At 45.6% G+C, this 71,628-nt stretch overlaps 2 protein-coding genes and 1 pseudogene across 16 annotated transcripts; 1 reads left to right on the top strand and 2 right to left on the bottom strand.

The window, feature by feature from the left end:
- Positions 1-17,027: 17,027 nt before the first annotated feature.
- On the bottom strand, positions 17,028-25,397 carry LOC144115113 (uncharacterized). Of its 6 annotated transcripts, none has more exons than XM_077649272.1 (5): positions 25,128-25,397; positions 24,938-25,019; positions 24,344-24,495; positions 19,529-19,911; positions 17,028-19,027 (listed from the first exon to the last, which is right to left on the bottom strand). In XM_077649272.1, exons 3-5 carry the CDS (start codon positions 24,455-24,457, stop codon positions 18,916-18,918), a joined length of 609 nt encoding a protein of 202 aa, XP_077505398.1. In that variant the 5' UTR covers positions 24,458-24,495; positions 24,938-25,019; positions 25,128-25,397; the 3' UTR covers positions 17,028-18,915. The 6 variants fall into 6 exon arrangements, with proteins under 6 accessions (XP_077505398.1, XP_077505397.1, XP_077505400.1 ...); XM_077649271.1 differs by having other exon boundaries at positions 24,938-25,016; XM_077649274.1 differs by having other exon boundaries at positions 24,938-25,016; positions 25,132-25,397.
- A 334-nt stretch (positions 25,398-25,731) lies between these two features.
- On the top strand, positions 25,732-63,486 carry LOC144115114 (uncharacterized). Of its 9 annotated transcripts, XM_077649278.1 has the most exons (6): positions 25,816-26,586; positions 47,106-47,310; positions 50,318-50,413; positions 51,796-51,875; positions 53,574-53,595; positions 53,800-63,486. In XM_077649278.1, exons 3-6 carry the CDS (start codon positions 50,354-50,356, stop codon positions 54,046-54,048), a joined length of 411 nt encoding a protein of 136 aa, XP_077505404.1. In that variant the 5' UTR covers positions 25,816-26,586; positions 47,106-47,310; positions 50,318-50,353; the 3' UTR covers positions 54,049-63,486. The 9 variants fall into 9 exon arrangements, 2 of the variants coding, with proteins under 2 accessions (XP_077505404.1, XP_077505405.1); XR_013311253.1 differs by lacking the exons at positions 51,796-51,875; positions 53,574-53,595 and adding an exon at positions 25,732-25,746 and having other exon boundaries at positions 26,172-26,586; XR_013311252.1 differs by lacking the exons at positions 51,796-51,875; positions 53,574-53,595 and having other exon boundaries at positions 25,776-25,881; positions 26,172-26,586.
- Positions 26,973-43,200, bottom strand: LOC144115112 (uncharacterized; annotated as a pseudogene). Its single transcript, XR_013311250.1, has 4 exons — positions 37,653-43,200; positions 34,156-34,448; positions 29,219-29,447; positions 26,973-27,212 (listed from the first exon to the last, which is right to left on the bottom strand). The product of XR_013311250.1 is annotated as an uncharacterized LOC144115112 (transcript).
- Positions 63,487-71,628: the final 8,142 nt, after the last annotated feature.

Here is a 71,628-nt window from a genome sequence, read left to right as displayed (position 1 = left end):
GTACAAAATAACAGATGCTAGCGCAGCTTACGAAGAACTGCTTAATATTCTTAAACCTCTATATGCAGATTGTTTCCCTTTTGTGAGATTGAAAGTTAACACAAAAATCCGTAAACCGTGGATAACCCCCGACCTGGCAGCAAGAATACGTGAGAAAAATACAATGTTTAGCAGGTATATCAAGAACAAGGATCCAGATGCATTGAAGAAGTTTAGAACTTACCGCAATCGTTTAGATAAAGAGCTGAAAAGAGCACGAAAACAGCATTTTAACAACCTATTCACCTCTCTTTCTGGATGCACACATGTTCTGTGGAAGAACCTGCGCTCAGTATTAAACTATAATGTTAAGAATGACTCGGTTCGTAACATTACATACAATGGTACCGAGTTGTCAGGGAAAGCCATAGCCAATGCCTTCAATAACCACATTGTGAATACTGCTGGTCAAATGACAGTGAATAATAATCTAGACAATGTTCATTACAATACTAGTTCAGTTTTTCTTGATCCTGTATGCGAAGCCGAAGTGACGGAAGTAATAAAAAGCCTTAATAACAGCAGCGCTATTCATATTTATGGGATTCAAGTGAAACCTTTGAAACACGTCATCTGTTTCCTTGCTGCCTGCACAAGTTACGTGTTCAACTTATGCCTTGAACAAGCAGTATTTCCACACCAAATGCAAGTTTCTCGTGTGAAGGTATTATACAAGAAAGGTGATAAGAATGATATGGGGAATTATCGGCCTGTTTCCATATTACCTGCCCTATCAAAGGCATTCGAAAAAATCATTCTGACGCGATTTTCAAAATTTGAAGAGAAACATAACCTCATAGTTGATTGCCAGTATGGCTTAATTCCGAAAGGGAGTTAGCACCGCGTCGGCACTTCTTGCCCAAAAAGAGTAATTTTAGACCATATTGAACAAGAAAACATAATATTATGCATATTTATAGATTTTTCAAAGGCCTTTGACCTCATAAATCATCAGCTACTCATCAGGAAGCTAGAAAGATGGTTTTCGGGGTGTCGCTGCTTCGCTAATAAACAATGGGAAGCAAATTGTAGATATAGAAGGATTTTGTTCGGACTCGCTGGCAGTTCATCGTGGCGTGCCGCAAGGCAGTATTTTGGGGCCATTCCTTTTTATTCTCTACGTGAATGACATAGTAAGCGCAGCTCCAGCTACAAAATTCATCATTTACGCAGACGATACGCGTCTATTCTTTTCAGCAAATGATACCGATCAAGTAATTCGCCATGCGAATGAAAGCCTAGCTAAGCTAGAGAAATCGACTGAAGAAAACCTTTTAAAAATAAACATACAAAAACAAAGGCAGTTTTATTTCACGCCAGAAATAAACCTATAGCAACTAGCCAAACTGTCTTGCTCAAATCAACCCCAGTTGAAATGGTGCCTTGTATTAAAACATTAGGTGTTATATTTCACGAGGCCTTATCTTGGGATGCACATATTAACTGCTTAACAAAAAAAAACTCTCGCAAGTAGTCGGCCTCATGCCGAAATGCAAGTGCACTACCGCGTAATGTAATGATGCTACTGTATAATACCTTGTTTTGTTCAAGACTTAATTATTGCCATTTAGTTTAGGCCTCTACGACGCAAAACAATATACACAAAATTCATGTTCTGCAAAAAAAGTTTCTACGTGCCGTTGCAAGTGTTCCCATGTGCTATCCCTCGGAACGATTATTTCTCATGTATAACGTGATGCCTGTTACGAAGACATGATTATCGTCTGTGCAAACAATACAAACAAGAGATAAAAATGGTACTTGCTTCTTGCGCCAGATAGCCAACCTAAGAAATCATCCCAAGACATACAAGACGCGAAATTTTGAGAGATGGGAAGTTGAAACATGTAGGACAACATATGGTTTACAGATGTTAAAAAACCGGTTACCAAGACTTTTAAATACGTTGCATCAGAAGAACATACAACCCGAGAATATTACTTTCAAGAAACTTCGTCACTACTTTAGGAACTAAAAAAAATCATCAAAACAACAAAATTGTCTCACAACATTCTATCTCAAACCATCACTTTCATTTGCTATGTCGTCTTTTATATCTTCGGCGATGAGATTTGTTGAAATTGTGTGCCCTCTTGTTACAGTCAGATTTTGTGGAAATTTCCCTTTTTCAATGTAATAACTTTTGCTTGCTGTTTCACACTTTGTTGTATCTGTTCATGACCGCTGACCGCTACGTGTAGTTGCCAGTGTGGGGGCCTGCGGCCTTTTTAAGCTGCCTTAATGACAGCTTTTTCTGCAGGACTCCGGCATCATGTGCGTTTGATGCAAATAGTTATTATTATTATAACTGATGGCACTGACAGCATGGCGCCTTTTTCGCGCGTACCACTCAAGTTGAGCGTCAACAATGCGACTCGAGAAACAGTGCTGCAGGAAATATATTAAGTGCGCGGCCGGTCAAATGGTGAAACCGCATGGCACAGCTCACATTTTCTGACGCCAACTGTGGCTTCGGTGGCGACAATGGTAACTCTCAAGAACTTTACGAAGGAAATGCGGGATCAACACTTCTGGGCCATCTACGACGTCAGTCAGTGACGCAAAAATCAAAATGGCCGCCGTCTACGGCCGACCGATTGAGAGCGATCCGTAATACCGCCCCAGGTATCGCTTTGGAAGCAGTCTAACGGCTTTACGTGCTTCCGGCTTGCGTCGTCTGTTACATGAGTAAACAGCACGCAACAGAGCTTTTTCAGCGCCCAAGCTTTCGGTATTAGCTGCTTCCAAACACTGTTTGAAATAACGACCATCAGGCAAGCGGACTTAAAAGTGACAGAACATTTTTTCACGAATTGGATTCAAGCAGGCGCGCGCTGTCATACCAGCGCAGCAGACGACGCGCAGGCGCATTGCACAGCAATAGCCGCAAACGACACGACCACCGTGGACACGACTGAAATCGGCTGGTTACCCTTAGCGACAAGAGCTTCCGAGCTCCATTTTAAAAAAAAGTTTTGATTGTACTTGAAACAACATGAACGCAGTCGAAAAGTAAACGAGAGAACAGCTGCGTACGGTCTGCTTTTCTATGAGCGACGGTACAGCACTGTAGCGACGGTGATGCGACGGGAGTCCTACTCCGGTGGCGGCGCATGGCGGCAAAAGGCCGTACTAGCACCGACGGCTGGCTCCCATTGTTCGCTTCTCATTTTCCCAGGCACAGGAAGTATGGACCTCCTGCATGTTTGTAAACAAACGAGGTCGCGCTGCAGTCGCTAGCGAGCTCGTGGTAGGCAAAAGGTCGGGGAGTGGCGTCGCGGATATGTGTTGTGCGCGGGTTTTCAAGGCTTGTAGGCGCGTTTCCAGTTTCTGAGAATCACAGCAATGGTCGATGCTTCCAACTTAGTAATTTGTCGAAGTACACGAGCTCGCGTTGTCCACGTGCGGCCTATAAAGAGAAATAGTTTGCCACTGTGTATTGTATGTATGGTTAGTAGTAAACATGTAGAAAGCGTTCCTGCCGTTTATTTATGCGCTAGGCATTGAATAAAACAAGTTTTGACACTCTGCACTAGCCGGAATGATTTTACTTCGGGACACTAGTGAGGGGAAGTGCTGGCGTTGTTTCGCCGGAGCAGACATGCGCTCATCGTCTGCTGGCATACGTACATGTCGCGCTGCGCGAAAAGTGGGGACAGAGTCGTGTCCCCGATCTCCTGTCTCGCTTAGCGCTGTTTTTAGCCGCATGACCACGCACCAGCCAGGCCGACTTGTCCTCTTGTTAAGCTGGTCGATTTGGTGAAAATTTTTGATTTCTAGAATTATTTCCTTTCCTAGCCCTGAAGCCTAGTTTCGTGACGAAAAATTATAGCAAAATATTGAGTACAAATTTATAAATTACGCTTTTTACAAGTGTGGTCGTCAAAAATTGTGAGGTAATTTCTTTGATTTCAGTGCCGCATTTCTTTGACCAAAGCGAAAGCGAAGATGCCATAAACGAGGGAATTAACTTTAAGGTTCGTTTTCTGACCTCTCACATTTTCTGCGACTGGATCACTCACCTTCGTAATTCGCATGAAAATCAAATGATTCCATTTGTCGCAAACTATTCCTGAGACATTGAGGAGCGTAATAAATCTCTCGATTTTTTTCCCTACACGTGCAGTATTGTGTTAGTTATTTTTTGTAAGAAACGTTTTCATGTAACTATGCATGCATAAGTACTGATCATATAGAAAAACAACTAATCGCGTACGTCATCATACAGAACAGGGCTTTATATGCACATGCTGGCATAAAAAAAAAAAACTGCGCACTATTACTCAATTAGAGACCTAGCTTGGGGGGACTTGACGACGGTGTTAATTATAATTACCCAGAACTGCGCCAGGTATAGCTATAAATAAAAGGAATGACTGAAACTAGCGTAGGAATTTCATATTTGCACCAAGTTTAGTTACAACGAAAACACTTTTCATGCCGCGTCCCCTCTCAATCTCGCCACGTGTCTGTTAGTAGCACGCCTGCGGCTGCTTCTTTCCAAACAAGCTTCGCGATCATGTATTACCTCATGAAACATGACACATGCATGATGCAATGAAAAAGCATATGGCGTTTAGCACACTTAAGGTACGCTATTCTAAGCACACCAACGCGACCGCGCAAGATTGACACAACTTACCAGACTTCTTTCTACTCGAATGAAATAATTACGTCGTCATATCAAGAAACAGTTTCAAGTAACTATTAAATGTCACAAAACGCGCCATTTAAACATGGTGTGCTATTAACAAAAAAACGCATTCCTTGGGGACGAGTGAACCTGTCGGCGCCCCGTGCACTCCGGCTCAAGGTGATAAGTACGTGTGCAGATACATATGTCTTTTTTTTTTCCTTGAGCAATTATCAGCCTACTATCCTGAAGTTCAGGTGAATGAATGCAGTAACTTGCATGCATTAAGTGCATTGAGTGGCAGTGCCTGTCGACTCCCAGACTTCGCGCTTTACTACCGTGGCCCAATGCCTGTTAGCCAGTTTCCGAATGCGGCATTTATGCGCGAGAAACCTATCGAGGCTAATTTAATATTTTTTATGCTACTACGCGGATCCAGCAGTGACGCAGCTGGTCAATATATGCTGCGGTAGGCACGGGCAAGCGGAACCTGTTTTGCCTACCATGCGAAAGTCGCTGCTAACATCAGCGCCACCGCATCGAGGAGGCGTTGGCCACACATTCGGTGGGTGATGGTGCTTAAGCGGTGCTTAACGCGACGCGAAAGGCCCGCCGGTCGTCACGGAAATAAGAGTTTAGCGGCAATTATACTGCATGAAGGGATCTTCGCGACGCTGCCGCTCGTACATCCGCATGAAGCGATAGGTCTTGGCGGCAGAGCGGCACGTTTCAGCAGCATCGCTCAGTTGTGGCCGCTTCTGTATTGAGGCACCTCACTTTACGAGACATTAGGCTTGCTGTAGCACCCCGTTCAGCCTCCCTTTTCTGTTCCACAGCTCCTCCCCAATGCTTCCGCTTAACGATTTAGATCTATGGATATTGATTAAGCGGCGTCGGCAGCTTCGAGGAAACCGCTCAACTCATCGCCCAAAGGCACGCAGCATGGCGCGTCGAATTATCGCCACACGCAGCGATTCCGTACTTGTGACATGCGATCAGCTTCACGGAGAGAGGAAATGGCAAAAAAAAACGGCTAGCTATCGGCTGTCGATCGTAATCTCAACGCATCAGTGGCGTAAATAAATTAGAATGCTTAACCTCGACGTGTCGTCTTAAGCGGCGTCGTGCGCGCGCGGGGTGGAGCGGTGTAATGGGTGCGGGAGGTCAGTCTCCACAAGTGTTGGCTGCGAAAAAAACCAAGCCGCACGCGAAACGCTACTGCGAATCACGTCAAAGCGCAACGCTGCGAACGCGTATAGTGTCTTATTGTCAAAAGCGTCAAATGCGAAAGCAAAATAGCAAGGTATTGTTTCCTGCCAGTACTGAAAAAAAAAAACAGCTAAAGGTCCAGTGACAACATAAGCATAGATTTCGCTCCTGTGAGGTATCCGCCTTTTGCTTTGTAAACACTAAATATGAAGCGTGCCTGCACGCAGACTTCAGGAAAGCTTTATATATAAAAGCATGTCAAATATGTACTATGTAGAGTGGCAGGTACACTATTTTATTCAAATAAAAAAAGGCTCTAAAAAATGCTACTTGCTTTTCAATGTTTCGAAAGGCCCTGATGAGTTTCAGGCAACAGCGGATATTATAGCCAACTATGCGGCAGAAAGAGGGCTCAAATGCTCGCCGGAAAAATCTGAGGTTTTCACACACAACGGCAAGAAAGTGAGAAACAAGCCACCTTCGAAATTCCAAATCCTAGTAGCGGACACACAGGTACCCGAAGTGGAAACAATCAGAATCCTAGGCCTACACACACAGTCGAATGGGCAGAACACAATCACCATCAGGAAGCTGGAGGAACATACGATGCAGACCCTCAATTTAATCAAAAGGGTAACAAGAAGGGGGACCTAAAAGAGAAAAACCTATTCATTCAGGCTAATACAGGCCTTCATAACCTGCAGAATCAGCCACGCCACGCCGTACTTAAATTTAAAAGCAGCAAAGAGAAACAAGATTGACACTCTCATAAGGAAATGTATCAAAAAAGCATTAGGGCTACACCTATGCGCATCTTCGGAGAAACACCTAGCGCTCGGGATGCACAATACTTTGGCAGAACTAGGAGAGGCAATAAGGATATCACAACTAGAGAGGCTAAGCATAACACATGCGGGCAGAGCCACTCTCGCCAAAACTGAACTCAAAGCAGACAGGGGCATTAAAGAAAGGGAGGAAATTAACAAGGAGAACAGGAGCCACATTAGAATCCCCACTTTCCCAAAAAACATGCACCCAGAACTAGACAAAGAAAGGAGACAAAAGAGGGCCAAAGCGCTGGGCGAGAAACCAAAGAAAAGGCCGAGTACCCAGACGCTGCAGGAGACAGAAATAAAAATACATGACAGCCGTGGTGGTGGACAGCTGGGGCAACCCAATCACAGCCACCACTATAAGGGGGACAAATATAGAAACAGCAGAGAAAGTTGCGATCGCGCTGGCTTGCATTGGGACAAATGCCGAGTACATTATAAGCGACAGTAAAACTACAATCCAAAATTTTGGTACAAGGAGGGTCTCTCCTCTCACAGCCAAAATTTTAAGGCAAACAAAATTGGACACGCCAATTAACATAATCTGGACCCCCACGCACAAATCTGTCTGAGGCAACGAGGCTGCCCATGAGCAGCTCAAGAAGGGAACCACCTCGTGAACCACAGAAGAGAAGGGCAACAAATATTATATCAAGAATGTAATTCAGCACTACAGGCAACTTCCCCCGCCCAGTGCGAAGCTTAATAATCAGCAAGCAGTGGCATGGAGACGTCTTCAAACAGGCATCTACCCGCAGCCAATATTAATTAAACATATTATCCCGGAAGTTGAGGCTGATAAATGTAAGAAATGTGGAGCGAGAAGAACCCTCGACCATATTATTTGGAAGTGCACACAATCCCCAGGCAGGGCGAATAAAATAGATTGTAGAGATGCCTGGGAGACCTTGCTGCGTAGCCCAGACCCTGAGCACCAGCTCCTCGCTGTACAACTGGATAAGGAGGCCGCCGGGATTCAAGAAATCTTGGCCAGCATCTGATGCGGTGACCCTGTCCACCCCAATCCCTCCTGGCCCTCATCTCTTGACTAAGAGGGAGAGCCGGAGGGTTGACTGCGATTGTCTTCTTCTGTTGGAAATTAGTCGTTCACTCGCTCACTCGAAAGGCCCTCACTCTCGTAAATTTTGTCTGAAATCAGCACACACCACCTACCTAGAACATATAGGCAGCTACACCAATCGTGTGGTGCAAGTACACACCAAAATGTGAGACGCGAAACAAAATTTGTCAGGCACAGCCCTACAATTCCTTTGATGTAGGACAACAGTAATGCACCAACAGCAGCACCAGGCAGCAGCTCCTTTCAATGCAGCAAGACTCCTCGTAAAAGGGAAAGGTTTTATGTCAGGAGAGGTGAAGTCGGCTGGAAAAAAATGTCTTTACATATGCTACTCAACATTGGGGAAAAGGGAGGAACCCAGAGGCAGAGAGTGAAGATTCAAGGTGAAGACATATTACAATGGCTTTAATTTTATGCCCCTAAAACTCCTCCTGTGTGACAGAAGCATTCAAGAACAGTTGTGTTGTCATGATTATGGTTTTGGCGAGCAAAAAAAAAAAACAAAGTTCAGGGATGAACAACAAGAAACAAAGGGCTAAGGGCATCTGTGGAAGGCCAGAAAGAAGTGTCCAGCAGATCATCTAAAAGAGAATGGAGACAAAATGCAGTTTCAAACAATAACTGTAGTGTATACAAAAGATTGCTGTGTACAGAATATGTCGTTATATTTCAGATGAAAACAAGTACTCGTAAAATACAGCAAGACACATATGTACAGCCAGGCTGAAGAGAGATGCCAACAGTGCCTAAGACCGCGGCGGCAGCGTTTTGATGGAGGCGAAAGGCATAGGCGCCCGTGTGCTCTGCGATGTCAGTGCATGTTAATGATCCCCAGGTAGTCGAAATTCCTGAGCCCTCCACTATGGCGCCTCTTTCTTCCTTGCTTTTTTCACTCCCTCCTTTATCCCTTTCCTTACCGGCCAGTTCCGGTGTCCACCCATATGCGAGACAGATACTCTGCTATTTCCTTTTCCCAAAAACTAATTCAATTTTTTTTTTCAACAGTGCATAATGAACAAAACATTTATCTGCATGCTTCCAGCTGCAGTATGTAACTAGCCTGATTCATGTTTCCAAGTAAAGAATCAACCGTAGTACACATTTATAAACTCTTTCTAAATGGATACCTCACTGAAAAGTATAAAAGTATGCCATATGCGTGTTCACGATTCATTCCTGCCTGACTGTACACAACTGTCTGACCAAATGTGCAGCTTGCACCCCTTCATGAATGCCACAGGCACCTGCAACCACAGAATACATCAAGCAGATCAACAATACGTTCATAAATGCTTGGTAACCTCGTGAGAGAAACTTATCAGGGAACAAGCTGAAGGTCTTCTTTAACAATCAAATAATTTACAATGTTAGCGGTTGCATGGGACAAGAACCCCTCACTACTTCGTATTAGAGCTCCCAAATAACGATTTGCATCGGAGCGTGAAAAGCTTAAAAACTGTTTGCTTGTGAAGTCTTCAAATATAGCTTTCAAGGAGTGGTAGCCTGGTGCCACTCTGACTTGCGCGTGCATGGTTGTGTGCAACTGGGGTAATGGGGCACACATACAGAACTTGTCACCGCATGCAGGTATATACAAGGAAGGCAGTAATGAACACGAGCGTTTCTTTGCCTCTCGGCTGCCAACCAACGTGCCATGCCCTAGACACGACAGTGCATTCCAGATCATTTATCTTTTTCTTTGTTCGCAGCAGGTAAAAATATCACCGCATCTGCTGAGATACAAATGATGGCACAAAGCGCAGACTTCTAATTACTTAAGCTTGTATGGATCTATAATGCTTTCCTTGATTAAAAAGCCCAACCAACACAAAGAAATTTCTCCGTGCCCATTTGTAACTGCAGTCACTCAGCCCATTTCAACTGTATTTTATTTATTCATTCCATTAATGGTGCCTCAAATGGTCCTTGCCGGGGTGCTTAAGTACAGAAAATTAGGCAAGGAGGAGCAAAATAACATTACCACAATGCAAAAAGCACAGGCAGCAGACAGAGAATTTCAGCCAACACAAGCACAGCAGTATTAAGGGAGAGCCACCTAGCTCAGCTTGGCCACTCTTCTGCTTGAGGAAATATAGGTCACAACAGTAAGAGAAGACTATAAATCAAATTTAGCAAATATTTAGGGCCTCTTGTTAGTGGTTAAAGCCCGATATTACCCAGTTTGTGCACCCGAAGCATATATCATGAAAACCAGGTTGATCCCAATTCATGCTAAAAAAACTGCCTTCAGGAGAAATGTAGTTTTCCAGTGCAACAGGCTGAAGCTACTGTATAGAAACTGGCAGATGTCTTGAACCTGAAGACAATGGAAAAGCTGGCCATGCGATGGTTAGCATGTCATGTTGCACGACATTAATTACTGTGGAATACATCATTTTCTTTATGCTCTTTTACAGTGCAGCTTCGGGTAATACCAATTTCACAAACTTCCAGCAAGAGCCCAGTGCTACAGAATCCACCTCACTAGCAGAGAGTTGCAATCCCAGTAGCACTGCTAGGACTGTTACCTTGCCTTTGTAAAATACCTACAAAGAACATTCAATTCAAAGGGCCTCGATTACAATGTTCAGCAAGAGCTTCCCTAGCACCTTCAATGCTCAAGTGCTGACTGAGGTGGTGGTATGGGTACAAGCATCCCACTGTGTGATGATGCAATTAGAAAAGGCACTATCCACCTGTAAAAAAAGTTGAAACTGGCCCCTCCAATGCATTAAAAGTAGACGCGTGCAGTGCCCACAAACATCCTGTTCATTACCTGATTTACATTATCATTGGGCTTCAGCACCCTTTCAGCAGTTGCCTTAAAGTAGTATGTTGGTGAGATTTTTTTCCTCATTGGATTTGTGGAGCATTTTCTGCTGCAACGGCATAGGCAGGAAGGCAATATGCAGTTCTGCAGCAACACTTCAGACTGTGATGCGACACACAGCAATCACTTACCATAAAGATGAGTAGGTTACTCAGAGGAAACAAAGTGGTCGCTGGGTATGGTCTTAAAAAAAAAAAGCTGCTTTGTAACATGGTTTTTTTATAGGGCCAACAAAGTTGTTACTCATTTATTCATACGCTTCATTAATTAGTGACAAGGCGTGTTGATAGGAATACTTTATTTGGCACGGAAGTCCTGGCCAACGTGGGTCTAATGTGACTCTGCTTGTAGGCCAAGGTGCAGACTTGGCACAATATTGAGCCAATAGCCTGGAACAAGGAATAGATGCCTGGGACTAGAGAATGCCGCGCCATGCAAGGTCGGCTGCTGCAGTCTCTCCACTAGTGTCAGTCATACACAGGGTTGGATGTCATGAAAACAAAAAAAGTATGCAAACTCAGAATAATAAAATGCAACTAATAAACCACTAAGAAAAACCCACAAACAAATACACGAAAAATGGAATGCATATGAGAGAGAAAAGATAAGGTCATCTCCCGACAGACTGTAGCAGCACCCCACGCACTCCTGTAATGGCTTTGCGTAAACACATTTGAGAGATCCTCAAAAAAAGGATAAAAGGAACATTTCTCAAGATGTGCCGGAGAAACCACACACAAAAAGAAGTGTGTACAAGGCAGAGACCAAGAATGAATGAAAATAGTCAAGACAAACAATGAAAGGGTTTCTGAAAGGCTTCTGACGCTGGCACACAGGAGGTCACAAGCTCTATATGCTAAACCCAAAACCTTAAAGGGGCGGAGACATCAAATTTTTGGTTGGAGTGTTCTTAGTTTCAAACATTGCATACTCCCACCAAGCACTTGATATGTACTCCCAATTAAAATATGTGCATTAAATATTATCGCATTATTTATACTGAGCGATTTCAGTTTCTGAGTGTAAGGGTGCGTTATGATGTCAGTCCTGAGGAAGAACAACCCTGGTCATCTGGGCTCCAAAAGTAGTGACACAGGGACCGCTGCATAGTCTGCTCTCGTACACAGGCTACACATACCACAGCTTTTCGAAATGCCAGCCAGTACAGCGACATGCTTTATTTTCGAGTAGTTCAAATATTAAAACAGATATTTGAAATTACAATACAAACATGTTTCCACAAAATGCAGTGATGAAAAGAAACATTTCACACAAATATTTCATTCCTCTTCATAATTTATCGCATCCTAAAGCTTACTGAGCATCTCAATGAATGAGGGAAACTCATGTAGAAGGGTACAATTAGCCTGAGCCACAACTGTGTTCAGGAAAAAAACATGACAGCTTGACTTTGTAAGCTGCCAAAGGACAATCTTTCGGCTTTTCACTTCTCGGCCTTTTGGCGAAGATCATAGCACCGAAGCGCGGCCTTCTGGCAGGGCATCTGCCTCTTATTCGGGGGGTGCTGTGTTCGATACCCAGTGCCGCCGGGTACCCACTGGTTTTTTTAATGGGTACAAGATTTAACCCAGCATGGTGCTCGGCTCATCTAGGGTGAGATGATTGGGAAAAGGGTCTTCGACCAAACCGTTCCCTTGACGGATCAGAGATAAGTTCTACCGTCAAGCAACCCTAAATCCGCTTCATGCGGTAGCTACACTATAGTAGCATTTCGAGCCTTCAGCGTGGCGGCGCCGCCACCCTGTGGCTGCGCCGCCGTGCTGTCACGTGGTGCGAAGCAGCTGCCGGCGGCGCGGCGCCGTGGCTGATCACGTCGTTTGCCACGTGGTTGGTCACGTGACCAAGTTCCACTCGACCAGCTGTACCTATCGCATCACTCCAGGTTTAAGCAAAGCTAAACAACCGCCAATTTTTTTTTAACCCGTCATGCACACCTGCCGATGCGTGTGAGCCAGCCACAACAGTAGCGAGGAAATACCGCTACACTTTGCTCGAAGGGTGCTTGTGAGCGGAGAGTGCTATGGCACATCTCTCGTGAGGCTAGAAAAGTGAACAATTCATGAACGTTGTAAGTTTTGTAACTGGCACAAGGCGAGAGTTTTGGACTGCGGTTTTTAACCACGTGGAGTCGTTTTTGTGCCCGCATTTGACGGGAACTTTGAGACACAGGCTATCCTTCCCACGCGGTGCACCCCTGGACAGCCCAGCACTAGGCCGAGGGACCGCCTGTTCCCATTGGATTAACCAGCTGGTAGACCGTGGTAATACAACCCACAACCTCCCGTAGCCTAGACGAGCACTCAAGCACGAGGCCACGGCTACAGTGGAGATGCTCTTCTTGTCACAGTTCAGACACAGAAAAGGCGTATGACATGATGTCGCATTGTTGAGAAACATAAAATGACACAAAGAATCCATGAACAGCAGCTTAAGCTACAACAAGAGTGAGAGCATTAACAAGACGACCTCTTCCACACTCCCTTGTGACACCTCCAGCCTTGGAATGCTGCCCCAGATGCAGCATTCTTGACAGGACATGGCCCGCTTAACCGCTTGTGCATGGGTTTCACCACAGTGGTATCCCTGGCCGTAACGGACCCACAGATGCTGGCACATTTCAACTAGGAATCTGTGCAGGAATTTCAGCAGCTGTTTCCCTTCTCACTAGACAAAAAATGCCTGACTGATCCGGACTCTTAGATTTGTAAGTTTGTTAAAATTATGCTCGTAAGTTTTTGTTTTCTTTTAACGGTTCATAAGAGTGGTGGCCATATGTGCTGACATTACATGTGCTTTCACAGAAAAAACAAAAAAACTCTACTTTGGAAAAAGTCTGGAAAATTTCTAAACAGAACACTCGGCGTGCTTTCAAGGGCTTCATACACTGCTCATTGTACTGCAAAAGAATATTTCAGGCTTTCAAGAAGGAACCCATGAACAAGAGGGCTGATAGAGGTTGGTTTGCTCATCAGTGAGAAGCACTGCCTTTTACTGCCTTTTCAATGAAGGCACACTCTGGCATCCCTTCCGATAGCAGCAATGCCACGGGACAAGCACCAAGCGATTTCCACAAAAAGTAACAGCTTTTGATGACCTCGTCATCACAGCTCGAACCACAGAGAAACTAGCCTCTATTTGTTTGTTTCTGCAATAGCCTACAAGATTGATGAGGCCTGAGAGCACGATTTCCAGGTCGATTTTGTGGTGTGGCGTGGCACCTCGCATCAGCATACTGAAAGTGCATGAATTCTGCACATTACTATGGCTACGGCTTATTCCACCGAAAATACTTTTGAACGTAGCTGCGTCTATTCATATGCACCAGCCCAAATTTAATGAGGAGGAGTGTGGCAACCTATACAGAAGCAACCAGTATATACAATGCTCACTTAATTGAACACAAGAAAAAGACAGCTAAAACAGACAGGTTGCCATGCCTAATACTCGTTAGAAGCAAAAATATGTCAAGCCAATGAGAATGGACCGTGTGCTGGACACTCAAAGTGCCTTTAAAACTTGCGCCAGACCCCTGCGTTAATTTCAGTCCGTCCTTTTCCCAGACTTGGACACTTTCTTTTTACCAGACTTGGACACTTTCTTGACTTTATCCCTCACAATCTCCGATTTTTTGAGGTAAACGAAATTCCTCTGACAATTCCAGGTTGCTAGACACCCTTTAAAACCATCACAGCCCTTCAAAGAACCGTAGAACCTTGCTGTTCTGTTCTTGGTTCGTGTAATCTGCAGTTTCATAAAACCAAAAACTATGCGTGTTGTGCTATTTTTAATCACAATACAAATCCTGGTTAACTTTCTGAAATGATTCCCTGGTATACATGGCCATAATTTTGCCAAATTCTCATCAAACAATGCATTCAGAGACCAAGAGAAAATGGATGCTTTGCCCAAATGCACCTGAGCCCTGCGGAGAAGACGCCGCTGCTGCTCTGCACAAAGGCAAGGAAACAAAGCATCGTAAGAGCAGCTGCGGCTCTTCCACAATGCACAAGTGTAACGGGACAACGTATCTGAAAACGCTAATAGTTGACGGACTGGACGTGCCATGAAACTTCAGCCCCATGGAAAACAAAAATATGGAAACAACTTGCAAGCGCTAGAAAAGTAACTTTCCAAAATTTGTGCCAGCACATTCACAAAAGTTTTAATGAAGAGAAAGTGCCAATAAATGCCAGAGACTAGGAAATGGCGCAAAACCTGGACATAGAAACAATCACATGCAGACCAGCGAACAAATTTTTCAAAGGTGCCAATTCAAGCTTGTTGCTAAAACACTGCATTCATAACATCAAAAAAAAGAAAGGAGGAAAAAGGGGGGGAGACAAAAAATAAAAGGGAAGGCGGCACAAATCTTTGCCTCAAAAATGCAAAAGGCCATGTCTCGTGCCATTTGCAGACGCTATCATGTCAGGATTTCGCATTGATTGAAAAGCAGTGTGCAATCACCTTGAAATCAGTGTGCGGCAGACTTGCCAGCAATTAAAGTACTGTAATGAAATCACAGTAATTAAATTACTTTTCTTGGCAATTTCTAATGTAATTCATTACTTTCGAGCAGTAATTTCACGGAAAACTAATTAATTACTAGCGATATTACTTTTCCTGCCTACGGAGTCCATGCCTCTCTTCATATCTGCCATGCTTTGGCCTTGCATTTGTGGAGATGAGCATATACAAAGCAAAGATGCAGTTTATGGGGGTTTAACGTCCCAAAGCAATAGACTCGGGCTATGAGGGACACCGTAGCGAAGGGTTCCGGGAATTTTGACCACCTAGGGTTCTTCAACGTGCACTGACATCGCACAGTACACGAGCCTATAGCATTTTACCACCACCGAGATGAGACTGCTGCGGCTGGGATCAAAAAAGAGTCTTTCAGGTCAGCAGCTGAGCACCATATAACCAATGAGCCTCCGCGGCGACTCCCAAAGCAAGAATAAATTACGGAGTGCACTAGAGACTACTTCCATTTTTTGAAGGCGAAAATCATTCACTTTTTAATTTATCTTGTTTTCTTCCTTCCTAGTGACACACCTACTCATTAGCATACAGTCATAGGGAAACACACTCATTAAATGAATCATTACTAACTACGAAGCAAAGCGATCACCTCACAATCTGAAGGCCCTTGGTTCAATTCTCAGCACCCTCGGAAGAAATTTTTCTCTTTGCTGTGAATGTCATGGGTTGTGGACCACTTTTCCTGAACATCGACTACGACGCCGGGTATCGACGTTAATCTGCCACTTAAGGCTTTTACTTTAAAAGCGCGCAACCAGTAATAGCCAGCACCCCAGGGAAGCAGCAGACGTGGACGAGAGGTGATGTGCGCGTAGGCACCAGCACTGCCTTTGTGAAGAGTCTGCATATCAGTCACAGGACTGCTACGCATCTTCCTGCACTGCATACGGTCTCACACACAAACGCACTGCATGGCCACCAGAAGAGCTCCATGACCAAGGCATGCCATACGGCACCTTCGCACAGATGCACTACGAGTGCTTGAGTAAATACACTGACGTCGCCGCACTGACAAGAAGTCTCAACTGACACGTCTAAGACAGTTGGTTGTGAGTTGTCGGTTTTTTGCGGTCTCATTCGAGGCCCTATTTCTAACTCAAGGGCAACACAGGCAACAGCGTCCCAGAGACATGAAATTTATTTCCACCAACTTGCCTCCAGAACAAATCAATTGAACATCAGCAGAATTGGCAGCTTCTCTGGCCCCTGTGCACTTCTGGGATTATGCGTGGAAAAGCAGTCAATGTACTCCCGCTGTTTACGTGGATGACAAATTCTTCAAGATCAGGATGGTGGGACCATATTACACATTGAATGATGTACTTCTCGTTGAAGAGTGATATGAGAAAGACCTCATCTACATCAGCAAAGCGGCTCTTCAAACTGACTAAAGAGGGGCAAAATTTTCGACGCCTATTTTCAAGCTCAGTGGCGATGCAAACAAGACTAGAAATTTTGCACGAACTATGACCAATACGCAATGTTTTAGCATCGAAACTGAGAATTTTCATTACTTAAGGCAGGTAATTGTAATGTAATGTCATTACTTTTTGAGACCAGTAATTTGTAATATAAATTAATTACTTCTGTGTGATTTCTAGGAAAGTAATTAGTAACGAAATTTAATTACTTTTCAAAAGTAATTTTGCCATGTATGGTTTGCGGTCAGCGGCTGCCTAGGAAACTTGTCAGTGTCCTTAAGTTCTTACACAAACAATGATCTGTAGCAAAATGGTGGTTTGAGCTAGTTGGTACATATTCACAATTTCACCAGCGCTGCGACTAGGAACACGAACAGAGAAGAAAGACAAGGACAAGCGCTTGTCCTTGTCTTTCTTCTCTGTTCGTGTTCCTAGTCGCAGCGCTGGTGAAATTGTGACAAACAATGATACACCAACCAGTTTCCTACACGTGACAATGTCTAGGAGAAAAAGGAATATTGTGACGAAAACGACAAAGCTGGCAGTGGTGCGGTACAGAGCACTCGCTACAGAGCACTCGGCCATTCCCTCCATGCAAATAATATATCTGCCATCGTTCATCGCGCCTCACTCTTTGGCCGGCCACTACGTAACAATATTACACACCACACAGCATTTGCATGGAGGGAATGGCCAAGAGCATTTCCCATTTGGTTTTCTTCATGTTAAAGGAGTATAGGCACATGCATTTAGTGGCATGTTTTCTTCTCTATAATGATGCGGAAAATACTACTACGCATGAATCACCATGTAATATTTGCCCACGGCCGCTAAATAATTTATAATTGAATTTTTTCTGTCATGCTGTTTCAGTTTCAACAGCCAAACAATGGCTATCATGTCAAAGAGTACTTTTGTGTCACGTGAGGCATAGAAAAACGCCCATATAATCGCTTCTTCATCGTTGTAATTTACTGCAGTGATGAAGCCAGCCTTTCTCAAGAGCCGGAATGACAACTAATGTGGAAGCAATGATTATATTGCAGTTTTTTCATGCTTCACGTGACCTGTAGGCACACGTTGGCATCACAGTCCTCACTCGGCTGTTGAAACTGAGACCGAAACAGCACGAGAAAGAAATGCGATTATAAATTATTTATTGGTTATAGGAGAATACCGGGTGGTAATCCATGTATAACAACGCCTTACGCATCACTACAAACAAATAGCAAGCACCCGAAAGTTAGGTGTCTATACTCCTTAATTCTTTAGACCCACCATTCTGGCCACTGATCTTGCTTTGCAGTTCATCTGCTGAGTGACTTAGCGATATCACCTGCGAATCGCAGATTACTAAGGTGTTCTCCACTAACTCTTATCCCCCACTGTTCCCAATCAAGGCCTCAGAATAGAGCAGGTATTCCTAAATACCTCCTGTTCACAGGAGGTATTCTGTTGCATAGGAGGCATTGTGGAGACTCATTTTTTTGCATGATTGGTGATGTATTAGACACTGCAGTCCAGCACAGTTTGGAATTGACACTGTTGCTTCCATCGTTGGCAAACACCATCCAATGAAAGTAACGCCTACATGGAAGCTGAAGACAGCGATAAACCCGTACTGTTGGAAAAAACTGCATGCGTGCTACACTTGCTTGTTCACTCAAATACGGCCTAATAGAGCAGTTGGGACCCGGGACCTGGCTTATATGCATTCGAGGCTGCTGCGCTAGTAGCCATGTGATTAAAAGGTTTCACCTGCGCATTTTTTGAAATGCCTCAGGTATCATCTTTTACCAGGTCACCGGATATACTCAGGCTGTTTTCAGTTTGGGCATATTGTTTCGTGGTGACCAGCCAAATAATAAGCGGAGATGAACGATGGTAGTGAGACAATTTTAATGGCCACTCGCCTATGGCGCGACCTTCCTGTTCCCGCGCCACTGCCAGCTTCGTCATTTTCGTGACATTACCCGTGGCTGCCGAGCGATCGTCCCGATAGTGAATAGAAGAAGACACCGACAGAAAGACGCGCTCAGTGGAGACGGGTTCAGAGGATGGTACAACAGAAATGGCATGGGGGGAAGTGCTGGCCGCCACGATGACAGATATGTGTGAATGAATTCTGGTCGACGAAGCTTCCGGGTCACAGGTCGCCAGGAGCCGACGGCCAAAGCCCTTGGATGCACCGAATGGCATTGGCAGAGGGGCGGTGTCCTCACGTGTGGGCGGCGTCTCGGGGCGTAGTCATGTCCACATGTCTTGTGGTCATGGCAGGGAACAGGGCAGGCGTGAACGGCGATGTCGGTTCAGGTCCGGCGGGCTGGGGCAAAGCCAGGCAGGGTGAGCCAGGTGCACACGGCCGACGATCCCGGCAGGTGGAGGACTCCAAAGCTCCAGAACCAGCATGGGGATGATACTCTGCATCTCACACCAAATGTTATGTGGCGACCAGCCAAATAAAAAGCAGCGATGAATGATGGCAGTGAGATAATTTTAATGGCCTCTCACCTATAACGCGACCTTCCGTTCCCGCACCACTGCCAGCTTCGTCGTCTTTATGGAAATATTGCCACTTTGCACACAGTTTTTTTGCAGTGCCACGAGGTACGTCTTAACCAGGTTTTACTGTACCTGTGAGTACTAAGGCTGCTGAATTTTATGCGCCTTGTGAAAATATCTGAGGGGGGACAAAGCCTTTCGCCCACCCCGTACTCCCACTCTGCGGATGCAGCGTTCCCGCTCGCTAACCGCGGATGGGGTTCGTGCTCGAGGGACAAAGGGAAGGGACGACACAGCGGTAACACTCATATGCTATTTATTACACTTGCAATTAATACAGAGAGCGGGCCAGCTAGCTACAAAACATCAACGAGGCATTCCTCGGAAATAGAAGGCAACGTAAGAAGGACTCCGACTTACCGGCTGGGGCAGGGGCACGACTTCGGAAGTATCGGCGGCGAACATTTGCATGCGCCGACAATGGCGGCTGGGTTTTCCCGTGCATGCCACATTCTTGGGGCAAAGCCGAACCCCGAGCATTTGCTGGGGAAGTCGACCAGAGCGCAGGTCTGCTGCGCTCGCTTCGCTGCCTGGAACCGGAAGTAGAGCGGCAAGGCACAACGGATCCCCGTGCGCCTGTCGCGGAAGATGATGAGAGCATGCGGCAGCAACCGCTCACGACGCTGGCCGGATCCCGAAGAGGCTGTCCGGTCCCACAGAATTCCGCATAACCTACGAGGTGCCGCTCCTGTCGCCGTTCCCTTTCCCCCATGAGGGAGACTTCCCTCCTTGCCCAGCCGGGGCTGTCCGTCCCGACGGCCGATGATGAAGATGGGCCGCATCCAAATGGAGGGGGGAAACAGGTTTCCACAGCCTCAATGTGAAATCTGAACCGATTCATACACCTCCTACAGTAAGGCCCATGAACCAACTATAAATTTGAAGTTCTGATCTATTGCTATGCGAAGCGTTCAGAACAAGTGGTGCCCTTGATGGTCTCACGATAATTTTGACCACAATGGCAACACAGGCATCAAAGGTTGCCTCCAAACTATAGCTCTCCACCATTCGTGGCATGTTTTCCACTGCTCTACAGTCTTTTTCCACAGTGGCCCACTCATAACTCACCTCAGTTCTGACTGCAGGGCCAAACCAGCAAACAAGTCTTACGCAGTGCTGTTCGGATGGACCTTATGGCCATGCCACGGCTCTAATTACACCCCACCACTTTCGCTCGGCCCCATGGTGACATTCCTAACAGAGTTGGGGGAAGGAGGAAGTTGGAGCACCACAAAAGCCAAATGTACAACAAGGACTTAGTGCAGTGGCCTCGCTCAAAGCTCTTGCCCTGAGCTCAAACAGCACAGGTACTTCTGGTTGAGCTTACAACTTTGTCATGCCCGAGCTGACAGCTCACCAGCCACACACATCGAAACAAATTTTTAATTACAGATGCCAAGAATGCCACATCTATTAAGGTATGGAAGATGATGTTAAGCCATGTATGTTCTAACCAAACCAAAATTCTTACCACTGTCAAGTAGATGACCTCGGTTCTCTTCGGCAATACATCCAGCTCATTACTGTTCTATGGTAAATTGTCATTTTGACCTCTCAGACATTTTCTTATCAAGAGGCACAAGGGCAATTGGTTAACTGTCTGGTTCATGGGACCAAGTGGCATTAAGCAATCACTACAAGCTCTGGGCAAACACTCCCTGAAGGGGCGACCGCAAATCTTGTACCAAAGCTGCAAATTATACTGTTTGAAAGGGCACTACTTTTTTTTTAATTACTTGTACCTCAAAGGTCCACAAGGGAGCATTACATGAGGGGTGGGCTGATATGTATTAAAACCTCCTGCCACAGAATTTTTTCAGAAAAGGCAAACTGAAGAGCTAAACTATCCATCTACATCCCCGAGGTTTTTTTGCTCCCATAAAACCTACTGCACTAGAAGCCGTGTGTTGGTGGTTGAATCTGAATGCCACACACCCATATGCAAGTAGCACACACCCTTTACCAGCATAGCACCACGTAAGATCATGTCAATGCCTCCTCTGGGGCCAACAGGTGCAAGCACACAGAACAGTAGGAACAAAACGCAAAGACTAATGTTGTGTGAGTCACTCCTGTGCTCTGTCTTTCGGGCTCCATGTCTCAAGATGAAGAACAACCCCTTCACAATTTTCCTCAAAAAGTGAAACTACAACAAACATCTACTCCTAAATTGTGAAAACAAAACGACAAACATAGAAGGAAGAAGATAAACATGTCTCGTCCTTGTCTTTCCATGTGTTCTTCAATTATGGGAACTGCTTCCTCGTTCATCTACCAGTCCTACCTGCATTCATCTGTGGCTTCTCGCCTCTCGCCACTGCTTGTCTCTAGGAGCATAAACGTTGCCAGTTTCACAGCAGGAGGCCCACTTTCAAAATTATAATTTGCTAGATCCGCGACAGCCTAGTTGCTTTGTTCACTATACAGGCAGGCTTTGTTTATTTGGGGTCTGCAGTTGAAAGGTGTCTTAAAAGTGAATGTTTCCACGTTTCCTTTTCGTTTATTCTTTCTAAGTAATGGGTCGGACAAAAAACTGTCGCCCACCCAATGCAAAGGAAATAGCCACATAATCATAAGGTCTCTTCCATTTGGCTGCACTTTCTGCACTAGTTCAAGTGCAGCACAAGTTTTAGGCTGGCTTGCACTCACCGAAATGGAAGCGCAGCTGCGGTGCAGAAATATGGCAGCTCCCATGTGTATGTCGAAGAACCAGAGAAGGTATGGCACTAGTTATTTAATGAAATGATGACAGTTCTTTGTTGAAAGGTCTATGGTTTATGGAGGTTTAACGTCCCAAAGTGACTCAGGTTATGAGGGACGCCATAGTGAAGGGCTCTGGAAATTTCGACCACCTGGGGTTCTTTACCAGCACTGACATCACAGTACACGGGCCTCTAGAATTTCCCCTCCACCGAAATTCGACCGCCGCAGTCAGCATCAAACCCGCATCTTTCGGGTCACAGGTTTCATCCTGGCCATGGCGCTCGAATTTCGATGGAGGCGAAATTCTAGGGTCCCGTGTACTGTGCAATGTCAGTACACGTTAAGGGAGCATAGAAACCTAATTTTGGTGGCATATTTTCTTCTTTATAATGATGCGGAAGACACTACTATGCTTGAATCACCATGTGGTATTCGCCTACGACCACTAATATTATTTAATCAAATTTTTCTGCCATGCTGTTTCAGTTTGAACAGCCGAATAAGAGCTCTGATGTCAAAGAGAGGTTTTAGCTCATTAGAGGCATAGAAAAACTGCGATATAATTGCTGCTTTATCGTTTTAATTTACTGCAGTGCTGAAGCCAGCCTTGCTCAAGAGCAGGAATGACAACAAATGTGGAAGCACCAATTATATTGCAGTTTTTCACGCCTCACATGAACTACAACCTCTCTTTGAGGCCACAGTCATCGTTCAGCTGTTGAAACTGACACAGCACAACAAAAAAATTCAGTTAAAAATTATTTAGCAGCCGTAGGAGCGTACCACATGGTAATCCGTGTATAATATGTAATATGCCTTACACGTCATTACAAAAAGATTGGTTTGGTTTATGGGGGTTTAACATCCAAAAGCGACTCAGGCTATGAGGAACACTGTAGTGAAGGGCTTCGGAAATTTCGACCACCTGGGGTTCTTTAACGTGCACCGACATCGCACAGTACACGGGCCTCTAGAATTTCGTCTCCATGAAAATCCGACCCCGCAGCTGGGATCGAACCCATGTCCTTCATGTCAGCAGCCGAGTGCCATAACCACTGAGCCATCGCAGTGGCGTCATTACATTAAAAAGAAGAAACCAAGCACCCAAAAGTTAGGTGTCTATGCCCCCTTAAAGAACACCAAGTGGTCAAAATTTTCGGAGCCCTTCACTACAGCGTGCCTCATAGCCTGATTTGCTTTGGGACGTTAAACCAACCCCTAAACCATGTCCTTTCAGCAAATAACTGTCATCATTTCATTAAATAACACGTGCCATACCTTCTATGCTTCTTCAACCTACACATGGAGGAGGTGAGTGACTGTTTGAGGCATCATAATGAAAACCTAAGCGGTCAAGTCGAGCCGCATGGGCAGCATTTCAGTGCTAATTCGTATGTCGCCTGTGTGTATACATGCAACAATTTTTTTTTCCTGTGAAACGACAATTTCCTAGAGCAGGTTCATGGTAAGACTTCTTTGCGATTTGCTGCTTGAAAATCTTTCAAGTGTTTCGGGATTATGGTGGTCGTTGGTGTCGGCGGCATGCAGTTGGCTGCAATTTCGTGACGACAGTAAGGTTATCAGACAATCGGGCCTGCACACTATTTTGTCCGTGATTAATTTTGGGTTTCGGTCTTCGGAAGTGGACGGGTACAGCCGCGTAGTGGGAGTGTCTGGAACTACACGTGAACGCTCCCCACTGTGTCGATGGGTGGCGCCACATCCATGGCAAGCCCTGGTGTGGGACAGCCACGTGGACAGCGTGTTCGCGCCAAGTGACAGAGTGTGGTCGGCATCTACGGCAGGGCTACATTCATCATGTGTACTACTTGCGGAATAAAGTAATTCTCAGTACGTAACACACTCGACCATTCCTTTTGGAGGCAGCCAGTGCCAAGATGAATTTGAACTGTCTGTACTGATGCTGCACGCTGCCGGCACCAACGAGGAAAATTGCAGAACTAATGCAGAGAGTGCAGCCAAATCAAAGAAACCTATCATGACCACAATCTTAACAAAGTGGCAGTTTGGGCTTTTTGGTATAGCATATTAGAAGACATAGCGCAGCACAACAGGACAAAGAAAAGGGACACACAGGACGATGCTTATCCTGTGTGCTCCTTTTCTCTGCCCCCTTGTGCTGTACTGTCTTCTTCTAATATCACCACAATGACCTGTCACACACTGCAACAGTGCCTTGTGAGCTTTATGCACCTCACAAGCTTTCAAACAGTCAAAGGACATCAAGCACAATATCCGCAATGTTCATCTCTTTAAGGCCTCTTTACAGCATGAGCTGTAAAATGGTCTTAAGATTAAAGGTCTTAAAAGGAAGCTTGTTTTTCCAGTTGCCGCATGCGCTCCATGCAAGTTGGCTACCTGGGTCCAAACACCTTCCGCACGTAAAACTGATGTTCGGTGCAGGTGGCACAGCACTCATTTTAAAATTCTCACAGAAGGTGAAGGGCTCACCTTGTGGCATCTTAAAGCCTTTGCTGCCTCAGTATTTGAACGGCCCATTTGTTCAGCCTCTGCGCCAGCAAGTGAACGCCGGACTCGAAGCAGGAATCGGGAAGGCCCGTGCATACCAGAAAACTGCCTGCCAGTTTTTCAAGTGCTGTTTTCTGAAATAAATATGAATTTAAAAGAAAAACAAGTTTCGCTCTGCAGACACCAAAGTTTAATTGCTTATCTCGCCGCAATTTTTGCACCTGTTTTAGAAAGCGAATTGTAACAGCAGCACAGAATTTAAAATGCAATTAAGTCAACACTCTACAGACTTTCCCAGCCGCGGGGCCACAAAAAATCGGACCGCGTACAAAACTCATCGGACAAACGGCTAGTTCAACTCACGACCGGCTTTAGTAGTAATAAAGCCTGTCGTGGTTCAACTGGACTGTTGTCAAAAGTTCCCCCCCCTTTTTTCGGGAGCACGCAAAAGCTGGTAATTATGCGTGTTTTACATGACCATGAGTTACGTTGGGCTGGGTTGACAAAAGGTATAAAAACACGCTCAGCGCTTGCTCTTTTCCGTAGACCTGCACAGAGCTTTTGAGGAGAACTTACGATAAAACAGATGAGTCTTTCCCTCTGGGCTTTTGGGTCCCCTGCCGAGCAAGCGGTCTCAGTGCTAGTACTGGGTTATCTGCTAACACGAAATATTCGGGTGCAAGAAAGTTGACAACGGAATGCCGAGTGTCAGATGACAGGCAATCACTCAGTATGTGCATACCAAAAGATAGAGCAAATTACTCACGTACAACACGATTGCACGCTCTTTCCGCCGACCGGCCATAGTGCTACTGACAGCAATGCTTGGCTCGGCGGCTCGGCTCAAACATGGCTCAAGCAGCAGTCACTGCTCGCAGTTGTGCATCGCTCGTTGCCAGGGTAACTGCGATGCCAAACTTAAGGGCTCATTCATACTCGAGAGTCATCGGCGACTGTTTTGGTCGAAAAGAGACTTATGCTGCTTCCTTTCTTCGGCATTGCGGCTCAACCAACCGCACCACAATTTGTCTGCATGCCATGAACTGTGCCCAAAACCACGCAAGCGTGGCGCACCCAATGCGCCACGCTATATATATATATTAGCAGAGAAGGCAAATGAAATGAGGGGCTCGTTTGACTAAACATAGGAAGGAAGCCAACAGTCACCGAAACCAAGGTGCACAGGGGAATGTTTTTTTATTTAATTTAGTAGTGCCAATCAATTAGTTTACAGAAAATTACTTATAAATGAGCAGAAAAAACAACCATAACGCCGGTGGAATCCGAACCCACGAGCTCCAAATATCGCATCCGGTGCTCTACCAACTGAGCTACGGCGACGGCCGTCCAATCTGCTGCTTTCGTGGATGTTTATTTTTTTGCGTGTAAGCGAACCTTGAGAGTGTTCAACAGCGCCACCCACGTCCATAACAGCCACCCACAAGCGTGAAGAGTGTCTAAAGATATGCTCCAACTCGCAAGTTAAATTCTTGCTCAGCACAAGCCCTCGGCTTTTAGGAGTGTGTAGCAATTATTCGTGTTTATACCTTGCGTGTTGCGTCGCATTTGGGTAGCTTTCTCTCCGCTGCAAGAACTTGTATTATGGAACACAGAGACAAGTTTATTCAACGTTCTCAAGAGAAAATGCTCGCATCTCATGAGGAACTGAGAAAAATAAGCGTCTTACAAAGGCAAAATTGGCTCAGTTCTCAAGTCGCACCATTATTCGCGTGGTTATCAGTGCTTTGGAGCTCGAAATCAAAGCGCACACTCAAGCTGTTCTTAAGTTTTATCCACGTTTTCTGTGCAGAAAAAATTCCTTCACCGTGGTGACTCCACCTGTTTTGGAGGACAAAATTACGGCTGCAGCGCTGTAGCCTTCTGGAGTCGGAATAATTCTTCGTCTGCACTTTTCACGTGCGTATTGTCTATCAAAGGGATAACAGTATAGTTTAAGGAAAGGATAGGTTTGTTCGTAAGAGCAGTTTATGAAACAGCTTAAGGTGCTTTAAAGTGGATAGAGAAGAAGGCTAAGTGGATATGGGGGTAAGCCACTATCTAGTCGCGACAAGACGAAAGGCATCTGTGTCAAGCAGCTTTTCGGCTACGCACGAAAGGCTGACTTTTGGAGTTTACAAAAGGGTTTATGCTGTCCTCAGAAAACCATGGTGACAGTAATCAATTGATCAAGCGGCAAGCCGTCTCCACGCAGCTAAACATCAACGGTGAGCGCTCTTACTCCCCCCTCCGTAGTGCCACAAAAGGTTATCCAGGAAGCTAGCTTATTGAACTTCTTAGAAGCGTAGCAATTGTCTATGCACTTAAGATAATATAGAGGGTAAATTGGAATGAAACATTGTTTTTTCGACGAACGAGCAGAACCCAGCACACGCGTGTGTCTTGTCCTGCTGGTCGCATTTGTCGGCCTTAAAATATGCTTCTCAGCAAATTTATGAAGGTATGGTTGTACCACGTAATACAGGACTGGGCCCAGCTATTTTTGGACATTATAAATGTTCAAAAAGAAGGTGTACAGTCTCATCTTGATGACGTGCACAGATACCAGAGCCGTCGAACCCCCCCCCCCCCCCCCCCCCCCCACACACACACACACACCCCCACCCCCTTTTCCGGAGGGGACGCGCGCGCCGCCGCGAGTGGCGCGCACGTCATGCTCAACTGACGATCAGAGCAACATGTGCAGTGAAAAGCTCAAGCCGCTGTTTCCTGCACAGATAGCTGCTTTGCCTTTTCACTGCGCATTTCACTCAGCTTCATTCCCAAAGACTGCAAAATTATCTTCTCCGAGAGAATTCCCACCCCTTCTTCGTGGCCGTGGTCTTGGTGTAGGCTGAAATAGATAAAAACCACAGTTAATTAACACATGACAGATTATGTGTGCTTGTCATTTTCAGTATATCTTACTTTATATCTACTTCAGCCAAATTCTTCCATGCAGACATGTATCAATTTAACTGATTTTGAGCAATTAAATGACTTGAACATGCACTTTGAAGGTAAATGCTGCAAAATAAATCAGTGTATATTTCAGCTCTGTTTATGAGCACTTATTTTTCTTCAAATGAGCAAATTTAAGAGAAACAGAACACAATAATTAATATCAGATATAGAGGCAGGGTGCTTTGATTTAAAAACATGCACATCTTCCATGGAAGTGAAGTCTGTATGAGTGGGCTCAACAAAAAATTGCTTAATGATTGGAAGTGCTTTTTTATTTTCTTGAAGTGCCAATGAACAACACAATTAAGTAGTGACGTGACAGCCACAGTTTGCGTTTTCAAACGTATGGTAACATATGTGAATGAGGTTTATTGTCCCAAAGCAAGTCAGAAAGATTTTGCACCACCAATCCAATGACCTTCACTACAGCACCTCTGATATGCAATTTCGACTGCATTGAATTTTTCAAAGTGCACTGCCACCGCACAGCACTTTCCCAAACAATTGAAGCCCTAATATATCCTTACTGTACTTCTGAAAAGTTCCTAGTATGGCAAGTTTCCAATTAACACTTTCTAGAGCTGGATGCAGGCACCTTATATTTGAAAGTTTGAAAGTTTAGTTTATTGAAAAAGATGCATAGGTAAGATGTACATAAATTGATTATTACAGAAGGAGGTCCCAAAGTGGAAACTGTCAGGGGGACCTCCTGTAATTAATTGCATATAGCAATTACATAGCGGAACACAGGTGCAATGAAAAGTAAGGTCTGAAATAACAGCTTAGTCATGCTAAATTTTAAAAACACATTTTGCAAACACAAAAAGAGAACATAGAACAAGCACTCAGGCAATAGAAGTCGTACACAATACTAACAGGTTTCACTGGCGTGGCAATTGAAGGCAATTATGCAGTACATGGTTTTTCAAGTTTTTATGGAATTGTGCTTCGGTGCGGAATGATTTGATGGTTGCGGGTAGCGAGTTCCAGACAGTGATTGCTGAAAATAAAGCGGACTGTTTGCCATAATTAGTTTTGACATTCGGAAGCAAAAGATTATGTTGTTCAGCGAATATAGTATTATCAACGTTACACAAACAGGAACCTGTAAATATAGAGAGAGTAGTGCTATTGTGACGGGCGCGATAAATTAATAAACCTAGTTTCATTTGGAGTGAACAAAGGAGAGGTAAGATATTGAGCTGGCGGTAAAGGGGAGCACTGGATGCGGTGTATGAGCTGAATGTCATTATTCTAACAGATTGGTTTTGAAGATGACACAAAGAAGAAAGATGGGTATAGTATGTGTTACCCCACGATGATAAACAGTAATTGAGGTGGCTATGAATGAATGCATAATAAAGTGAGCGAAGAATATGCTGTTGGAAATAATAATTTAATAATAACCACAAACTTCATAATATCATCTGCCTGTCTAACTTTCTGCTACCCCTGCTGTGCTTGCCTTCATTCCCTTCAAATCCACTCCTTTACCTTAAATGGCCATGCATTGATTATTTTTACTTAGCATTATACACCCTGCTCATTCTGTCAAATTTGAAAAAATATTGATAGTGCCAATCAATACAGATTTGTGTGTACGCTGGGCAGGCTTTGGGGAAACAGCCAGCTGGTTTGTCAGAAGTGATAAACAGTGCATCACAGCAATAATTAAAGCATATCATACATCTTAGCACTCATAATCCACCTTGTTCATACAGCCAGTGCAATCAGTTAATTTGTCTCATCGGTAAACAGGAATAAATGACAAAAAACACCTGCAGTATACACCTCCAGCAATGAGCAAGGGCACCCACAAAGACTAAGGCAGAAACAAGAGAGCAGCTAATTCAGAAGAAACGAAACAGTCACGGAGTCAAAAATGCAGGAACTCACACAAAATGGTTCTGACCGCAGATGGCTCCAACGGTGGCCGCTACTCATTAGGCCTGTGCATCCCCTTGGCACGATTGCCTTTCACTGAGCAAGTCAGCAGAGCTTGCTCCGTAAACATGGCTGTCAGCAGGCCACGGGCAGTCGCTGTCGCAGTCTTCGACAGTTGTTCAATGTTTTTGACAGACAATGACGCCACAAAAACACCACATCCAGGCTCCAACTCTATTACCTGCAAAAACAAAGCACACACCAAATAATGTTAAGATTCATGTTCAAATCTGACCTATCAGTGCCAATAAAATTCCTTAAGTGGACATTGAGGAAAAGATAGCTTGTATCAACAGGCTACTGCATTCTATAATAAAAAGGAGACCACTTCTACAGTAAACAGTTATAATAAGAAAAAAAATACTGGGGGCCTTTTATTCTCCTTACATTCTGAGGATGCGTAACCATAAAGTGCTACTGTTTCACTCCCGTTGCTTTTTTTTTAACCAAGTTAAATGCTCTTTTGCATGGTTTTTGCGTGGTTCAGCATTTTATTTTGGATTATATACATTGAGACTTGTTCAACGTTATATGATATGACACTGTAGCCTACAGTTCAATTGTTAATCAAAATTAACTTTAACCCAGACCTGTAATTAGGCATGTCCAATTAAATTCGATATAAGCTATCCTATGATATATGATTTGATGCTGTACCTTAATGTTAAATTTTTAATCACAGATAACTAATTAACGTTAATTAAGACCTACAGTTAGTTCACTGCAGTTACACTTGACAGAAGCTATTCAATGATATAACGATTGTGGCTTCACATGAACCAGGTGGATTATGAGTGCTAAGATAAATCATATGCTTTAACTGTTGCTGCGATGCATTGTTTATCATTTCTGACCAACTATCTGGCTGTTTCCCCAAAGCCTGCCTAGCGTACACGCAAGTCTGTATTGATTGGCACCATCAATATCACTATGCTTCACATAGCTACACAGCCACTATTCTGCACACATATGCCGTGCACACATGAGCCATGTTATGCATTAAAATATAGGTGTTGCCATGAGTGCCCAATTTCTCATAAAAATGAGTGTCCACATAAATTTTCAAGCCTGGATCTAAGCACCTAGGCTATATATGGTCATTCACTTCAAAATGGCATCGCAACTAGTTGTTTTTGGTGCAGATGCATGTCTGAATCAATTGTGACAGGAATATTTTGAATTCAATTTCCTCAGGCGAAAATGTGTTTTAAATGTGGCTAGACAAATTCACTATAGAAGCAATTTTTACTCAGAGCAATCAATGGATAGAGTTCCCTTGATTGGTGAAGGAGCAAATGCTCTTTCACCATGCATGGCTCCATATGACCCAGAAGGTGGGTGCAGCATTCCAAACTACTATTCTGAGCCTCCTATTGTGTACACACATGGAAAGCAGAAGTTTTCGGCTTCCTTTCACACTTCTTGTGTGAAACTAGAGGCTTGGAAATTTCCTACTATTCTGGCAGTGAAACGTGAAAGGAGGGAAGTGGCTTTATTAGGACCACATGTGTCTCCAGTGTTGCACTTTTCTGCCTCAAAAACGGTTCGGCAGCCAAGGTGAAGTGCCTTTGCTATGCACAGAAGTTGGCTTATGCAAAGGATCCATATATTTCTTATGAATCAAAATGATACTGCGTGCATCCAGCACATGACCTGATAAAGTTGGCATAACATATTTTCAATTCAGGTGTATACAGACCATAACTTCTTATACAAGTTAAGCCTTTAGTTGCTGCCAACAAAGGGAGCATGAATATGCTCATTTGTCCTTCACTGGTTGTCGCTTTGCTTAAGCAAACATAGCTGTGTGCACAAGTATTTTCTGTAAGAAAGCTGGAACCTGTAATGTGCGTAATTTGCGCACTTCATGTATCCTTGCATGAAAACAGTTCAGGAAAGATTTCTCTCTGGCCGCATTGATCTCACAGGCCATGAAGAAGCCAAACCAAACACAGGCTAGTTGCTCTATCATTAAAAAAAAAAACAGCTGCTGCGCATCACCAGTCATTTTTCGTTTTGCAGCAGTGTGGCACACACAGTTTCTTACAAGTTCACATCACGCCACAAGCGAGGAAAAATCAGCGACTAAAAAAAAATCCTTTCCTTTGCATGAGCATAAACGAGAAACTGATCTCTACTTGAAGAATGTGTAGAAGAGTTCACCAATGCTTCATGACAATTATACAGTAACTCTCTAGTCAAGCATGTAAACCTAAATGCATATCAGAATAATTTTTCCTCATGAGCAAAGATGTAACTTTTAAATTATACACTCACAATATCCATTATGCGATGAATGAAAGGAATTACGGCGTGGCAAAGGATGTCAAGGATGAGTAGAGGTGTCTATTCATTTCGTGCTTTGTGGAAACATTTTCTTTCTTTTAGTTTAAACTCTGTCTTGCTATTTGAACTGCATGAATTTATCTGACTCAATTTTCTGCTAATTTTTACTACTTTTACCATGGTTTAAAAAGTGTTTGCTCACACATCACAACATTAGATGTTTCGAAGAAACCGAAACCCGTGTTAAAGACGTACAGGAGAAGTAATAGTCGCAAGCAAGATGTCCTTAAAGAAAAAATTGGCTTTATGAAACAAGAACAAATATTTTGTATTGAGTCATTTCAGTCTCAGTGAACTATTTTTCTGTGTATGAATGGACAATGTGTATTATTATCTTATAAGCCCATCACATTTGTCACCCTTTGAAGTGGTAAGGAAAGTTTTGCTGTAGTAGTCAAGAGAGAATCATGGAAGTTAAGAATCTAAAAAGATATTTTGAAAGACACCCCGAATATATTGAAAAATTACAGGGGTACACTTAAATCTACTGACTTGCCAAAATGTGAAAGCATGTGTGTTCTGCACACTGCTCTGTTACGAGTTCCACGTGCATTTCTTCTGGTCAAATTCGGATGAAGACAAATTTTGGGAGTCAAAAGAGAAAATTTGGAACCAAATTTGGCCCAAATTTGCAAGTCACCACTGAAATGGCCACACTCAAATTAGGTTAGACATGAATTTTGTTCGAATTCAGATGAAGTCAAATTTTAGAGGTCCCTATAGACACCGAATTTCGGGGTGGGCCCACATATGTTTGGAGAGCACCATTGAATTGGCCATTATCGAATTAGGTTAGACATAATTTTGGTCCAATTGTGGCGAGGGCAAACTTCCAAGGGTCCAGGAAAGGGGACAAATTTTGGGGATGGGTCATACAAATTTGGAGATGACTAGTGATTTGGCCGTACTCAAATTAGATCGCATACCAAATTTGGTCAAATTACCTGACTATTCATGCTGACATGCTCTGATAACAGTTCTTACAGACACGCTCTGTCCACAACTTAATTTGCTCCATTAATTAACAAATCATCTAAACATCTAACTTAATTACTCCTACCATTTACATATGTCCTTAATGAACTCTTCTATTAATTATCCATGCAGTTGGTGATCGACAGTGTGCGGACAGTTGTAATGACACGTTTGACGACAGCTAGGCTCTGTCCACGCCAGCCATGAGCCAAGAAATGCTTTCGCATTAAAATTATCCAATGATCCTAACAAAGGGCATGCTCTGTAAGTGGCTGTTATAAAAAAAGCCTTTTCAGATGTGATGAATGGGTGGCTAATGCGAGCATTTGTATTTAATGATGTGCAAGGTTGCTACAGTTTTGTGAGTTGCGTCGTCCTGTAGCAAAAAAACTACGCTGAAATTAAATGGTGCAAAATTACCAGAATCTTGAGTAGGCACATATCCTATGGAACCATGCTTCACAAAATTTGCGTATTCTTTAGAACCACACATTTACGCAGCAGCTGGTCTGGCCAAGGTAAACACTGCCACATGATTATGACACCCAACAAACAGTGTAAATTCTGCACAGGATGAATGGTGCCACACAATTCACAGTGCATGAACCCTTCTTCCGACAGGCGGAATCTCTAACTATCCTATACATTATGGCTAACACTCATGACCTTGGAAAAAAAAAGTCTCACTTCCTTCCTATGTTTCTCAGTTGATAGAATACAGCTCAAAAATGCAAGAAACAAATGTGTTTGACTATTTTAGGATGAGCTCTTCCACACCACACCTTGCTCAAAGAACTACTTTTGTTGCATTCTGGTCACTTCTTACAAGGGGTTGCACTGAGTGTATCCACACAGACATAGAGAGGGCATGTGAAGAAAATCATTCGTACAGAATTATGCAGTGTGAAGGAAATGCAATGCAAAGCAATTGAGCCCTGTAGACTGGCTACCCCACAGGTTCAAATATGGCTATCTCATGGGTATAATGCGGCAAAGAGACACTGCTGGTAATGTCACACTTCCATTAAGCTCCTGCCCTGTCTGTATTTAACTGTTTAAAAATGAATCACTGGTTTCACTATAAATACTATTCTATTACACACGGAACCTTTTCTTCAAATATTGCAATATGAAAGGAGGTTGTCTCTTTTCTTGTAGGACAATGCTGCATTTTTTTTTGCCTGACATCAGCCCAATGAAACAAGTGGACTTAACAGTAGTTTCTCTCAACTGCAACATTTTCAAAAAGCAAGAAAGGTCTCAATTTACTACCTATTGACAAGCTGTATGGAAATACTGGCATGCATATTTTTTCAGTAGAGCTGTATTCCAGACTTGTTTAAGCCAAGACATTTTTTGCCTAGGCATTGTTTACAGCCACAAAATACAGTTATGATCGAAGCGTGACAGATGTGAAAAAAGCCATTAAAAGTGCCTTAAAAATTCAATAATACCAGAGAAATGACCTCGAGACAAGAGCAGAGAGCGCAAACCCTGATGGCATAGCTATGTTCAGTACAAGACACTGCAGCACCTCCATGCTGAAACATCATGCACAGAGTACTTACTCCGAAGTCGCTCCATGTGTGCCGCAGCTGTGATGACATGCTCACGTTAGATGGCGCGGCAGCTGCACTGACTCCAGGAGCTTGCTGTTCATTTTGTACTGGTCCCACAGCACCTTCTCCAGGATCTTTAGCAGCCTGCATGTCACTGTTATCATCAGGTGGTAGTGTTGAAGCATCTGCTGATTGTTTTCCAGATGGCCCAGCTTCGTCCATGATGGGTAGTTGCCGAGGGCAATTTTTTTGCTCCAGTTCCTTGACGAGCTTTCCAGCTCTTTTGAGGTAGCCGTCAAGCCCTAGTGCCAAATGATACCGCGCACTTTAGTAAACAATGATAAAAAGCAATAGAGAGGAAATAAAAAGTTGCCAGAGGGTTCGCTTTTATATTATTTACCACAGTTAATGCAGGAAATAACACAAGTGCAAATGCACGTATACTCTATGCTCACAACAGTCTACTGCCAGAAAAAAGTGCAAAAATATTCACATATTCTTGTAGACCTTTCTATGCTATAACAGTAAACGTAGAAACGATCGTTTGGGCAGGAATTTATACATAACCAAAGAAAGTGACACCATAGCCAACTACAGCTATGTGCCGCGCTAAAACTTAACATGCGGCCCAAGCAGTCAGGTTGCTTTGTTGTTGCTGTTGCGTGCTGGTTTTAATGGTGCATAAGCAACTGAGACTATCATGCGCCAAACACCAGGTTAAAAGTCTGATGGGCGTATTATGGACTGCAATTGTTCTTTCTGAAAATCACTGATCTAACAGAAGAAACTTTGGTATTTCCTTACTTGCCCCTGCAAACGTTCATTTTCTTTCCTTAAATCTTCAATTTCCTTGCGCAGATCCACTTCGTGGGCTTCCTTGATAGAAGCTAGGAGGTTGTCACATTGTTTCTTTTGACAGCGTTGTTTCTAATGATATTAAACAAAAAAACAATTTGCGCACATCTTTGCAAACACTGCATAAAAATACAGCTGCAAAAATTATAAAACGAGCTATACAGCTACTGGTCATGAACTCTGAAAGCCCTACAGCCCCAAGAGATTGCAGAACAGACAATAAGGTATATAGGAACGCTTTAAGCCCTACGGCCCCAAGAGATTGCAGAACAGACAATAAGGTATATAGGAACACTTTATTTATAGAGCGATTTTCAACTGTGTTTTTGCGACACTGAACTTGGGTGCATAGAAGAAAACGAAGAAAAATGCTTCACTGGCAGTAACAGTGCTGTCTGCCTCCAACACCCTGTGGCACAGGCAGAGATTTTTTTTAATGTGTAAGCAATAATAGGCTCATGCCACAGAAAAGTGTCTGCAGAAAGTGTGTCTGCCTGCAATCCCAAAACTTGCCTCCCTGAGCCCCTAAAATTAGACTTTGTCAGAATTTGACAAAGATTGGTGTCCACATGATTTAAGTATGGCCAACTCAGTGATGACTTTCAAATTGACGTGGTCGACCCACAAAATCTGGCCCACCAGACACCTGAAATTTGACTTCGTCCGAAGTTGACCAAAATTATAGGTGCCCAACTTAATCTGAATATGGCCAACTTAGTGGTGACTCCCAAATTCAGGTCGGCCACCCTAAAAATTTGAAATTATTCACATTCTCTGGGCATGGGAGACTATGTGCACCCTTGGAATTTTTTTTTATTATATAGTCTTGACTCCCATATAGCTGTTGCTACATGGGCACTTTCATTCTTAACTGAGTGCATTCCTGACTTACATTTGAAGCATACATCACATACAACACCACATGGTCAAGAAGGTAACCTGGTGTGTGTACTGGTATGCCTGTCATGTTTATCTTGAATACTTTTTTACTGCCTGCAAGGCGATGTTCCCTCTACTCCTGTCTCTCCTGGCATGGTAGATGAAGTTGAATGCTATGAAAAGTACCAGTTTACGGCTGCTTTATGAAGCAAGAGAATTATTTTATGTGCTTTTTCACCCCACAACAAACACAGCACGTACATTTATTGCTAAGTGGCATCCACTGTTTTGAACGAGTAACAAGAGACACCTTAGAGCTGCCGTTGACAAATGCAAAAAATGCTGATGAAATTTAAATGACGTCTCAAAACTGCCCAATCACAAACACATATGCAATCACTGTTTTATATCTCAAAGGCTTGCTATATGTGCTGCGGTCTAAGAAAGCAGGAAGAATATACAGATCAGAAACAATATTTTTTTTATATATGCAGTACCATGCAGTTACTGCAGAGTCGATAATGATGAAAAAAAATAATTGCAGCTGTCTATGCATGCACACGTGGGCGCGCTCGCGCACGCGCGCGCACACACACACAAGGCTGCAAACGTACAGCGCTACCAAGAAATAATTGAGGAGACAATATCATGCTTTTTTCCCAGACTCCATTCGTGCAGTCTTGTTCTGAAGTGAAATCATTTTTTCCATTTTCCGCACGAGCTTGCGTTCGTCCTCTTAAATGAACCAGAAATGTACGGTTGGGAGCAAGTACAAAATGCGCAACACTCAATAAAGAATTATTTCTCTTCAATGCCTACAATTTGAGAGATATGCAGCATACATAGCAGATTTTCCACACTGATGTAAGCACAACAAAAAAATAAACATTCCTTTCTCGAATTTGGATGCTAATTCATGCTAATTCGGGGCAAACTGCAGTTTAATTACCACGGCACAAAAATTACCGCCGCAATACACCGCTGCACAATCGATCCTTTTCCGTGAGCGCCCTTTGTTCAAATATTTGGCCTTGTATGGGGAACCTGCGCTGCCAAGGTGGCACTGCAATTGTTCCATTCGGTGACTCAAAACTACTTTTGTCAGCCGCTTGGGCCGCTGCAAACGCGAGAACACATTCTGCGTGATGAGATACCCGCGTTTGGCTGGCAGCATTCATTGCCTAGCTTCTCTCGGCGTAGCCCAGATAGCTGACGCACGGGACGTGCGCCCTCGACAGAGCGCGGAGGCTCACGCCATTAAGCGGCTGAAGGTGGCGCGGAAAAGTACTAATAGTAGGGAGAAAGACAGAGACGTTGTTCGATCTCCTGTCACCTCAGCTCTGTTTATTTACCTAATTTTCTCTTATTTACCTAGTTTTATTTGAATATTCGAGGATGGCAGCATTTTCAAGACGGTACTGTCTCTATGGGAAGAGTACGGCTGCTCCGGCGCCGGCAAGCCTAAAGGGACAACGCACGCCAATCAATGGAGGCTGGCTCGGAAGGGGCTGGCTCGGAAGAGGCGGCCATGGCTTCCTAGGCTGTGGAGCGACCAGTACATGGATACGGCCACCCATCCAGTGAGACCTCATCACTTAGTGGGGCTGAGTCAACGATCGTGGACGGTGACGAGTCAGTGGCCGATATCGCTGACATGGACAACGAGGGCTTCAAGTTGGTGAGTCATCGCAAGCAATGAATGTTAGGGATCCCGGTAGTGGTTGAGCCCACAGAAAAAGGGGTTGATTTAAGAGAGAAGCATCCCATCTTACTTTTCGCGGCCATTCAATCACTGCTGGGATCAGTTCCGATTCGAAGCCGGTTCACCATGCACGGGGCTCTTCAGCTGGATGTCTCGACGGAAGAGCAGGTTGACAAGCTTCTGCAGAGCTCTCAGATTTTTGCCATCAGTTAACGTGCGATTGCCCCATTCCTACATGAAGAACACCTGTGTTATTAAGGGTGCACCAAAGTGGTATTCAGAACGCGACCTACTTGATTATCTGAAACCACAAGGTGTACTGCACGTGAAACGACTTGTGCGTCGTGTGGAGTCTCCAGGAAAAGAATGGGCTGCGAAACCTACCAACTCTATCGTGTTGACATTCGCTCCCAACTCAGAGCGCCCCGAAAAAATTGATCTGGGATTCACAAAACACACAGTTGCATATTTCACTGAAGCTCCTTCACGGTGTTTTAGATACCAACGGTTTGGGCACGTGGCCAAGGTTTGCACAAAAGATCGGCGCTGTAAGCGCTGCGGAGGCAACCACGACTTCAAAACCTGCAAGACCGATTTGGCTTGCGCCAATTGCAGCGGTGATCATCCAGCGAGTTTCGGAGGCTGCGCCTTCCGTGTGAGCGCTCTGCGCCGTCGGATATCTTTTATTGCTGGTCCCAAAACCCCACCGACTGAGACTCATGTCCCAGGATTAGACGAGTTCCCAGTGTTAGAGTCTGATGTTGTTGCATTACCCAACAATGTCCCTAAGAGACCTGAGTCCAGCAACACGTCAAGGCCCAGTGTGCGCGAGTCGGCTGTTCGACTTCCAGCAAAAAGTGTCTATGTTCCTGAGCGGCCGGATCACAGCCAGACTCCATGGCAAGGGAGACCCTCATATGCACAAGTGACAAAAAAACCAGCTACTGCGGCCAAGAGTGTGTCCTCGTCGGCATCTTTTGTCGATGTTGTGAGTGCGCTGCGCAAAATAAGGAGCTCAAAAATCAAGGTATGTCTGACCTTCTTCATGTTTTGTTTGGGGCCCTGCGTTCACATGTTCCAATGATGGCGCCTGGTAACCTGAAGAACTTCCAACAGCTGGTGCTTTCTTTTGAGTCCCTAATTACCACCTTCGCAGCGAACTTCCTTGCGATCTAATATGGATGGGGTTCCACTTGTGTTCCAGTATTGGCCCTGTCAGAAGCTGGCCTGCAAAGCGGGAGATGTTTGACTGGATATGTCACCCATAAAAACTGCAGCATAATGTTATTTCCTGCAGGAAGTGCTGCACTTTACATAAGAAGGAAAATTCCACATGTTTCTCTAAGCGTTGCCGATCTTTGCACGGATGACATTGAAGTAGCGGCTGTTAGAATACAGCTCAGCTCTCGAACCTTTCTATTGCATCCGTGTACGTGTCTCCGCGGAAGAAGGTAGCATTGGATTAGTTTCTACAGCAGCTCTGCGACCGCTTCCCAGCTCCTAGAATCATCTGCGGTGATTTCAATGCTCATCATGTCATTTGGGGTGACAGGAACATGGATTCCCGTGGACGCAAACTCGTAGAGGTTATTGACAGTCTGGACCTGTGTGTTGCCAATGACGGAAGCCCCACTTTCTTCCGGCCTCCAGCCTCAGCGACAGCTATAGACCTGACACTGCATTCACCTGACGTCCGCGTGAGTTGGTCAACAGCGCCTGACCACATGGGAAGGGATCACTATCCGATTTTTGTGTTTGCTGCCGACTTTCATATGCATGCTACTAAAAGAGAGAGAGAGAATGAAAAGGAAACGCAGGGAGGTTAACCAGATGTGTCTCCGGTTTGCTACCCTACACTGGGGATGGGGGATAGGGGTTAGAAAGATGACAGAGAGGAAAACGCAAAAAAAAAAGGAACGTGCACACATGGAGACACACACACACAAGGCGTTCCAGTTAAAGTCTTTCACACAGGCCGGTAGATTGTAAGAAGCGCAAAAGCGCTTGCACGGCCTTCTTCTGCGACGGTACGTCTTTTCGATGTTGTAGAATTCTTTTTTCGGATAGCGGTTGGTCGTCCAGTTGGTCAAGTTCGTGGCTAAGGCATGCCCTCTGTGGACTGTACTGTGGGCAGGAGCACAATATATGGCCAATTGATTCTTCATGGCCGCAGTGGTCACAGCTTGGGGTGTCGGTCATCCCTATGCGGAAGGCATAGTATTTAGTAAAGGCAACACCCAACCAAAGTCGATATAAAAGCGTGGCGTAGCGTCTCTATGGCGAAGCTGTGATGGCGCTCGAAGACTTAATGTTGGATCAAGTGAGTACAGTCGCGTATTTCTTAAATGTGGCTCATTCCATTGTGACTCGGTGCACTGCCGAGCAAGTAGGCAGAGCTCCCGTGCCGCGTCAGTTCTAGAAAGAGGAATTGGGACGTGGCGCTCCTCAGTATGGGCTGAGCGGCCAGCGTGATCCGCCCGTTCATTGCCGATAATCCCGCAGTGACTTGGAAGCCACTGGAACGTTATTTCATGGACGGCATCACTTATTAGTGTAACGTCTCTGTAATATGGAAGATTAGTTGTTCGTGTGGTCCGCGTCGTAGAGGTGACAGTAGAGACTGCAGTGCCGCCTTCGAATCGCAGAATATTGTCCATTTGTGTGGCGGTTCATCACCAATGTGAAGAAGGGCAGTTAAGAGCGCTGCGAGCTCTGCTGCGTTGTCGCGTGGGTCGTCTTAATCGCTGGAATGACGATTGCCGCCGCGGAGCTGCTTGGAAGGACAGATCCATCAGTGTAAATATGCGTTGAGTCACGGTAGTTCTCGTACAAATGTAGTAGCGTGAGCTGTGTAAGGGCTGGTGATGACAGATCAGCTTTTTTCGAGATACCAGGTATTGCGAGATTGATTTTTGGCTGAGCGAGGCACCATGGAGGGATCGAAGGTCTCGCAGCCAGAGAGAAACAAGCTGGCAATGATTCATCATGTGCAGTTATCGTTTGGCTGAAAGATGTGTGTGGCCTGTCCGCTGGTAGAGAGGCTAAATGGTGACGAGGATTCCTGGCTAGATGCCTTATATGGGTCCTGAGTACTTCAATTTCAATGTGGGTCTTGACAAGGTGGTCTCTAGCGATTGCTATCGTAGCCACTGTTGAAGCATTCTGAGGCAGGCCTAGACAGATCCGGAGCACTTGACCCTGAATATTTTGTATTGTGCGTAGATTCGTTTTGCCTGTGTTGTTTATTGCTGGCAAGCTGTATCGCAGAAATCCTAGAAAAAGCACCCTGTACAGATGTAACATGGCACTAGGCGACATTCCCCAGGTCTTGCCAGCGAAAAACTTGAACAGGTGGCAGATGCCTGTCAACCGTTTTTTCACGTATGATATGTGTGGGCTCCATGACAAGTCCCTCTCGATTATGACACCTAGAAACTTGTACGATCGGACCCGTCGTATTATTTGGCCATTTATCACTACACTGTAGTTTGTCATGGGTTTGTGCGTAAATGGCACTAGTGCGCATTTCTCGGAGGAAATTTCCAGGCCTCGATTACGGAGGTAGATAACAGTTTGAGTGGCGGCTCTCTGAATTCTCGCTCGCAACTGTAGGCGTGTTACTGCAGATGTCCATATGCAGATGTCATCCGCGTACATTGATAGCCTGACTGTGGTTGGCACGTGCTCAAGGAGAGCAATTAGTGTTGATTAAATAACACGGGGCTAAGTACACCGCCCTGGGGGACGCCGCGGTAGCTATAGTGAAGAGAAGTATGGCCTTCCTCGGTGCTTACAAAGAAGGATCGCATGGATAGATAGCTCCATATCCATTGAAACATCCGACCACCCACTCCTACCTCTGCGAGAGCAGAGAGGATGGTTTCATGCGTAACGTTGTCATATGCCCCTTTAACGTCGAGGAATAAGGATGCGCAGAGACGCTTACGGCATTTCTCATGTTGAATGTAGGTCACCAGGTCGACGACGTTATCGATCGATGATCAACCGCGTCGGAAGCCCGCCATGGCATCTTTGTAGGTGTTGTGGTACTCCAAGTACCACTCCAGGCGTCCTAGGACCATCCTCTCCATTACTTTGCCCACACTGCTCGCCAAAGCGACCGGGCGATATGATGAGAGCTCCAACGGCGACTTGCCAGGCTTCAGCAGTGGAACAAGGCGACTTGTCTTCCAGGTTGTTGGTAGCGTGCCATTTCTCCAAGATTCATTGTACACCTCAAGAAGAACTCCTCTCGCTCGCTCCCCCAGGTGACACAGAGCTCGGTAGGAAATTCCGTCAGGTCCTGGCGCTGATGTGCGGCTACACACAGCTAATGCTCCCTTAAGTTCGTGGATCGAGAATGGTAGATCCAACCGGAAATCACGTGGTGGCGGGTAGCTGCTCGAAGGCGATGGAATGTTGGTAGCTGTGAGTTGGCCGGATAATCTGGCGCAGAAATCCTCTGCCACGTCAATCTCCGATCTCTTTTGAGAGAGGGCAAGCGCCTTGAATGGGAATCGCTGTACGGGAAGTGTCCGCAGCCCGCGCACCGTTCTCCATAGTTGCGATAAAGGCTTGCGTGGATCTAGCGACTCACAGAAGGCAGCCCAACGTTGCGATTCGAGCTTGTCTAACCGGTGCTGTATCTTCTTTTGCGTGCGCCTGGCGGTCCGTAGATCGTCCATTGTTTTCGTACGTCGGTACCTTCGTTCAGCACGTCGTCGGATTGCTCGTAGTTGTTCTAGTTCCACATCAAAATCATTAAGTTTCGAGGAGCATGTTAGAGTACACATAGTGTCTTGCACCACGCTCTTGATTGCCTCTTCCAAGTCGAAAGATGAATTGGCATCGCAGTGTTCTTTCATAATAGACTGAAATTTAGGCCAGTCCACTCTTTGGATCGTATCCTGTGTTTTGGAAGCGGTCAATCCTCTGATCTTGATGTACGTGGGGATATGGTCGCTTCCGTGCGTCTCTATGTCCGCAAACCACCCTGCACGTCTGACTAGGCTTCGTGAGACGAAAGCCAAGTCAAGACAGCTGCTGTACGTGGGGCCACGTAAGAACGTAGGACTTCCATCATTCGGCAGCCAAAGTTCATTACTGGAGGCGAAAGATACCAGAGCTCTGCCTCTTGCGTTGATGATCCGACTTCCCCAGAGTGTATGATGGGCGTTGAAATCTCCAATGATGACCCAGGGATTGGAAGTTGAGGAAAGGATGTCTCGTAGTCTTTTGTAATCAAATCGACTCACCACTCATCAGCCTGTACCACCTAATGACAGTAATCAATATATATGCCTAAACGTAAGGAAAAAGAATCTGGCCTTTACTTTTGTAGGTGCCTACCTATCTCCGTCAAGTCGATGCTACTAAAATTAGCAATGTGGTCAACTGGGACAAGTACAGAGAGCACCTAGAACGTGTTTCTGGTGATGTTGACAAAATGATTTCTAGTAAGCTAGCAGCAACTACGGTGGTCAAGTTACCTGATCATTTTCCGGCCCCGGATTTAAAACTCAGGAACCTTTGTGCAGCGAGAAGAAGGGTGGAGCGCCAACTCGTGCGGAAGAAGGACGACAGGCAACTGAAGACGACCTTCAATAGGCTGAATTCTGCTATTAGACGGCACACGAACAAGCTGTACAGGTCGCAGTGGGCCTCATTCTGCGCTAGTTTGACTATGTTCTCACCGATGACGAGAATATGGCGAGTTATTGGCAGCCTTGCTGGAGAATCTTGCCCTTCGAAGCCTTTTGAAGCTCTTGCAATACGCAAGGAAAAACCTATTGCGTGCTTGGCAGAGGAATTTGCAGACGCACTCGTACGCGCTAATTCTGGAACAGATATATATACACCACCTGCTTCCTTCAGGTCTATCATGGACGTCCCGTTCACGCTTCGTGAGCTTCAGACTGCGCTCAATGGCCTGCGGCGCCGGTGTGCACCAGGTCCCGACGGCATCACCAATCCAAGTGCTGAATAATCTGCCCTTACAACTCAGAAAGGAGCTCCTCAACTTCATCAATCGAGTTTGGGAGACTGGCGATGTTCCTTCGTCATGGAAGGTGGCACATGTAGTTCGAGTGCTGAAGCCTGGCAAAGACATGACAGACCTTGCCTCGTATGGCCCTGTGTCATTGACCTCCTGTGTAGCTAAGTTGATAGAGAAGCTGGTAAATGAACACTTATCGTGGTGGCTTGAGGACAGCAAGGCACTGCCAACATGTATGACAGGATTCCGCCGAGGTCTTAGTGCCCAAGATAGCGTCTTAGACTTGGTGAGTCACATTGAACACCTGATAGCTTTCGGCCTTTCCACCTTAGCCATTTTTCTTGACGTTGCGAAAACTTAAGACAACGTGCTCCAGAGCTCAATTCTAAACAGTTTGCAAGGCATGGGCATACAGGGTCATATGTTAAGATTCATTTACAAGTTTATAAGTGATCGCGTGGTTCGTGTACGGTTAGGGAGTACGTTAAGCACCGAAAGGGTTCTATCACGAGGTGTGCCTCAAGGAAGTGTTCTTTCTGCCACGCTCTTTAACGTTGTAATGGCTGGCCTTCCCGATTCATTGAAAAAAAGTTGCAGGCAAATGCGTATGTCAATATATGCTGACGACATCTGTATTTGGATTACTGGCTACCAACACAAGCGATTAGAATAGCTCGACTGGCTCTACTTTTGGCACAAGCTTACCTTCAAGGTGTGGGATTGTCTGTCAGTGGAAAAATCCGGCTTTGTTCTGTTTCCAGGTGTAGGAAGACGGTTGAAGATGGATTTTGGTCACTCTTGCATCCGTCAATTCAACCACACGCGTTTTCTGGGCATCCTTATTGACTCCCGTCTACAACGGCGAAAAGCTGTAGATGCGATTGTTTCATCTATATCTTCCCGTCTCAATGTGAGCTATAGAATTGCACGTGAGCAATGGGGAAACCATCCTTCTTCAATGGTCAAACTTCATGAAGCGCTGGTGGTCAGTCACGTAATGTATCAATTACCTTTAATTCCCCCTCGGCATCACAACTTGAACGTCTCGAAGTTGCCCCAGAAAGGGCCTAAGAAGAGCCATTGGACTTCCCCGGGCGGCTACGGATAAGGCAGTACTTCATGAGTCCCTATCGAAACCTCTTAGCCTTATCGCTTCTCAGAGACTACTAATGCATCTTGACTGCCTAGGAGAGACGATAGCTGGGCGATCCCTTTTCCAGCGTCTCTGCAAGAGAGATGAGTCGAAGGCTTACTTGGCACTCAGTACTCTTAGTTCTTTAGGCATTAATGTCCCAAGGCAAAGGAAACGATTGAAACCCACCTGGTCTTTTCCGACCTTTGACTGTAAGGTTACAATTCCGCATGTGAGCGTAAAGCGTAGCTCTCCTTTGGCAGCAATGCGTTCACTTGTACTTGAACACTTGAAAAGAGAGTATGCCCGCCATCTTCAAATTTTCACGGATGGTTCTGTGGACAAGGTAAAACAAGCTAGCGCAGCGGCTTTTTACATTCCTTCTTTGGACTGTAAGTCTTCTGTTCGCTTTACTGCTGTCGTATCCTCCACAACGGCTGAAAGTGTTGGTATTGAGGCGGCTTTATGGAAGTTAGGTTCTTGTCCGGCTCAACCTGTTGTCATCCTAACTGATTCAAAATCTGCCCTTCAGAGGTTACAGCACGGATTCCCTACTGATGCCTTGTCTATAAGCTCTCTGCACTTGGTGCAGAATTTGCACAGCAGAGGCTTAATTCTACATTTCCAATGGGTGCCCAGGCTCTCACATAGGAGTCAACGGTAATGAGGTGACAGACAATCTCGCCCATAAAGCTCTCTCAAGGATTCCATCAAAAAAAGTACCTCAAGATGAAAAAAGGCTCTCCAGGAAAACGGTGCTCGATCATTTCAGTACCCTGTGGAGTGCGTCCCACAAGCCATGTGTGACCAAGGGACTGAGAAGATCTCAGGCGACCCTTCTGCGTCGAATTCGCACGGCCTCTGCTCGCACTCCTGCATGGATGCATAAGACGGGCATAGCATCGTCTCCGCTTTGCTCTTTATGTGGTGTGTGCGGGGATATCGAACATTACATTATGTACTGCCCAGAGTACAACGCGGTAAGGTATGTGACGTTCGCTTCCTTCAAGACAGGAACCCGTCACAGTACAGTTCAGGACATTGTCTACACGAGTGGACACCAGACATGCAGAAGGAAGGCTGCACGCCTTCTTTTAACATTTCTGCAGGACACGGATCTTGTTTCTAAATGTTGACAGCAGGAACGGACTATGGCCTACTGTGATTGAATGTGTGCGTAGATGGTGTCTTCCGGAGTGGTCTACGTTATATATACTGTGAGTGAATGTGTGTATGGATTGTAGCACTATATACAATGGACTATGTTCTACTGTGACTGAATATGCGCATAGATGGTGACTTCTGGAGTGGACTGTGTGGATTGATTGTGTGCATAGATGCTGACTGTGGGAGAGAATGTGTGCTATTACAAGAGACTGTGCGCATAGCGGGGTAGATGCGACAGGCTTTAGGTCATTGTTAATATAGAAGGAACGCTACGGTGGAGCAATTCCCGGCAGATAAAGCAAGGCTAACCCCATCTGTAGCATTTAACACCTCAACTCAACTACTAATAGTACTACCCAAAACTGCTTGCTCTCCTCGCTAGGCAGTGTGTTATGGCGCTGCAATCGGCACCGCAAACTTCAGCGTAAGTTCCCCTATCGGTATCGGGAACTATACACGCACATGAAGCTGCCGGCACCGGTGATTAACTGGCCACTACACGCCTGCAGGTAATTTAAAGTTGCACAAACGTCTTAAAGAGCGATATGAATATCAGGGCTTACCTGAAACGGCGATGAGTGTAGCAAAGAACGACCCTTCATTTCGCCACTGCACGACAACTTCGCATCCCTCGGCAAGGTCTTCGCCAGATTTGCTGCTGATGCGATTCATTTTCAAAACATCATGTCTTCTCGTCTTCAAAAAACACCGCGCCGTAACGGTTCATTGTAGAAAAAAAGGCCGCACACGGATAAAGGCAAATTCAACGTTTAGACACTCATAAAGTTGGGCGAACCTGCACCACACTGAAAGAGCGCAAATACCCAACGGCCTGAAGGGACCGTAGTCTAACTGCCAGAACATGATGCGCGCTGAAGCGTTTTTTTTTTCTCATAAAGTTTCGGTTTCAGTCATCTGACCGGAAAAGTTTTAGTCTGTTAAGGTCGCGTGGGGCATGAAATATGACAAACTTTTGGACGGGCTTGCGGAAACGAACTAAGCAGCAACCAATTTTCTGCAGTTTTTGTGCATGAGTTGAATTCGTCTGTGGCATCACAGCTGCCGTACAAAGATCAAAACCGAAACAAAACAGCCTAAAAAATTGATTAAGAAATGTTTATTGTTGTCTAGCGCAATCCATGTTATTATTCGTGTTTAGTAATTTACTGTGCATCATCCTACATACATACTACTCAACTAAAATTTGATGTCCTTACTCCTTTACAAAGCCTTTGGCAGAGCCTCTACAGGTGTCTTCTATCCACATCCAAATCCAAAAGGGCCTGGCGGCGGTCGGTTCTAGTTCGGCGTGTTGGTTGCGCACAGTTGTTCCTGCGTCTGGCGCAGCGATTCAAGAGTGATATTGTGTCTACGCCTGTCGACCTGCTCAACGAACACTTGGAGTACGCTTGAACGACTCAGCGACGTTATAACGTAAATATCCATAGCACCGAAGTGAGCATGCTTATGGAGAGCTAGAGCGGTGTGTTGCGTGACAAATAGCGTAGAAACGTACAGCCGCGGTCAAAAATACGCGGCCCACGGCTCCGGCGCAAGGAGCGGCTGCGGGACCGCACCGCGGTGCTGCTACCTGCGTCGGGCTAAAGTCACTGGAACGGGAAAAATACCGCATTCCTTTTCTCTCGCCGCCGCAGCTCCGCGCCAGCGCATGCGCTCTCCCGATTCGTTATCCGCGGTGACGTGGTCATTTCCCGCCATAAATGATCCGCTCTCTTGCGGCCATGCTTGCGGCCGCCAACACGCAGACCGTCCGGAGCATTACGTAGCACTTTCTCTTATGGGCTGAGATAAGCGTGCACAGCATTTCTTGTAGCTAATTGACGCTTGTGCATTTGATGCCTGCAAAAGACATCGAAGGATGCTTGGGTGCTACGCTTGTGGGTACAGCAATCGGCGGGAATCGGGCAAAACGCTGTTTTCCATTTCCAGCGGAAAAAAGAAAAAACCTCAAGCGACGAGCTATATGGCTGCACAGAATCGACAGTTCATGTGCGTACATTTGGGCGCACGGTCTTTCTAAACTTCTGTCTAGACCGCTCATGAGGCAAGAAAGGCTTTCGCCTTAATAAATGCGAAGAGTGGCGGGCACACGCATCACGCTGTTCGCATGTGTTTTTTTTTTTCGCGACAGTACGCGTGATGCATACGCAAGCAAAAACTCAGGGAAGCAATTAGGTCTCCTTACGTGCGATAGTGCGAAAGCATTTGTGCCTTCCTATGCGTTCTTTGTGATTCTTTTAAGCGGCCCAGGCCAAATTTGGAGGTCACCATCGCGTTTTCCGCAGTAGAATTAGGTTGCACACCGATTTTGGCCCAAATCGGCCGAGGTCAAATTTCAGGGGTGGGTGGGCCAAATATTGGAGTGGTCCGGGTCAAGTTTGGAGGTCACCATCGTGTTCCCCGTAGTCAAATTAAGTTCGACATCGACTTTGGTCTAATTCGGCCAAAGTCATTTTTTGGGAGTGCGGGCCAAATTTGCAAGTGGCTCAGGCCAAATTTGGAGCTCACCATCGTGTTCGCTGTAGTGAAATTAGATTGGACATCGGTTTTGGCCCATATCAGCCATGATCAAGTTTCCCTCCTTACATATGCCTTCTAATGTACGAGTTACATATCCGTTCACAGAGCCGCCGACACATTTTCGTTCCTTGAGTCTAGAAAGGCCTCCGTCCTAATAATTGCAGCCTTTTTTCGCCCAATTAGAAAGTGAACAACGGTATGCTTCATTCATTGCTGTAAAAGCATGCACAATTCGCAAAGCCTAATTTATTCTGTGTAAAAGGCACAGCGCGTGGCCGTCGCTTCAGCGGCGCTGGACCATATATGGCGGCAGGTAGGTGGCTCCGGCGATGATTGCGGTACTTTTGCCGTTCCAGTGACTTTACGTCGGGCTAGGGAGCCTCGATGGTGCGCGCATCGAGGCACCACACGTTGGGCGCTCACTGTGAGGGTGCACGGAGTGACGACAAAGCTTCGCCCTCACTCTCCCCTGAGCACGCCACACGGCTGATGAATGTCAAGTGCAGCGTTCAGCTGTTTCGCAGCTGACGGTCAGTACAAAAGAGGGCTCTGCAATGCGTGCTGCGTGTAGGGTGCCTCGATCGAGGCATCGAGGCACCCTATGCTGCGTGTGACTTTCAGCACCTACACGAAAATCTCGTCTTCCGATGCACAGACCGGCTACGGCAGGCGCGCGTTCAGCACTTCGACTAAGCGCGTCTGCCTGGGAAGCGTCCGAGTTCGGTCCGCATTCCATACTTGCGTGCGTCTCGCGTTCTTGTACGCCGCGCTCCAGTGCCCGGTGCTTGATTGAGCTAACCCTAATTAGTAGCTGGAGCTCGCTCCTTTAAAATCGTTAATTTAAAGCTAAAAAACATCTAAGCACGCTCCTGCTGCAACAAAATTATGAGTAACACACTACCAGAAACAAAACAGGGCTTCACCGACTTCACAGGCCGGGGTCCTGACGCGAAAATAACTTGTTCTGCCCTATTTCTTGAGCACCGTAATGCCCGTGCACCAAGGCTCACCACGCATCGGCGCGCGGGGCATACGAGAGCGAAGCAGTATCGAGGCGGCAACGGCGAACTGCGCGCATTCCCCTTCAGCACGGCTCCCAAACGACGCAAAGTGGAGACGCGCGCCTTCGTACTGACCGTCAGCCGCGAAACAGCTGAACGCTGCACTTGAGATTTATCAGCCATGTGGCGTGCTCAGGGAAGAGTAAGGGCGAAGCTTTGTCGTCACTTTGTGTACCCTTGTAACGAGCGCCGACGGAGGTAGCAGCGCCGCGGTGCGGCCCTGCAGCCACTCCTTGCACTGGAGCCCTGGGCCGCATATTTTTGATCGCGACTGTACCTGCTTTGTTTCTGCCACTGCACTTGTGCTTTTATCATTCGTTTCGCTGTCCTGCAGCACTTGAACAAATGGAGTATCTGTGACAGCCGCTATGTGCGTTAATATTTTGCGCTGCCTGGCACGGCTCGAGCGCTGTAGAGGAGCACAAATGACCCCACCACGTGGTGGGAAATGTATGGCCACAATACTGTTTCGGTTTTCTATTTCATATACTGGGAGGGCCAAAAGTGAACGGGACGTGTACGTGCATGCTCTATCTGCTGGCAATATCACACGGCTGTTTCGCGATGCAGAGTTATAAACTTCTTTTCTTCTGAAAACACGCATCCTGTAAAACTTCATTTGTGATAGTACCATGCTTATGGCGTGGCAGTTTTGTTATAGAGTATGTCTGAATTTTTTCCTATTACCTAATTTCATTGCTTGTTGAAGTAGAAAAAAAAACTTGCCAGCTAGTGCATGAAAGGTGTATAGACTATATACGCTCGAATGTTTTGTCACATTGTGTAGGGTACAATATGCTTGACGAACTGTTTCAAACACTTTACTCTTATTGTGTCAGGTACAAGAACTGTTGTGGTTTCGTTGCCACTCAAAGATGGATCCGAGCAGAAGGCGCGGCCCTTACAAAAAGTACCTGTGGAATGCAGGACAACTGGTAAGTCTACACTTTACACATGATCTTGGCTCAGTGCATTGATTCAGGCATGTATATAGGCAATGGTCGCTGCATGAAAGCAGACAGCTCATTCGTAAAAGGTGCAACTGGAGGGAATACGAGGCCAAGAAAGCTGTAACTGCCTGTAGTAGCAGTGAGTGGCACGCCTCCTTGTGTTGCTTTTGGCAAAAAGCTCTCTTGCATTTTATGTGAAACATCTTATGTTAAACATATCTACATCTTTTGCCTGTTGCGTGAGTATTGGGTGCCTTATTGCCTTCATGTTTTTGACTAATTTGGAACAGGCGACCTTCTTTCTAATTTTAGACCTCATATAAAAGTTTACACTTTTGTTTAACTTTTTCAGCTCTTGAAACTGAAATTTTGTAGTAGTGAAAGGAAACAAATTTTTTTATGCTGTTCTCATATGTGCACTCTTTGATTCCATATTTCTCCTAGCTTGCACTGAAATCTAAATGAGGTGCATATGGTACTAGGTGAATGGACAAATTGATTAACATGCCTTGACTCGAACTTTTGCTCCATGTGACCAGAAACACACTTTCGCTTGAATCGCTCGAGTGTTGGAAAAGCATGATGTCCCCAAGCATATGTCTTAGTAGCGCCGGTGTTACTTTGAGCGCTCCTCGATCGCTGCTCTGCTTATATGAGGGTTGACAATGGCGCTCACCTTGTACTGGTGGCAACTGTGGAACTCTGACTCGAACTCTTTTATATTGCACTCGTCCCCACACTCATTCTGTTGATCGGTTCATATCGACTGAATTCATTGGCAGCTCTCCTACCAGGGCTCCTAGTACTAATTTCATGAAGAATGAGGAAGTGTCATCAGGGACAAAGATCTTGTTGTTGGAAAAGCAAGCCTTGGAGAGAAGCTGACTTACAGATGGCTGCAAATTGTTTATTTCTAGAGCAATGGAGATGCTAGTGGGTTCGTTTCGGCGGCAGACCCTCAAGTGCCCCCACCTCCCCTTGGGCTGCTTTTCCAAGTGCCTGCTGGCCTGTTTCTGTACTCTGAAAGGAAGTAAATTGGAAGTTTTTTGTTGAGTATCGGTCTAGGCCAGGATGAACAAACCAAAGAGTGGCATTTTTGGGTTTTAACCGATGCCGTAATATTTTCACCAGCGGATGTTTATCAGTGTTTTTCGGTTAAAAGCTGAAAATACTGAGCCTACCGATAATCGCGTAATGATGCTGTGGCATGGGCACATTTCTAGCCATCATTGGACACCTGAGAAATGTTTCACAGCCTACCATGGGTCAAGTTGTGGAGTGCTGTTGGTGGCTAATAGCAAGCTCGATGTGCATGGCAGCTTCCACATACAGCTGCTCACTTGTGGGGAATGGCGTGTTGCATACAGGAAGCTGGGGGGCATCGGAGACACTCAACCTGTGCGAGCATCCTGGATGTGCGCGCCAACAGCTTGCCCATCACCTCAGGGTATGCATGTCTTTCGAAGCGTAGTGCTGTCCAAGGAGAGCATTGATTTGCTTGTTCCAGAAAAGGAGTGTTTGTGGTCAGCGAAGGCCCGGCTTTTCAGGCACATTGGTAATTACGGCTCCCAGCTTGCTATGAACCCTCCAGCGACATCAGTTTTTAGAGAGTTGAACTCGGTTTGGGTGCATGTGTTGCAACTTGCTGCATGCAATGTTTTCACCACGCCCGAGCCCTGAGCTTCGCGAGGGCAAAGAAAAGGGTAACAAATTTTACACGAAACCCAAATAAACATAACTACCTTTCAGATCATTCTTGAACACAGTCTTGTTCTACATGGGCTGTGCGTCACCAGCAAAGACCATTTCCATACGCAAAAGCGTTTACAGACATCTTTCACTGCTTCCGCTGGTTCATGCAGCCCACAAAACATGTTTTACTGGGCTGTGAATGTAGAGATTGCTTGTGGAAGTTGTTTAGAAGACTCAGCATGACGAAATATGTATGTTACACGGAGCGGCATACAGACTGTGGGCCAAATTTTGGCCTTAATCTCATCCTTATACTCCATTCACGCCCCCTCGAGTGGAAAGAGATTTTTTGAGGCGGCTTTCTCCGCAGAAATATTGGGATCATTTAAATCATGAATCATGATTTACCCAAGAGTGAAGGAGCGGCTGTTTTCTCCATGTTTGTGAAAATGCTCGTAAAAGCTTTTGCTGCGTTCTTTAACAACCAGCAGATTGGATTCCCCGGTATTAGCCACTGCTGTGCCGTAGTTAAAAGGCTACACATTCCCATGCTCTCTTTGTAGAGACACTTAGGTCAAATAAGGAGTTGGCTGTATTGATGACTAATTCTATTGATAAATGATATTTTTCACTGAAAACAGCCTTTATAAACTACAGAAAAAGATACACATGTTACCACTACCTACCATTTTTTTTTCAAATTAGATGCGTAACGAGCAGCACTTTTTCTATTTATGGATATGTATCCGCCCACACTGGTATCCATTTCATTGAAGTCATTTTATGTCACCTACGAATTGGACACACACATATTACACACAATTTTATTCTTGCAAAACATCAGAGAGCAGCATGTGAGCTGTGTGGAGAAGATGACAGTAATGAACATTTTATGCTCGTGTAAAGGACTGGATAAACTGAGGAAAAAACACTTCCCAGATTTCTTTTTGACAAACATATCCCATTCCATCCCAGCCTAATCTTAGGGCAAGATTCACTCGTCAATATCTCATGTGTCGTTTCATTCTTGAAAGAAGCAAAGCTTTTAAACAAGATATGATTTTTTAAACAACCCTTTTGATATCTCTCACCTATATACACACTAAACCTTGCATTTGGCACATGATGGCCTTAGTAGCCTAGTGCCATTAAACCCAACCCAACTGAACGCTGGTTTCCACTCCAGTTGTTGGTAGCTAATTTCAGTAAAAATGCAAGAATACATTTTGTTGCTAAGAAGAGATGCGAAGAGAGCCATGAAATACCAAGAAATTGATCTCTTCTAGCAATCGCACTTTAATCAAATTGTCCTTAGTCATGGCAGTTCAGGCATGGCACTACCTGCATATTGCAACATTGTGCAGAAAGTTTTTTATGTCCCTTCTTGATTTCTTTCATTACTTTACATTTCCTGTGCTTTGCCATTCTTTACTTTGTTATCTGCTTGTTTCAGATTGTTACAACTGGAGGAAAAGGTATAATATGCCATTGAGAGCATACTCAGATTGTTACAATTGGAGGAAAAGGTATAACGTGCCATTGAGAGCATGCTCACTGGGGTGCAACCAGAAGCGAGCTTGACTTGGCTTCAAGTAGGAGTACTTCAAGGAGTACAAGATCATAACTGAGTTGCTGGAAATGCTCATGTGAAGTACAAACACTTATAATTTGTATTTTAGCTTCCACGGGAAACCTGTCGGCGCTGGCAAGCATCATTTGCAGCAAACTCCAGCGAGGCTTCCGGCTTCAGTGAGACTCCTGGCTCCAGCGAGACTCCTAGCCACTGCGTTAGTGGCACTTTGTCACCCTCAACATTAGACGATGGACAGGGTAGTACATCCAGTGCTGCCTCATGCAGTGATAGTGAGGAGGATGATCCAATGGACAGTTCCACTTCTGAGATTGATTCTGCAGGGTCTGGTAAATAAATCGCTTCTGGGAGCCCCGACGCTACTAAGCGTGCACTTTTTGAGGGCAGTGCTTTCAGCAATGTTGACGCATACCTCATTTAATGGTACTGTTTTTTAAGTTTAAACTAACCAGAGAGTGCTTGGACCAGATTTTGTTCATTTTTTCAGCTCTGTTGCAATCTTCCAACACACTTCCAAACTACAACATTTAAATTCTTCAAGTTGTTGTCAGGATTTCAAAGAGTCACAGAAGTGCAGACACTATTTTTGCAAAAACTCTCAGGAATATCTCGAAGTGGACATGACAGCCTGCCCCAGCTGTGATGAGGAGTGCCATGACCGTGGCAGTTTTTTTCAGATGAGGTTGACTGACACATTACGATCATTTCTTGAAAATGACTAAATATATAAGTATTTTATGAAAAGAGTGAGTTCAGCCAGTGATCACCATCTGGGAGACATTGTGGATGGCGCAATGTACCAAGGTAGTGCTGCCCACTCATCAGAATTTAACTTCTTGCTCCTCTGGTATACTGATGGTGTACAGATAATCAAGAGTTCCATAAAATCCCTTTGGCCAGTCCACTGTGTTATCCCAGAACTTCCGCCTCTCATTCGAAAAAAGTTTCAAATCCTGACTCTATTGTGGTTTGGTGTAAAACCATTGATGAACATATTCCTGAAACCTTTTTGTTTGGAGTGTCGTCGCCTTGCAACTAACGGGCTTACATGGAGACACCTAGAAACAGGCAAAACTGTAACATCATATGTCTTTGCTCCTGTGTCATCAGTTGATGCTGTGGCAAGAGCGATGCTGCAATGAATTCGGCAATTTAATGGGTTTTATGGTTGCTCATTCTGCGAGCACCCAGGAAAATCTCAACTGCTGCCAAGCAAATGTCACGTACACGTTTACATCCCTGGGAAAACGTACACTCTAAGGAATGCTCATAGAATGAGGCGGCAAGCTGGACAAGCTGGCAGCAAAGGCCATCAGGTAAAAGGTGTTAAAGGCCCTACTGTTGTAAACCTCATCCCAGGTTTCGACTGCAGCACTGGCTTCATGGTTGATTATATGCACTGTGTCCTCCTTGGGGTGGCGAGAACATTTCTCTGTCTTTGGTTTCACACTAAACATCATGGTCAGCCATGGTACATTGGGCGCCGGGTAGATGTGGTGGACAGCAAACTTCTAGCGATTAAGCCACCAGATTACATAACTAGAACTCCGCGTTCCCTCAAGCATAGGTGCTACTGGAAGGCTAATGAACTGCGTGCATGGCTTCTGTTTTATTGTTTTCCTGTTCTGTCTGGCATCCTACCAGATGCTTACCTGCAGCACTTTAATCTCCTTGTTAGTGGAATCTATATATTACTGTCAGTCTGTTTCTTCCGAGCAGGTTGATGTGGCAGAAAAATCGTTATTCAAATTTGTTGATGGTGTTCAGGCCTTATATGGAGCACGCCACTGCTCCTTTAATGTACATCAGCTTTTGCATCTTGCTGAATCGGTGAGAAACTAAGGCCCACTCTGGTGCACATCAGCATTTTTTTTTAGAACAGGAATGGGCAATTGCTGCGCCTTATTAAGGGAACCCAGAGCGTTGAGAAACAGCTTTCACAATTAGTTGGCTTGAGCAATGCGCTGAGTGCTCTCCAGAATGAGGTAAAGGAGATGTCTGATGTTGATTTTGTGTTACGCAAGATTTAAAGTGTTCACTTCACGAAAGTGTCGTCTAATGCTGTTATTTATCATCTGAAGTAGCCAGAAGGGCTTTGATTTCGTTCTTTTCTTCAGTGGACAATGTCAGGGCTTACAGCAAAGTTACAATTGGTGCACAGACATTTCCTTCTGTGCTTTATGCAAAGCAGCCGAAGTGAAACAATTTCACAGTTTTGTATGTAGTTAATGTGGACTGAAACTTTGCATCAATTCAGTGCTTTGCTAAGTATGCTGGAGAACTCTATATAGTTGTAAACAGGCTGCTTGAGCACGACGACCAGTACATACACCGAGGGACAGGATTCATACTGCCTCATGTTGTTTCCACATATCCAAGTAGCCAGATTGATGTGATTCCAGTTCTGCGAAAGCTGACCAATTGTGTAAAGGTGCTAGATTTTGTGTGTATCTCTCCAAATTCTTACGAGGCAAATTTATAACTTACAAAGGCAGAAAAATGCCTTGAACATGCTGGGAATGAGACTGGACACACCCCCCTGTCTTTCAGTGCACTGTGTAGCGGCACTATCACCATCAGCAGTGCTGCGCTGCCTCAGCTCATGACATGAGCTCGCGCTGGTTATGTGGGGCCACGTGTGGAGTAGAATAAGGACAGTTGATTCTTGGTTCCCGGCCTGATCACTTCGTCTGCGTCGCGCTCTGTTAATTTGTAGGGGACTAAGTCCCTGTCCTTCTACAGTTTGGTGAACCCAGACTTGATGGACGCGGATAACGCCACCACGGTTGCGGCGCCCAGGCCCTAAGTCCCGTCTCATACACCAGAGGCGGAGGACATCGCCAGTGTCCACGTTCAGCTTCCGTCATTTTGGCCTCAGAATTCTGCCGTATGGTTCGCACAAGTGGAGACTGTGTTCGACCTTCGGCGCATCACTTCACAACGCGTGAAGTATCTCCACTTCGTGTCGACTCTCTCCCCTGCGGAAATGGATGAGTTTGACGACGTTTTGAAGACGCCTGACCCTTCCTCCTCATATGATCACTTCAAGGCTACGGTCCTGGCCCGGAAAACCATCTCTGAGCACAGCCACCTGGAGCAGTTGCTCAGCACTGAGGACATTGGCAACTGCCGACCACTCAGCTCCTCCATTGCATGCGACAGCTGCTCAGCGATCACCCACAGGACTTCAACAGCCCGCTACTTTATGAGCTGTTCCTTCAGCACCTGCCTCAGGACCTCGTGGTCGTCATGGCTGCAGCAGGTGATGTTAGCTTGGATAAGCTCGCAGAGTTGGCTGACCGTGTCTCGGATTACTCTGGCCCCCCCATTCTGTGGCTGCAATTATTTCACTCTCGTCGACCGCCATTCAACTCTCGAGGCTAAAATCGACCACCTCACAAGCACAACTGTCGCACTGCGAGTGTCGATTCCTCGTCGCTACCAGCGTTCCTCTCACCATGGTTGTGCCATCGTTCCAGTCATTGATCGAGCCCTGCCCGTGACAGGTTCTGCTGGTACCACCGCAAGTTCGGCGCTGCTGCCCGTCAGTGCCGGCAGCCTTGCCTATGGCTGGGAAACGCGCCTGTGAGTCACTGATGGCAACCGGTGATTCTGGCTCTACATCCAGCTGCCTACTATACGTCACCGACACGATCTCGGGATGCCGCTTCCTTGTGGACACCGGTGCACAGGTTAGCGTCGTGCCTGCCTCCCGCCTCGATCGGCAACGCGATGTGCAAGGTGTGCCTTTGCAGGCGGTCAACACCTCCCAGGACAGCGCTCAGTCACCCTCTATTTGGGCTTATGCCGCACATTCTGATGGATTTTCATTATCGCGGACGTGCGGTTTGCCATCCTTAGAGCAGACTATCTCGTAACTCTTGGCCTGGCCAACCCCATCTTCCAAGCCGCTCTGCAGCTGCCGTCATCCACCTTTTCTGCTGTTCTAGCCGATTTTCCTGCCATTACGCGGCCCAGCAACCTTGAGCTTCCCGTCCGTCACACCGTCACGCAGCACATAGTCACTACGGGCCCTCCAGTGCTCTGCCGACCGCGCCGCCTTGCTGGCGACCGCCTCATCATTGCCCGCTTCGAATTCGACCATATGCTGCAGTTGGGCATCATTCGGCCGTCGTCCAGCAGTTGGTCTTCGGCACTGCATGCGGTGCCAAAATGTGACGCCGGTGATTGGCGCCCCTGCGGCGACTATCGTGCCCTTAACGCCCGCACTGTCTTGGGTCGATATCCTCTCCCTCATGTTCATGACTTTGCGGCCGACCTGCATGGCATGACCATATTTTCCAAGATTGACCTGGTGAATCCCTACCATTAGATCCCGGTGGAGCCCGCAGACATCCCTAAGACTGCAATTGTAACACCGTTTGGCCTCTTCGAGTACGTCCATGTGCCCTTTGGTCTGCGGAACACTGTTCAGACATTCCAACGCTTCATCAACGAGGTCACCAGTGGCCTGCATTTTGTGTTCGCATATCTCGATGATCTGCTGGTTGCCAGTTCCTCGTCAGAAGAACACGCTGAACACCTGCGCCTGCTCTTTTCACGCCTCAAAAAGCACGGTCTCGTCGTCAATCTGGCCAAGTGCGTTTTTCGCGTCAACGCCATCGAGTTCCTTGGCCATCACGTCAGAGCGCAGGGCATTCGACCTTTGGAAAGCAAGGTACACGCCATCCACGACTTTCCTCGCCCCAAATCGCATCACGAGTTACTCGGCCTCCTGAACTTCCACCGACATTTTTTGCACAGCATTGCCTGCATTATCCTGCCTCTCACCGATCTCTTAAAGTCACCGCATGGTCCTCACACTCCTCTCAAGTGGACGTCAGCTGGCGAAACCACCTTTCAAACAGCCAAGAACACCCTTGCCGACGCTACTTTGCTCATGCACCCGCTAGCTGACATCCCGTTACGTCTTATCACCGACGCCTCTGGTGCAGCTGTAGGCACCATCCTGCAACAGCTTCAGGACGACTGCTGGTGCCCTCTGGGTTTCTTCTCCCAGAAGCTCAAGACCACAGAAACGCGCTACAGTGCTTTCGGCCGTGAGTTGCTAGCTGTCTGTCTCGCCATTCGACACTTTCTTCGCATCTTGGAAGAAGCCGTTTTTTATGTGCTCACGGACCACAAGCCCTTAACTTTTGCTTTTCGTGTGGATCAAAGCTCATACACTGCATGAGAGATACGGCACCTGAGTTTTATTTCTGAATTTACGATGAATATAAGACACATCAAAGGACCCGTGAACAGTGCCGCCGATGTGCTCTCCCGTGTCGCTGCTCTTGCATCAGGTGCGCTTGGCTTTGCAGCGCTGGCTGCTGCACAGGCGTTAGTGAGCTTCAAGCCCTCCAGGCCAACCCTGACTCTTTGCAGTGACATTCCACAGCACGCAAAGAAATGAAAATTGTACACAGAATTTTCGCACAGTACAAAAGCGTTCTCGCATTTTGCCTTCCTTGAAATGAGGCTGCTGCAGCCAAGCCGGAAACTTTGGGATGGAAGCCAAATGCCAAAGTCTCAAGAGCCACTATGGCAGCTCAAGATTTATCATGCAAAATTTAGCCCAGCACAGTACACACGAACCCATAATTAAAATGCTGAATACTGCCATACCATCATAAAATGACTTCTCAGCACATGTTGTGATGATGGCTGATTAACTGTTGACTTAGACACAAAAGCTTCTGCTCATAAGATGCTATCACAAGAATAACGGTGTCAGTTGTGAGCAATGAATGGCTGTTATTTTGATCCCTATAGTGTACCTGCCTATTGATAATGTCTGGTGTAGTGCATAGGTGACAGCATTCACATTTGCTGAGCCGCTGAACTGCCGAGATGTGGCTCCTTGCATCCTTTTGCTTTTATTACTCCGATATCATTAGGCAAAAGACTTTTGACTATCAACGAGGTCAAAAGCACAGCAGCTCAGCAACTAAGGGTTACCCTAAAAGGGAATTTTGTGGGATACTTCAAAGAAGGAAAGCTAGTCAAGTGTGCAAGCTTTAGTTGTCACAGGTGGCAGCTGCTGAGCGCTCCCTTTTCTTGCTGTTATTGCACAGTGGCTTCACAAGCGGCTGCTCTGACTGAAAGAATCTGGCTTTTGTGAGAGGGTCAGCTGACAAGGCACGTCATGAGTGTCACTGGAAAAAGCATCACTAGGAGCAGTAGCATCTAGAGGACTGCACTGCCTGAAATTGCCTGGGGTAGTTGGATATGTGTGACACTACTGAGCACCTCCATTTCTTGCTGTCTTAGGCATGAGCTCAAACGTAGCCGTGTGCTTTTAGTCTATCTTATATGGTTGATAATCCCCACAGCGCTCCGCTTTGCTTGACTTAAAGGGACCCAGAAAGGGGCTCTCAATAAAGGTGTCTGGGATGTTAGAAGACGGCGGTTCATAATTATCCTCCAGCAAGAAATATTTTAATGCGTTTTGTGGAAGCTGAGTTATATGCAGGCAAATTTTGAACTTCCGCGTCTTCGCACCTTTCCCTCTCCTCTTGCACGTCAAAACGGCGGCGTTCCTTCCTCGGCCCCACTTACTCGGTCCCCACCTTACCTCTGCCGGCTGCGGCGTGCGCGGAGTGGCCGCGGCCACGGTAGCGAGTAACATCTCAAAGGATTTGTCGTTGTGAACCAATGATAACCCCTGGCTGCTGACCTCATTTGCACGACGCGACATCTTATGCCAGGTTTTTGCGCGAAAGCCCGGCACCTTTCATCGCCGCGAGGTGTGAAAGCAGGAATTTTTGAAAGTGCATTGTAAATTTCCCGCTCGCTTTTGAGGTCTCGTACGCGTGGATGTTCGGTGGCCTATGCTCTACATAGTGCAAGCTTTTTAAAGCCAAGCTGAAACACCCCTTTCTGTGGCCCTTTAAGGGATGTCAACATATACAGGGAATGTATTAGCACTGTTTTAGAGTGCCGACGGAGCGAGAGCAGACAGCCCACGCACTTCAATATGGGATCCAGCATGACAAGCACTGGACCTGAGATCATTGGTGCCCATGTCACTGACCTCCCCAGCCTGCTTCTCGTAAGACACGCAGGCCGCACTCAACTCCTCGATCAACAAGAGGCGTGAGAATTAGGGCTTGTTGACAAATTGACTTTGGAGAAAGAAGTAATTTTGTGCTACGAAAGCGACAAAATTCTTCCACACACAGGCAGTTCATACCAGTATTGTCATTCTAGCCAGCGGATGAGCTCAGTACTGCTGTGTCCAAGTGCAGTAACGAAAATATGCATTTGAGGGCAGGGTAGACCCACACAAATTATTCTGCTCTGTATACTGATAAGGAGGGCATGTACTTGTTAACGAAGAGCCCAAAGCCTTTCTGCAAACAATATTAGTTGTACTTACTATTGGCTCCTGGAGAACTCTAGTTTGGTCTAGTTGGTGCGTGATTCACAAAGAAAACTGCGCTAAATACGGGGACAAAAGAGAAACAAACACGACAGACTGGTCTTGTTTATTTTGCTTCTCTTTTGTCCACGTGTTTTGTGCTGTTTTCTTTGTGGATTGGCTCCTGTATCTCAGGTGAAGTGTGTTTTATGGCACATAGGCAGCTAAGACCAACATGAGCCGAACACAAAGTTTGGCATTTCGGATGAAGAGACATACCAACTGTGTTCTCTCTTAAATAAATGCAGGATGTGGTTTGCACTTAGCATAGAAGAATTTGGTAGCACTGATATAACAGAAATGAAAATCGAACAGCCTGGAAGCAAGCCGGTTTCCCTGTCATACTGTTTCTCCTGTAATGCATGCTGAAAAGAATAACTAAGGGATTCAAGTCATGGGCATTAATTTCTGACACCACGTTGCAGTACAGCAGCCCTCTCCGCCTTGTGAGAAAGAGAGTATAGTTATTGACTACCACTGCCTAAACAACCGCACTGTGAAAGGCAAGGGTCTGCTGCTTTGCATTGATGACCTTTGTGACCACCTGTTGTAAAAGAAGCTATTGACAGTGCTTGACATGTTGAAGGGTTATTTCCTGATACCATTTGAAAAAGGCACGCAGCCTGAGATGCCTAACCTGTATGTCTTCTCACTGCATAGTGTTCTGGTTTGTTGTAACATACGCGAAGTCTCTCGACCTGTGACGTCAACCTGTGTCTTCTGACTGCATTCTGTACTGCCGAGTTGCATAGAAATGTTACCGCTCGAGGTGGATAATTTGGCATCAATGTAAAATACAGCTTGTATTATTTTGTTGTTTGGACACTTGGTTTCATTATGACGTTAACCCTTGTTCATGTGTAACTTTGAAATTTTCTTGCACTCATCCCTTCTGTAATGCACAACTGAGACCTTAGGGTACTTAAATAAACAAATAGGAGGAGGATGAGGCATCCCACCTTCTTTTACTAAGGTTTTTGTAAATATTGAAGCTTAGATCTTTTTGGGCAGACCTTGTGTAGTTACTGTGGCTCATATTGTTGATAAATTCACAATGAGGCAATCTTTTTGGTGTAACAATGCCGCATTACGACTAACTTGGGTTTGAGTTTTTTGTGAAGCGCTGCTGTGCCGCCAGTAGTGTGTTTACTCACATAGAAACACCAAAATGTGGCGGGTTGAACATGCAGTTCGTGGGATTCACTCCACAAGATTTTTGTTCATGTGTTTTTAGCTACAGGCACTGTAATATTTGCTACTAATCTCTTTCAGCGATGTTAATGCAAGAACACTTTTCTGCAGTCCCTGCTAGTAGTAGTACGAGGGCTCTTCATTAAAATCTACCTTCTAGTTCATAATGCGCCTTTACCTTGTTGAATTTAAAAGGTGTCAATTCGAAAGAAAGCGTGGAATGTCTTGTTTTTTTTTTCAAACGAACAGATCATTTTTGACATCCCCACCAGCAATGATGCACCTGCGTCGATAAACAAGTGTTTGTGTGCTGTCAGGGAATGAGTTTGCTGCTGGCTACAACAACTATGAATTGCATTAACGAACTTATTCTTAGACACAAAGTGCATGCCCTTCAGCTGTTCCTTCAGCTTTGGCAGCAGCAACAGGTCACGTGGCACTAGATCTGGACAATCTGGAATTTCAGATGGATATTTATCACCTGATAGCTGACATGACAGCGCTTGGCCGTGCTTGGCCACACGTTTGAAGACAACTTCCACATTAAAGAAGCTGCAGTTGTGAGATGTTTTGCCTCTCAGTGTATATTCCAGACATAGTGCCATATGTGGCTCACCGCTTGTCCCAAAGCTGTATAGTAGCAATTAAAAGGCATGCCCTTTTTGTCTGACGGTAAGCTCACCAATTCAGTGCGTAAATCTCCATTGGCCAGCCCCATTCTTTCCTGATGGTGAGCAAATGCCAGTGTATCGATAATGCAAGTTCTTTGTTGTTAGGGTAACAAAAAATGAACTTTTTTTATTGAAGGAAAATGTTTCAAGCTTTCTTCCGATTGTGTAATCTTTGTATTTGTAAATTAATATGTTACAGACCAAGAGACCGAACTTTTTGAACGGTCCTTGTATATGTGTGATTATGTATGTATGGCTTGTTTTCCTGGAATGTTTTCTGTGCAAATTTTTTATCTCCTGCACAAGGTGCAGTTGTTTTTCAGCTGTTTAACACGCATTTCATAATAACTTTCTTCAAGTACAGCCTGATTTACGCTGTGTTGGCACCTGTATGAGCTTCGTGATGCCTGCGTATTGATTTGTTGTAAAGGATATTTGATCTGCTACTTTGGGGTTTTGCACAGTTTCAAAATAAACATTGCAAAAATGATTTTCGGTTTAACTTTTGCTTTCTGGAAACACGTGTACGTCGCACACTTCTGAATATTAGTGTTTATTGCTTTTCAACATACATGGAAAGTTTCCCTCAGCTTTTTTTACTGTGGGCAGCAGTATGCAGGTTTTGGTGTGGGCAGTTAGCACATAAAAGCTCCTTGGGCTCTGACTGGGTTTTGAACTACATTTACTCTATTGCACATCGTTGTTATTATAGTGAAGAGAAATATTTTCTTGAAAGTTCACTCTTTGCTTGAAAATGTGTGAGCGCAGATAGATGGCTGCTGCTGTAAACAAATTGTCATACTTGCATGCTTTATACACAGCGTTCAATATTTATCTGTCCAGGTTGCAGAAACCCTCTTCGGGTGCATAGACGACCACAAGGTAGCTTTGATAGCCTGTTTTTCGGTAGGTAATTTAACACGTGAACGTGCCTGCAGTTTCCAGAATTTGCGAAAAATGGCAATCAGCTGTGGCAGCACTTTTCATCGTGGCGAGCAGAGCAGCTGATTCGCCAAGCTGCATCATCTGGCCAACGGCAAGGCCCGCCTGCGCCCTATGTGGGCACTGCAGCACAGTTGGCCAGATGGCACAATCTGCAAAATTGGCTGCTTCTTTTGTTTTGATGAAAGTTGTGCCACAGCTGACTGCAGTTTTCAGCCAATTCTGGAAAATGCAGGTGTTAAAGTATAAGAAAATATAGACTAAGTCAAGTTGCCTGCAGTCAGCATTTGGGTCCAAACCGTCCAGTAGTTTGAGCAGAATTTTTCACAGCCTGGACAGAAAAACATAAGGAACACCTGGTATAATGATGTGCATGTGAAACCCGCAGTATAATTATGTCAGCATATATACATGCTTACAAGAATTATTTTGAAATATTGAAAATCCTAGCTTCTCTAAATTCGACACAATTATATATGCCAAAACTAAGCATGAAGGCCATGCTGAATGTGTCGGAAAATGAAGCTGGGCCACACGATGCCAATATTGAATATCCAGCGAATATGGTAGATAAAGGCCAAATGCATGGCTGCATAAGGTCTCTATGGCGCTCAGATATGGCCCTGATCTGGTCTTATATGTCGTGATGATGCCGAGATATGGCCCTGATCTGGTCTTATATGTCGTGATGATGCCGAGATATGGCCCTGATTTGGTCGTATAAGGTCGCAATGTGCCGAGATATGGCCCTGATCTGGCTGTATACGGTTGTGACAACGCCAGATATGGCACTGATCTGGCCATATAAGGTCGTGAGATGCCACATATGTTCCTTATCACAGGCACTGACGCCAGGAACAAACCGTTCGCCGAAAGAGCGAATGCCAACAAACATCCTCTCCTTTCCTCCTAACCTTCTCTCTCTCTCTCGAGCCGAACAGCAGCGAGAGGCGACAAAGCCAGAGGCCACTGCAGACGCTGCGTGCAGTGATGCCAACCCTAGAGATTTATCCCTAAATGTAGAGATTTTTTCTTTGCTTTAGGGATTTAGTGTCTTTTTGTGAAATCTAGAGATTTTGAGGCCTTATATTTCGTATCTGATTATATTGCCTTTCGAACAGAAAAAAAACTATGAAGAATGCTAGTTACTGCTCCTCTATTTTTGGTGTTGTGCCAAGCCGATAGATGGCGACAGTAGTTCTGCAACGCGAAATAATCGGCTGCTGCACAGATAGGAGAAACGAAACCATTAACTTTCAAACTGTTTAATCGTGCGTGTCTTCTCTGGCGCTATGAGTGACTGCTGCTCTACGAAAGAAAAAAAGATGAGTTTTGACTTGTATTGTCTGGATCAACGCGCTACGTTTACACTCACCGCGTACCTTATCCGTTCAAACGTGCTGCATGTCAGATGGCAACTTCTGGACCGGGAGACGTTGAGGAAGGTGAGCCAAGCAAATAGAAAGCGAAAGCATACGACCAAAAATATTTCACAAAATGGGAGGCGGATCCAAAGTACAGAGGCTGGTTGTCAGCCAGTAAAAAAGGGCCCTTGTTCTTTTCCTGCAAAGCATGCAGATCCGATTACAAAGGGGGGAAATCCGAAATTGACCGCCACCTTGCAAGCTCCAAACACAAAAAAGCGCTGCGAGCTTGCAATCGACCCGCGCGCTGACATCCATGCCTTCAATAAGTGGGCAAACTCAAGTAGACAAATCTGTCAAAGAGGCTGAAATAAGACGCGGCGTTTATCACGGAACACAATCTATCCTTTAATGCCATGGGGCATTTAGTTCATGTTGTCAAAGCGTCGTGTGACAACTCGCAGATTGCAAAGAACTTAAGTTGCCGCCGGACAAAGTGCGCTGTCATCATAAAGAATGTGCTTGGCGAGGAGAGTCGCGATGAGCTCTGTGAGCTTTTGCGCAAACAGAAGTTCTCCCTTCTAGTCGACGAATCCACTGACAAGGCAACGGTGAAGCATATCTGTCCCTCGTCGCCCGAGTAATGAACGTCGACGGCGGCATAATGGATGCGTTTTTGGACTTAGTACCACTCAGTGATGCGACTGCCAGCTCTCTCAACACTAGCCTGAATGCAGTGTTCAGTGCTGCGTAAATTCCGCACGACAAAAATTTGATCGGTATTGCGGCCGACGGAGCGAACGTGATGATGGGTGCACATCATTCCGTCGCGTCGCTGCTACAGGCAGAAATTCTAGGCCTCTTCATTCTCAAGTGCGTTTGTCATTCTATCCATCTATGCGCCTCGTATGCATGTAAAACACTTCCGAGAGGAGTTGAGGATCTGGCACGCGATGTTTTCAACTACTTTTTGTCGCCGAAGTAGACATCTGCCTTCCAACAATTCCAGAAGCTTGCAGAGGTGAAACCACACAAGCTGTTGCGCCCAAGAAAAACAAGGTGGCTGTCCCTACAAGTTGTTGTGACACGATTACTTGAGCAGATGCCTGCCCTGATTTTGTTTTTCAAAAAAGCTGCCACTGACGACCGCCTGCTTGCTGCAGAAGCCATTCTGGAAAAACTGATTGACCCGTCAACGAAACTGTACCTCGAGTTTCTTGAGTATGTCCTGCCTTTTTTCACTAACCTAAATAAGGAAATGCAGTCGGAAGAAACTAGAATCCACTTGCTCCATGAAAAAGTTTCGGCCATGCCGAAATGCATACTTGAATGCTACATCAAGGGGGACTACTTGTAAGCCACAGCGTTGTCCGATGTGCGGTACAAAGACCCAGCCAAGTTCCTGTCATTGGAAGAAATTTACCTCGGATCAAAGCCAACTGCCGCACTAGCCGGTAACACGCACGGCTTAAACGATAATCAGGTTCACAACTTTCGGCTGCGGTGTTTAAGAGTTTTTTTTATTAAAGCAGCTCATCAGATCTACCTGCGGTTCCCCCTAAAAAGTGAACAGATGAAAAACCTTCCGAGTCATAGACCCGAAAGTTGTCCTGGGAAAGACAGTGCCATCAATCGCGTCGCTTGCGGTCTCCTTTCCTCTGATAGTGAAAGAAAACGAAGTGAATGAACTGGACAAGGAATGGCGACTTCTCCGCAGCATGGAGTTGAGCGACTACGCTGACTTATTGACTGCGAGCCAGTTCTGGCACAAAGTGTCTCAAATGAAAAAAAGGAGACGGTTCACAAGAGTACCCCCTGCTGTCAAGTTTTATGAACAACGTTCTGTACGTGCCTGCCACACTCCAGCGCCGCTGTCGAACGCGTGTTTTCGCAAGTCAACTTGCTGAAAACAAAGCAGAGAAACAGATTGTCAACAGAAGCGTTGTGCGGTTTGCTGCACACAAAAAGAGCCTTGATGGACAGCTGCCTTTACAAGTTCAAGATCACTCCTCATTTGAAGAGGATGAACAAAGATATGTACGATGATTAAGACTTTAAGATTGTGTGCGCGTCTAATTCCTTGTTTGTGTGCCATATAATAATTCTAGAGAGTTAAGAAAGATATATCTTAAAAGCGTCAGCATTGCCACTGCACGCGCGTTTACGTTATTTCAGAATACAATAGAGAGTTATAGCATATAGTTACCGTGTTTACGTTACCGTGTTTAAGTTACCGGACGCCGGATTTTCCGGTTAGCGCGGCGTACGCCAGAAGACGTTTTAGCGTACCGTCTCTCCCGTAACAAGTTACCGTAGGGCTGAAACGAGTGATGATGATGGCAGATGCCCAGATTTTAATGATAAAAAAAAACGGATGCATTGCAATCATTTCTATGGAGTGAAATGCTACACTTTAGTAATCTTTTTCTCTGCATATAAAGACGTACCGACTACACTTCAGCTAACAGCCGCCTCAGCGGCTTTTCAAATGTGCCCGTGAAGCTAGACACCTTTGCCTACCCTGGCCAGTAGACAATTTCACTACGTAGACCTCAGTAAGCTTGCATACACAGCGCACGTTGCGTTGCGAGCGCTGTAAAAAAAAACACAACTACGACACCTGTTCGCCGTGCCGCAACGGATGTGAATACTGTGGCGCCATCTAGTGGCAGTAAGTTAAAGCGCGCCAACACCGGGCCGGAGAAACTTCTTTATTTTCTGAAATTATTATTTTCTGAAATATAGCAAGAGAATTACCAGTCTTTTTTTTCGAGGAAAAAATAATGAAAATATAGAAAAATGTTAAATCGGGCACGAAACTAAAGAGCTGCAGTGTAGTCGTTGCTATTTGACTATGTACACGACATATGGTCCGGCTTAACTGCTCAAAAATCGGCAAGTAATCTCAAAAACATGGCCTAGTTGTTACTCAAACCTCAACGTTTGAGTGAGAGTTTGCAAATTAAAAGCGAATGCCTTCATGTGTAGCGAGAAATGGCGCCGAAGAACGCGGCGGCGGTGCTGTATTTGGTCCGAAGCGGCCGTGCAGGGCGCCGCCATGTTTGTTTACAAGCGAACGCTAACTCTCCGCAACGCTAAGAGGGATACCGTAAAGTGTTTGCGGACCGGTAAGTGGCGGCGCATGCGCAGACGCCGCTTGCCGGGCCCGGTAAACGGTAACGTAAACACGGTAACGATATGCTATAACTCTCTAGTATCATTTGCATCGTACGTGTTTTTATGTTATTGAAGAAAGTGCTTCGATCTGTGCAGGTTTTTTTTTTAAAGAAAAGCATTCTCCACGTTTACTAGACCGCTTCGTTTCAACGTGCTGCTCAATTCCAAAACAACATATATATTCTCAGTTTTAAGGAACCATTTTATGATTTTTAATTACCAACTCTACGTCTGAATCACTGCTATATAACTAGCAAGACTACGTTTTTGAGAACGTCAAGTTCTCGTGATGTCATTTCTTAGCCGCTCCAACTACTCTTTAATTAATTGACAATCTTTGATTGAGACTTTGATAAATAAAGTACTGGGCGGTGAGGTACGCCATTTCACGGCTTCTGAGTGTTCTGTTTGAGGCGAGAAGGGGACTTTCACGAAGTCAAACGTCTTCGTCTTTCTGTCTGCATCTTAAAAAGACTGTAATGTTGTCTGAACAAAATACTTTGATGGGTTAAGCGGGCTTAGCAGACAATGCCAGCTCTTTCAACTTGGGGTCAACTCCATTCTTTTTACAAAGGGCGGCACGGGTTCTTTGCGCGTTATGATGAGCCTGCTGAAGGAGCAGCTCAAAAGGCGGTGCGGTGAAACAGGAGTTGTCTGCTCAAATTTTACTTCAGATAGAGGGGGAGTCAGGAGAGCGTCGTTGCTGACTCCCCCTTTATCTGGTGGTGCCATCTGTGGACCCTCTATGCAAGGCAACTTTAAGCGGGCTTAGCAGACAATGCCAGCTCTTTCAACTTGGGGTCAACTCCATTCTTTTTACAAAGGGCTGCACGGGTTCTTTGCGCGTAAAGATGAGCCTGCTGAAGGAGCAGCTCAAAAGGCGGTGCGGTGAAACAGGAGTTGTCTGCTCAAATTTTACTTCAGATAGAGGGGGAGTCAGGAGAGCGTCGTTGCTGACTCTCCCTTTATCTGGTGGTGCCATCTGTGGACCCTCTATGCAAGGCAACTTTAAGCGGGCTTAGCAGACAATGCCAGCTCTTTCAACTTGGGATCAACTCCATTCTTTTTACAAAGGGCTGCACGGGTTCTTTGCGCGTAAAGATGAGCCTGCTGAAGGAGCAGCTCAAAAGGCGGTGCGGTGAAACAGGAGTTGTCTGCCCGAATTTTACTTCAGATAGAGGGGGAGTCAGGAGAGCGTCGTTGCTGACTCCCCCTTTATCTGGTGGTGTCATCTGTGGACCCTCTATGCAAGGCAACTTTAAGCGGGCTTAGCAGACAATGCCAGCTCTTTCAACTTGGGATCAACTCCATTCTTTTTACAAAGGGCTGCACGGGTTCTTTGCGCGTAAAGATGAGCCTGCTGAAGGAGCAGCTCAAAAGGCGGTGCGGTGAAACAGGAGTTGTCTGCTCGAATTTTACTTCAGATAGAGGGGGAGTCAGGAGAGCGTCGTTGCTGACTCCCTCTTTATCTGGTGGTGCCATCTGTGGACCCTCTATGCAAGGCAACTCTACAAAAAATTAAGAAAAAAGCTAGAGTTGCGGCTAACACACATTTATCTCTGATAAAATGTACAAGACATGGAATAAAGCGTGAAATGCGTTGAGACTGTTAAAGCTGTAATCGCCACATTAACAGGTAAAAAACTAAAAGCTAGGAATTTTTCCTTAAAGGGGTCGTGAAGTGTTTTCCGAAAATTTTGGACGACGTGTATATTTGGAATTCTGACCCTTCATTCTATAGCGTACAGTGATTTGTTTCATCGTCCGGGTTGATCGAATAGCGAAAAAAAGTTAATTTCGATTTCCCGGCACGCGTCCTCCTCAACTCTACAGGAAACGTCATCATAAGTAGCCAATCCAAGGCTTCTGTCGCCGACACAACATGGCGGCTTAGCGAGGCCTGCTGGCCCATAGTTGACCGAGGTCAGAGCACTATATCTACTCAAATGTGGCGTCAAAATGACGTCACGCTGCATCACGCACAGAAGGTTATTTAAAAATGGCCGATCTTCCCGAGCTGCAGCGTCGCTAGCTGGAAAGGAGTCGGCTGTTGGGGTTTGAGCCGTACGGCGACACACCTTTGCGGGTGCCAGATCAGCCGTCGTCAGAGGACGACAGCGGTGGCAGTGACAATGGCTGCGAAGACGGAGCGTGCGGCCAGCAACTAGCGGTCGTAGCCCGCGGCACAACCGCTACTTGCGGAAGCCCCGACCGTGAGCCTCCCGAACCCGGTCGTGTCGGGAATACACACTGGTATGTCCGAATCTTGTTGCTTACGTTGAGCAGTTTTCGAGAGAGTGCAATCGCTAACTGAAGCATTCGAATAGGTGTTTCTGCGGGCGGTGCGTGTCGATGCCCACTGCACTCGAGAGCACCTGCTGCCGCGAGATCCCTGCAGCGACTGTGAAGCAGCCGTCCGGGTGCATCATGGAGCACCCCCACTTTTACACCCTGTGCCTCGACGAGGTGGTGCTTACGGTGGCACTGCAAATGCTTTTGGATCATGGGCTACGCGTCGAGCACACAGGGTAAGAACAATGCTCAAAGGGAGACGCAGCATGAACAAGCGACCGCCTTTTTTTGCTCTTTTCTCACATGCGAAGCGCTGTAATCAAACGGGGAGCCAGTGCTCATCAAAGACTTCAACCTAGCGATAACTTCTGGGATGACATCGCTCCCTAGGAAAATGCGTAAATGCGCCGATGTGTTTGCACTAGGTGCCACGGTGTGTATACACATCGCGGCACGCGAGTGCGAACACAACATCGGTGGTCTTTTTTTTATATGCGTGGACGATCACGATGTTTTGCTACTCAGGCGGTAAAATATTCTCGAGTAAACGAGCAAGCAGATGAGATGTGTCTTCTGGCATGTGTGAACTTGGATAATGCAGTTGAAGATCATGCACATTGTTGTAAGGATGCTGGCCAGACACATTTCTGTTTTATTGGCTGAGTTTACATCTTTAACAGGTGCAGCACTAGAGAAGCCGATTGCAATGGAAAGGATTGTGAGAACTGCAGTAAAATCAGTACAAAACAATCAATCCTTTATTTCGCAGGAGACTGTACAAAATGGAATTTCATAGCAAAGTAACCTAGCCCCACTCACTGCCAGAACAATCACCATTCCAGCGCTGTCCTCATTGC

This window comes from Amblyomma americanum, chromosome 1 (genome assembly GCF_052857255.1).
Source record: "Amblyomma americanum isolate KBUSLIRL-KWMA chromosome 1, ASM5285725v1, whole genome shotgun sequence".
NCBI classification, from domain to species: domain Eukaryota; kingdom Metazoa; phylum Arthropoda; class Arachnida; order Ixodida; family Ixodidae; genus Amblyomma; species Amblyomma americanum.
This window is presented reverse-complemented; position numbering and strand designations above follow the sequence as displayed.

Coding starts and splice junctions, on each gene's coding strand:
- LOC144115113 (XM_077649272.1), bottom strand. CDS start 24,457: ATGCACGGGCCTTCCCGATTCCTGCTTCGAGTCCGGCGTTCACTTGCT. Junction 19,912..24,343: donor AGGCTTTAAGATGCCACAAG/GTGAGCCCTTCA, acceptor CGGGACGGACAG/CCCCGGCTGGGCAAGGAGGG. Junction 19,028..19,528: donor TCGTGCCCCTGCCCCAGCCG/GTAAGTCGGAGT, acceptor TGTGAGATGCAG/AGTATCATCCCCATGCTGGT.
- LOC144115114 (XM_077649278.1), top strand. CDS start 50,354: ATGGATCCGAGCAGAAGGCGCGGCCCTTACAAAAAGTACCTGTGGAAT. Junction 50,414..51,795: donor TGTGGAATGCAGGACAACTG/GTAAGTCTACAC, acceptor TGTTGCATACAG/GAAGCTGGGGGGCATCGGAG. Junction 51,876..53,573: donor AGCTTGCCCATCACCTCAGG/GTATGCATGTCT, acceptor TGCTTGTTTCAG/ATTGTTACAACTGGAGGAAA.